A 68490-nucleotide genomic window follows, 5' to 3' on the forward strand; every position below is an offset into this window, starting at 1 on the left:
GTATGCAGGGGCCAGGAATTAGGTTCCACCCAAACCGTTTCCACTACTTTTTTTCTAAGGACTGTACACATAGCCCCCGTATCAATGATGCCCTTAAATTTTGTTCTTTAACCTTAAGTTCCATTCTAGATTTTCCATTTTGGATAGGAAAAGTCCATTTCACTTGAGGTGGTGGTTGTAGTTTTTGTCCCCTTGGGGTAGGGGCTGAGGAATACCCCATATTTAGTTTAAAGTCTGAGTCTTAGAGTGGCATTCAGAGGCCCCCCCAAAACCCTTTTTACATTTAGGACATACGGAAGGAGGTTGCTTTCTTTTGGGTGAACCCCAGAGTGAAGGGCAATCCTTTTGAAAATGACCAGTTCCCAGAGGAGCTGGTAATTTGTGTGCTCATTTTTGTTAAATATCATGAACATTTGAATTTCCTTTCTAATCTCTTCCATGACCCACTCGTGATTCAGCAGTGTGTTGTACAGCCTCCATATGTTAACGGACTTTCTTTGGTGGCTTTTGGTGTTGAGTTCTAATTTTATTCCCTTTGTGGTCTGAGAGAATGCAAGGTATAACTTCAATGTTTCTGAATTTGGACAAGTTTGCTTTGTGGCCTAAAATGTGGTCTATTTTAGAAAATATTCCATGTGCTGCTGAGAAAAAGGTGTACTCTGATGCTGCTGGGTGAAATATTTGGTAGATGACTGTTAAATCTAGTTGATCTGAAACTTCTTGAAAAAGAGCACCAAGTTAAACCCCAATTCAGTAGACAGAAAGAAATAATTGAAATTACAACAGAATTAAATGATTTAGAATCCAAAAAAACTGTAGAAAGAATCAACAAAACAAACAGTTGGTTCTTCGAAAAAATTAAAATTGACAGACTCTTAGAATATCTTATGAGAAAAAGAGGAGAACACACTCAAATAAATAAACTCAGAGATGAGAATGGAAACATCACCAAAGGAACAACCAAGATTCAGAACATTTTAAGGGAATACTTCTCAAAACTTTATGCTAGGAAGTGGCGCTATGGCTCAATTGGTAAAGCGCTCTCCTTGAGCTAAAGAGCTGAGGGATAGTGCCCAAGCCCAGAGTTCAAGCCCCATGACCGGCCAAAAAAAAAAAACAACTTTATGCTAATAAATTTGAGAACATGGCAGAAATGGACCTTTTCCTAGCAAATATTGACATGCCAAAACTAAATCAAGTTGTGTTAAGCCATATTAACAGGCCCATATCAAGCATTTAAATAGAAACAGCAATAAGAGACCTCCCATCTAAGAAAAGTCTAGGACCAGATGGTTTACAGTGTAATTTTACAAGGCCTTCAAAGCAGAGCTCACACCAATACTCCTCCAACTGTTCAATGAAATTGAAAGAGAAAGTTCACTACTGAACACATTCTATGAAGCCATCATAACCATCATCCCAAAAGTAGGCAGGGACTCATCGAAGAAAGAGAACTATAGACCCATTTCTTTGATGAACATTGATGCAGAATTTCTCAACAAAATTTTGGCCAGTCAACATCAATCCATCCAAAAAATCATACACCACGATCAAACAGGATTCATTTCAGGGATGCAAAGCTGGTTCAACATACGCAAATCAATTAATATTGTTCATCACATCAACAGGAGCAAGGATAAGAAACACATGGTTATCTCAATAGATGTACAAAAAGCATTTGACAAGATCCAACACCCATTATGATGAAGGCCTTGGAAAAATTAGGAATCCATGGAATATTCGTCAATACAGTAAAGGCTGTATATGACAAATCTACAGCCAGTATTATACTTAATGGTGAAAAACAAAAGCCATTTCCCCTTAAATCAGGAACAAGACAAGTATGCCCACACTCTCCACTTCTCTTCAATCTAGTATTAGAATGCCTAGCTACAGCAATAAGACAAGATGAAAGCATAAAAATGATTCAAGTAGGGAAAGATGATGTAAAACTGTCCATCTTTTCAGATGACATGATCTTTTATTTAAAGAATGCCACGGAATCCCCTCCCAATCCTTCAAGCTTATTCAAAACTTTGGTAAAGTAACAGGGTATAAACGTAACCCCCCCAAAATCAATTGCTTTTCTGTATGCCAACAATGAGAAACCTGTGGCTGAATTTAGGAAAGCAACTGCATTCGTAATAGCCCCACAAAAATAAAATACCTAAGAATTAACTTAACAAAAGAAGTGAAGGACATCGATGATAAAAATTTTAAAAACTTGAAAAGTAAATCAATACAGAACTTAGAAAATCGCAAAAACTCCCATGCTCCTGATTTGGAAAGTTCAACATCGTGAAAATTGCAACACTTCCCAAGGGTATCTGCAAATTCAATGTGATACCTATCAAAATTCCAACCTCATTCTTCAAGGAAATAGAAGAGGCAATCCAAAAATTCATATGGAACAATAAAAGACCCCGAATAGCAAAAACGTTCCTCAACGGAAAGAACACTCCTGGAGGAATGTCAATACCAAATTTCAAACTCTATTATAAAGCCATAGTAATCAAAACAGCTTGGTACTGGCATAAGAACAGTCCTCAGGACTAATGGATTAAAATTGAAAACCCAGAAATGAACCCACAGACTTATAGCCATCTAATCTTCGATAATGGAGCTAAAATATAGAATGGAAGAAAGACAGCCTCTTCAGTAAATGGTGCTGGCAAAATTGGTTAACTACTTGGAGAAAACTAAAACTAAATCCTTATATATCACCCTGCAACAGAATCAACTCCAAAAAGATCAAAGACCTCAGAGTCAAAGCAGACACTCTAAAAACATTACAGGATGGAATAGGAGAAACCCTAGGTCTCCTTGACACAGGCCGAAATTTTCTTAATAGAGACCTGGAAACACAACAAATCAAAGAAAGGTTGGACAAATGGGATTGCATGAAGTTGCAGAGCTTCTGCCTGGCAAAGGACATAGCTAGCAAGATCAATAGAAATGCCACGGATTGGGAGAAGATCTTCACTAGCCATACAATCGACAAGGTTCTCATATCTAAAATATACATGGAACTTAAAAAATTAAATCCCCCAACAACAAATCCTCAAAAAACAACTGCCCAATAAATAAGTGGGCTAAAGACTTAAATAGAAACTTCTCTGAAGAAGAAAGAAGGATGGCCAATAGACACATGAAGAAATGCACAAATTCCCTAGCCATAAAAGAAATGCAAACCAAAACATTCAGATTCCACATCCCTCCAGTTAGAATGGCTAAATCAAGATCTCTAAGAACAACAGATGCTGTAGGGAATGTGGACAGAAGGGAACCTTACTTCATTGTTGGTGGGAGTGTAAACTTGTTCAACCACTTTGGAAAGTAGTATGGAGTTTCCTCCAAAGACTCCACATAGAGCTCCCCTATAACCCAGCAATCCCACTTTTGGGCATTTACCCAAATATTTACAAACAAGACCACACTAAAGCTACCAGCACGACTATGTTTATTACAGCACAATTTACTATATCTAAGATCTGGAACCAACCCAAATTCCTCTCAGTAGATGAATGGATCAGAAAATGGTATATATACACAATGGAATTCTATGCCTCTATCAGAAAGAATGGCATTGTCCCATTTGTTAGGAAATGTAAATGCTTGGAAAAAATTATATTAAGTGAAGTATGCCAGGCCCAATCAAACATGGTTTCCCTTATTTGTAATATTTAACATATTTCTAAATCAAGCAGAAAATGTCAGATAACGTGATGTTAATGAAATGAACCCTAGGATATGTATTCAAGTGTTTTTTTTTCTTTCAGTTGATTTTTTCTAACACATTTAGAAGATTATTTCTTTATTGCTTTGTATTTCCCTCCCCCATAGTATAACCCCTGCTTTCGCTCTATTTGATGTCCATATAATTTGTTGAGGGGAAGGGGAAAAACAAATCGTTTAAATAGTGATACAGGTGGACCCATTGCAACAATGAGATGTACAAGTCGTTTTGGTGGAAAATGAACTTTACAACTTTGGTGCGGGTGTGCGGAGGTAATGGGGAGGATTGAGTGGGAGGGGCCTGGGGGAGGATGTGAAGGGATGGGATGGAGATACGAAGGAGGAGGCTACAATGCTTGATAAGAAATGTACTCATTGTCTTGCCCATGTAATTGTAACCCCTCTGTACAGTACTTTCATAATAAAAAATTAAAATTAAAAAAATAAAAGTAAAATGACCAGTTATGCCACATCCCCAACAAGGTCAACTTCCCATTGCGCCATTAGGGGGCGCACGCACTGGCGGTCATAGAGGTGAAAACCTGTGCAAGGGCAGTCCTAGCATGAGTTGATGTCCCCAAATTTTTGGTGGCTAGGATGCAATCAGTGATCTCCCCATTTCGTTCAGGGGCAATGGCTTTTCTGCATTCCTTTGTGGCCCCTTCCCATATTAGGGTCTTCGTTAGTGCTTCTTGGGCTCCAACGTGAGATAACTTCTGGGCTATTGCTTCTAGAACACGGGCAACGAAGTCAGTGAAAGATTCATTGCAATGTTGTATGAGGGTTTTTAGTTGTTTGTTCCCTTCTTTCCAAGGGACCAAGGAGTCAGCCCACAATGCACAGAGGAATACTTGGTCAAAGTACTGTGGAGATGCCACTGCTTGTGCAATGGGAGTCCCATAAGCTCCCTCCCCTTTTAAGCAATCAGGGTCTGCTATGGTTGCATCATATCCTCCATCAGTGACATTTCATGTGCTTTGTTGTTCACATTCATCATAAAAAGCAGCCTTCCATAAAAGGAAGTCCCTTGAAGATGATGTTGTGTACATTAAGTTCTTCCAATCATTGGGGCAACTCAGATCAATGCTAATGGTTTCGAGCATCTGTTGAGCATATGGGGAGTGCAACCCATTTTCCTTAACAGTGGTCCAATATTTGTCAAGCACTTTTGGGCCATGGGGGTACCATTGGTTAGGTGGTGCAGTGGTTCGGTGGAAGTTTACCGGGAACACGAACTGGGGTTCATCCATTGGCTTGGCTGCCATTGCCATGGTAGTTGTGGGGCCCGCAAAAAACTGTTGTATTATAGGGGGAACAACGGGTTTTCTTTCTTGGGCAAAGTTGGATATGAAGGCCCAAGGATACAAAATTCCCTGAGGGGAGTTCCCAGGCTAGCCTAAATGGCCAAAAGAAGTCCTTGGGCAGGTTTCCTGGGACCCAAAGTGTGGGAGAGGGGTTTTACAAGCATAGCTGGCTGGCCCTGTGGGTCACGTGATGGTGGCAGTTGTTGGTCATCTGCATTCTTACTGGAATTGTTTTCTGCCTCCACAAGAAGATGGGAGTGCCTGAGCAGCTTCACCATTTTCTGTATGCTGTTTCTTTTCATAGTGAGGCCTTAAATGCCTGCAGAGTTTCCCCTTATTCTCTCCCCGATAGACAGGCTTGGATGGCTACTACAATGGGGTAAATTTTAGGGGTAGCTCAGTGCCTTCTCATATTTCTTTTTTATGAGCTGCCTGAAGGAGCAGGTCCAGCTGTCTGGATCCCAAATGGCCCCGGAGTCAATCCACGGACACAATTCATTTACTATTTCCCATATTAAACTAGCTTCCTTTTGTGATACTTTTAACCGCCTACTCTGAAGCAGGGCAACAAGCGCTCGTAATTAAGGCTCTCATGCTGCAGGGGGAAGGTTGCTCTTGGAGGCACTTACCTTGCATTAGACCGTCCATCTGCCAAAAACACTTGAGCCCCACGTTGGGCGCCACTTATAGGGCTAGATGTCCTGCAGGGGGTAAGCGTGAATGATGCCCACAAGGAACACACACTGGGAGATTAGGTTTAAGCAGGTCTCATTTATTCTTGTGCAAGTGGGGGGGATTTTACACCCCAGCTTTCCCAACCTTCTGAGTCCTTCTGGGCCAATCACTTAGCAGGGAGTTGATGTAAGGCACTTGTGACAGGCACTGCTTGGTGACAGGCACTAAGGCATGTAGAGAGCTTGGACAGCTCATGGTTGTCAAGCTAGGCAGACGTTCCTGTGGGTCACATCTCTATGAGAAGGAAATGTGCTTCAACTGCTACTCTAGCTGACTCAACCAGATCTGACCGGCTCTACCCAAAGGGGCTGTGTCCCCTATTGAAAAAACACATCCAAATCCCCTGCCCATAGTAACTAGAGGGTCAGGTCGTCTCAATTGATTTGTCAGGGAGGTCCTTCCACCTGACTTTCACTTAGGGCTTAGGGTTAAGTTGTCCCCAGTGCTTCTGAAATCTGGATTCAGTTGCCCCTGTTGAAAAATGTAAAATGTTAATGGTAAAAAAGCTATCTATAACTGTATATGGGGGCTAAAACTCCTCCTTTTTGTTTTAATAATTGTAATTGCTCCTTAAGTCATTGGTGATTTCTTTCTATAATTGCTTGGCCTTGGAGATTATAGGGAATTCCTGCTCCTGCAATATTCATATATATATATATATATATATATATATATATATATATATATATATATATACATATATATATGTATATCTTGTTGGTCATGGAGCTTGAACTCTGGGGCGGGGCACTGTCCCTCAGCTCTTCATCTCAAGGTGAGCGCTCTACCACTTGAGCTTCAGCTCCACTTGTGGCTTTTTCTGCTTATGTGTTGCTGAGAAATTGAATCCAGGGTCTCATGCATGCAAGGCAAGCACCCTACCATTGAGCCACCTTCCCAGCCCATTCCTGCACCTGGGGCAGGGTGTAGGGGTCTGTTTGGGACCCCCGGGCTGGTTGGTGGGGGATTATTGTGAATAGTCCTTCTTAAAGTACCCCTCCTGCCCACATTTAAAACAAGTCCCTCTCCCCAATGGTCTTGGGGTTCCTTGGCCCTGGGCTTCCAGCGCCTGGGTAATAGGCTCAGTCATTGCAGATGTCTGAGCCTGTAAGGTTAAAGGTAGAGATTAGGAATGATGCTGTTGTGTTCCCATATCCTGTGAGGCCACCACCCATCTGCTCAGGGAATTCTCTCTCAATCCCACATAGGCCATGATGTGGTCTGCATATATCCCTTCCCAGACCAGTAGCTTTACAAACTGATCTCAGAGGTTCCCTGCTGGCAGCTTGCAATTAATACTCTGTTGGACTAGGGCTATAAACTCAAGTAGAGGCTCACCAGATTTTTGTCTCACTCCTGCTATGGGGGACTCAGTGGGCCCATCATCCAGTTTTTACCACACGGCAAGTCCTGCCTGCCTCACCTAGTCATGGTACAGGACAAATATTGTGGCCTGTTGGACCCCAGTGGAGTACCCATCCCCCATCCCTGTTAAAACTGCATAAGTAATAGGTATTGCGGCTTGAACTTGCCAGTTATTCTCCGCCCACAATCTGCATGGCTCCTTAAAGAAAGCACACCATTTAATAAACTGAGAACTGGTGAAGATGGCTTTGGCCACATCCAGCCAATCCTTAGGGACACATGGGTGATAAGCAATGTCCTGTAATTGGGTATGGGCCCAAGGAGAGTTCAGGCCATTCACCACCACCACCTTGTGGATCTCTTTAAGATCCAAGGGCCTGTTAGCTCCTGGTGAAAGATTGACTGGATATGTTGGGGAAGTGAATCCTGTGGCCCAGGTTCTGGGCTCCCAGGTGGGACTTCCTTTACAGGGCAGGCCTCCGAGTAGGTTTCTTCTGCAGCCCTCAGCCCCTCAATGGAAGGTCGGTATGGGTCTGGGTCTTGCATCTCCTTCTCACAGGTCTCCTAAGGCACAACCTCTGGCCCAATCGGGGGAATAGGGTGGAAGCCTAGGAAAGTCAGGGCACCCAAGTCAGAGGGGATAACCTTCACCCTTGTTTTGACTTCCACTGTGCATGTTTCAGTGCATTCTCAGTCAAATTTGACCCATTCCTTTACCTTCTCACTTCCCAAGTCCCCCTTTACTCCCTCTAGGCTTAATGTTGCCTCCTCCTCCTTCTTCTGTGAAATAGCATTACCCATACTAAGGGTTTTACTTACCCTGAGAGACCACTTAGCGTCAGCCGGTATATTTTCCTTTCTTGCCCGAGTTGGGCTCCTGATGTCGGGTCTTCATCCCATGAAAGATGGACGGGGTCTGAGGAAAGGTAAGTGCGCCGCTTGCCCGTTCCAAAGCTTCCCTTAACCCAGGAGACAATCAGACACAGCAGGGAGCAAGTCAAGCAGGAACTCGTTTATTAACACCCAACAAGCACTGTTTAAAAGCAAAAAAGAGCAGGTGGCATGGGGAGGAAAAGAAACCAACTAATCACTGTAATGGTCACACCCTATCATGCACCTAAGCTTCCAGGAGCTATTTATGCACTGAATATAAACAAATCGGTCTCTGCCTACTCAACTCCCTCTCAGCACCATCTTTGCTGCAGACTTGCCCCACAATTATTATTATTTTATCTATCATAGATATTCAGGAGATCTGAATATCTGAATATTAAGATCTGAAGTTTATGGTTCAAAGCTCACCCAGGAAAGAAGTTTTCTTAGATTCTTATCTCCAGTAAACTGCTCAGGAAAAGCCAGACAAAAGTGGCATTGAATTTCAAGTGGAAGAGGTGTAGCCTTGAGCAAAAACAGGATCAGGGGCAGTGCCCAGACCCAGAGGTCAAGCCCTAGGACAAACTAAACAACAAAAACAAAATAAAAACAAACCTCAAACCTAGCATTTTTCTAATTGTATACAGAGGTCCGTAATTAAGGAAATATCTTCCTGTGTTATGTATAGGTAGAAGAAAAAAAAGATGTAACACAATTACTTTCTTCACACCATGCTACACCAATGTCTCAAAAATTGCTTTTTCTAAATTTATAAATTAATAGCATCCATTTGTTGGCAACTGTCTAGATTATTCACATTATCATGTTATACATGAACTGTTGGTATTATCTATTAAGTTCTAATTATACCTCAATTGAAAGAATATTCCAGGCAAATAGAATGCCAGAATCATTTGTGCATTTCTAAATTAAACCTTCTACTTGAATACCATTTTGTAGTATCCTATCGAATATGAAATTACAAACAAAATATATTTATTTTAAATCTAAATTCTAATTTAGCCAGGTCTACAAAGTCCTACATTAGATGAGCTTTGCCATTTCTCCAGGCTTTAGTTTTTGTAATCCTTAATCATTTCTTTGGAATCCAACAGAATGATGCTTACTTTCTCAAATTTTTAGTTGGGAATCATGAGCCATTTTGCATCTAGGGATTTTCTGAAATGAAGTGAGCATTTAAAACACAACAGAGGATGATATGAGTTGCATTTCAATAGGAAACGTGACTTCTCAAAACATAGTGACAAAATTAGCCCAAACTTCAAACTGTATATTTCTTTCTTGCTGTTAGGGTTGTTTTATTGAGAGAAAATTATACTACCTGTTCCAGGGAAGATATCGCTATGTAATTCCATTCTCTAATTTCCTGTCTTAGTCTGAGTGCTAAATTTCCAGGCTTGTATCACATTGCCCTGCCATAGTGTGATGGTTTATTTAATCTAGAAACAGGCTAGCAATTCTGAACTTCTCTGATAATCTTATCCACTAGACTAAGTGCTTAAACTGTTTATGTACAATTTTCAAAGACGTTTTAGAATTTGACAGAGGTTATGAACATTTTCAGATGCACCTGCAGGGGTCTCTGATTTGTTCCTCCATGGATCTGATCACTTTAATAATAATTAGTTGACTATATTATCTCTGGTCCCTACCTATGTAATAGTCTCAACCTTTTTTGGGGAAAGTTCACTTGAGGACTTTCTAATATTAAAAATTATCACTTGTTCTAGTCTTACTCAGTATATATTTTCTAACTTTTCTACACATTCTGAAAGTTGTTTCTTATGTGTGTTTACACATATAAGTGCCTCTGTGTGTATATGCATGCTTGTATGTGTGTATGAAAAAACCTCAAGCTCTTATTCAGCAATCTTGCTCATAACTTGAGCCATTCTTCCAATACAGCTTTTGGCTGGTTAATTTTAGATTATGTCACAAAGACTGTTCTGCCTAGGCTTGATGCAACCTGAACTTCCCAGACTTCCTTATATTCTTATGTTTTATCTTTCCAGGAGTATCGACTTTTAAACTTGAAACATTTTTGCGAGTGTAAAGTCATTTTGCAATTATTTTCTCTGCTTGGGAAGATTACTATTGACTTTGTCATTCCTTTTGAGGAAACTTAAAGTCATATTTACACCTGTTCTGTTCGTCGTGTGGCTTGAACTCTGATCCTGGGTGCTGTCCCTCAGCTCTTCAGCTCAAGTCCAGTGCTCTTCCACTTGAGTTACAGCATCACTTCCGGATTTCAGGTGGTTAATTGAAGATAAGTGTCTCATGGATTTTCCTGACCAGGCTGGCTTTGAACCACAATCCTCTGGTCTCAACCTCCTGAGTAGCTTGCATTACAGGCATGAGCCACCAGCACCTGGCTCATATTTGCATTTATGTGCACTTAATGACACTATGTAGACAAAGAATGGAAATTTAAATCAAATGATGTGACATTGCAGCTTTTCAGAAAAATTGAGGTAGTAATAAATATGCCCTCTTTTTCCATGTTGTTACATTAATGACTCATGAGCTATGGGACTCTTACATTAGTATATGTGGATTTAGTATCAGAAATTGTTCATAGAGAAATAGAGAAAGACTGAGATTTTTAGAAAGCAAAGGAGATCAGGTATGAAAGAGCAGCATAGAAGGATATACAACTTCTCACACAGAGATTAAGAAGAGCCTAAGTGATTAGAATAATAAAAGCAATAAGGAATAAACCTAGTTTATAATTAGTTCTTCAAAAACCAAAAATGGTTTCCTAGAACGGTTTCTGTTATACCTTAGTTACTATAATTTATTCCTTCCATCTGGAGTTATTCCTTCTCTTCTGTCACAAATGTTAACCAGCATATGCATTTTTGGTGCCATGACTGGCCACAAAGATACCTTTCCCTTTCTGATTAGCACTGAGCACACAAAATCCTGGAATCTTTCAATTTCCAGAATTAAACTTCCCCTGACATCCAAGCACATTCCTGGCATTAATTGCCATGACCTATTAGCAACAGTTTTTTTTGTTCAACACAGTATTCTAATATAAGTAAAGTACATGAATTAAGAACTATTGTTAGGTATCACTTGGAAGGAGCAATAATATATTCCAAGTATGGGTTCTTTATTTTGCATTTACTAGCTAAATGACTCTTTTTCCTGTCCTGGGGCTTGCACTCAGGGACCATGAACTGTTCTTGAGCTAGAAGTCTATCACTTGAGGAAAAGCACCATTTCCAGTGTTTCTTTTTCTGTTTATGTGGTGCTGAGGAATAGAACCCAGGGTTTCATGCAATGAAGCCATATTCCCCGAGCCCTAAATGAATTTTTTTCATATTAATAATTTTTGTGTGAAAATACAGTACAGATGGGTTATAATTACATGAGTAAGGTAATGAGTACATTTCTTATCAAGTATTGTTGCCTCCTCCTTTGTTTCCCCTTACCATCCCTACCCATCGATCCTCCCATCCACCCACAAAGTTGTAAAGTTCCCTTTTCGACATAACGTCTTGTTCCAATGGGACTTTCTTAAGTTGGCATTACTTTTTCTTTCTGTTAATATGTATTATAATTTAGGTCAGGTGGTAGGAAAGGAAGTGGAAAACAATACTATGTCCAATAAAGCTGACCTCCTATTACATCACTAAGGAAGTAGTGTTAAGACCTGCAGAACTCATAGGTTGTTGCATGTGACATTACTATGTAAAACACTCTTAATGAACATCTCAGACATCCATAACATTCTGCTTCCATTTCTAAGGTCAAGAGCCAAATATCTATGCCTTTTATTGATTGGGTGTTTTTTCTAGGAAGGAAGAAGGAGGATGTGGTAGGTGATGATGGAAAAATATGTATATTAGCACCCTGTCCAAATTTTTTGCAGTTTATTTATTTTTGTTTTTTATATTATTTTTTATTGTGAAAATACTGTACAGAGGGGTCACAATTACATGGGCAAGATAATAAGTACATTTCTTATCAATCCTAACCTCCTCCTTTGTTTCCCCATCCCATCCCTTCCCATCCTCCCCCTGCCCCTCTAATTCTCCCCGCTACCCCCCCCAACAAAGTTGTAAAGTTCATTTTTGGACATAACGACTTGTACATCTCATTGTTGCAATGGGTCCATCTAATTTAAGTTAAATAAAACATGATTTGTAAAGTGAAAGTAATTTATGGTTTCATTGACTGTTTTAAGAAAACAATTATGCCTTTTGTTTTCCATTATATTTCTGTGGTAATGTGTAATATTCATGATTTAACTGGTAAAATTGATAACAGTTATATTATATCAAGTTGATTCAAACTTGTATTTGAAAATTGCACACTTAACACAAATATACTTCCACTTTCCTCTACCACATAATTAAAATAATAGTAAAGCAAAGATTGGTGTCAGCCATTCATATGTACAATCCTAGAACTCAGGGGGCTGAGACCTGAATATTTTAGTTCAATGTCAGTCCAAACAGACAAAAATGTGAAAACTTATCTCCAATTATCCAGCAAGAAACAGAAGGTGAGCATGTGACTCAAGGATAGAGTGTCATCAGCCATGAGCAAAAAATACAAGGGAGACCATTAAACATCGAGTTCAAGCACTAAAAATGACATATACACACAAGAAAACAACAAAATGTACTATGATTATCAATAATGAAGACAAAATAGTAAAAAAGATCATGAGAAATGTGTAAACATCTGGAAGACATAAATCATTTGACAGAATTTTGATTCATAAGAGGGAAAAGTCACAGCGTCATTTGTACAATCTCATTGTAGTCATTTGTGTTGAAACCTGGCTACTGGGTAACATGTGAAAGAGTAGATTGGATTACGTGACATAGGAGAAATTGCCTGTGACTATACACCATCCCACTCTGCAAAAAATTAAAATCATGCTTGTTAATTTAAATAAAACTTATTGTTAGAGACTGTTTTGTCCACACAGATTGCGGTCCTTATTTTGAGGCTTCAGACCAGTGCTTTTGTTTATAACCACTCCTGTTTTACTCCCCTTCCCTTGTGTAGCTATACCTTACTTAGCCGGCACCAAGCCAAGTCTTTGAACTAGACACTCTTGCCTTAATCCCTCCCTTTCTCTATCTACAACTCATTTTACATACTATCTCTGTCTTAGCATTAGTTGTTTTCTGACTAATCCCCATCAGAAAATACTTATATTCATGTAAACCCAGAATAATTAACCTAGTTAGAAACGGGAGAAAGGGTTTACCATTGGCTGAGGCTCTCATCTGTAGGTTTGCTACCTAATAAATCTGTGCTACACTATCTCTTTTTTTCATGTCTTTTGAGCCTGACGGTTGATTTGGTTTGCTGTAATACCATTTATCTAGACGTACTTTGGAAATTTTGACTTATGCCAAGGAGCCCCCGTGTTTCCCCTAACTCTTCCTGTAAGATTCCTAAGGCATCTGGATTTAAATTGAGCTCTTCAATCCATTTGGAATTGATTCTGGTGCAGGAGGATATAAAATGATCTAATTTCAGTTTTCTGTGTACAGCCAGTTAAAACAATTTTTTGAAGAGGCGGTTTTTCTTCCACCCTGTGTTTCTGACTTCCTTATCAAAGATTATATGCCTATAGGAGTAGATTCATTTCTGGATCTTCAATTCTGTTGTATTGTGCTTCCATGGGAAAGAATGTCATTACCCCATTCTGAAGAAATGGAAAGACTGGGGGGGGGGGATGCTATGAAATGAAATAAGCCAGATCCAATTAAATATATGCTGCATGGTTTTCCTCATTTCTAATAACTAGATATGCCCATACATCCACAAGTTTATCTAATAGATAGTAAAAGACAAATAATTACACTTGAATATGATTAACAGCACTCTAAGCATTCACATGGGAAGAACAAGGGAAGCTATTCTTAGGAGAGGATCACAATGGCTCAATAGCTATGTGCACAGGGTCAGATAAATGTTGCCTATTGCAATGAAAAATAAGAAGCAATCATATATATGAAATACATATATCTGTATATAATTTTAAAAGATGTCACAAATAACTGACTTCTCTGTAAACTCAAAAGCAAAATTCTAAATTTAGAAGATAAAATTGAGGAGTTTTGAACACATAAACTAAAATACATAGGGGAAAAGGTGGGAGAGAAAATATAAGATGAAAAGTAGAATAGCTAACTATTGAAGAATTAATAAACAATTTTCAAATCTATACAAGAGAGCTTGGGTACAGCTAAGTTGTAGAACTAGACTAATATATACAAAGCCATTATTTCAATCTCCAAACCTAAAGGTCTAATAATAAGTTAATAAATAGTAATAATACAATATTTACCTGAAATAAATGCTTTTATATTAGAGAGGCCTGAATCCTAAAACAATAAACAAAATACTCTCAATTCTTGTATCCAATGAAATGAAACCACGAATGAAGAGCAAATAGTTCCTTTTTATACTTTCCTTTCATTTTCTGTTTTTTTCTTTTCTTTTTCTTTTGGCACTACTGGTGCTTGAAGGTGCTAAGGCTCTAACCACTTTAGATTATTTTTCAGGTCAAGCCTCCCTTGAGCAATGATCTCTTACCTATGGCTTCCACATAGTGAGTTAACAGGAAAATTACACTATATCAGGCTTTCTTTGTTGTTGTAGTTTTTTTACGAATTTTTTTGTCAAAACTGGTCATGATATCATTCTTGTAAATCTCTGCCTCCTAATTAGCAAGGTTGAGTGTCACCAGTATCAAATGACCAATTGCCCCACATGTTTATCTAATAGATGTTTTGCTAGCTGCCAGTGGCTCACACCAGCAATCCTAGCTACTCAGGAAACTGAGGTCTGAAGATTGTGGATTAAAATGAGGCCAGGATAGAAAGTTCATGAGATTCTTACCTCCAATTAACTACCATAAAGTTGGAAGTGGTACTGTGGCTCAAGTGGTAGAGTGCTAACAGTCAGCAAAGCAGCTCAGGGACAGCACTCAGGCACCAGAACAAACACACTCACATACACACACAAAGATAGATGCTTCTAGTTCCTGGCCATGTTCTTTTTTATCATGCTTCTTTTGGTGAAGATTTTGTGAGTCAAATAATCTTGATGCAAAGTAATAGCTATGGTGTCTTGGGCATGTAGTCCTCAGCTTCATCTTCCTTGCCTGTACAATGAAGAAATTTCTTTGCCAAACTGGTGCAGTGGGAGAATCCAGTTATAATATTCAATGCACAGGTGTGAAAATGTGACCACGTAAATGGAGGGGGTGGGGTTGGGTGAGATAGAGAAGAATAATCAAATTGATGACATCGATCAAGATGTACTCACAAACCGACATATTAAATTAAAACTCCTTTGTACACTATTTATGTACCATTTTGTAAGTAGAAAAAAATGAAACCAGTGCTTCTGTGCAATCCACACATCTTAGGTATAGATTGTTCAAAGCTGTTTCTTTTAAAGAATACAGGACAGAGAAGAGTGGAACAAATCATTTCCAGAATAAAACTGATCAACTCTACCCCAAAGTTAACATCAATAGTGATGTTGACCGTACACCTTTGATTTCATGCACTGAGAATACATTTCCACCCATCCCACAACCTGGGTTTAAATTCAGGGTCAAGATTCTGTCTCCCCCACCCACTCATAGGTAATGCTCTAACATTTGACCCACAGATCCAAATCGGGCTCTTTTTGTTTAATTGGAGATGAGTCTCATGGATTTTCCTGCCCAGACTGACTTCAAATCATAATCCTCAGACCTCAGGCTTGGTATATACGTGTCACCCATCAGTACCCAGCTTGAGAACTCACTTTTCTACTCTAATTCTCCTCCCCGAAACCTCATAGCCACAATCTTGGGAGAAAAGATTCAGAGAGCCCCCAATTGACAAACTTTCTATAGAATGCCCTGTCCCATACACCTAAAAAGGGAGAAACGCTATCTCTCTCCCTTTGATGAAACAATAGATGTTAGATTATTATATGGTAATAATAGTAGATATTATTATAATGCTTTCAATATCTATTCCCATTCCCATTGGTACCAGGCTTGGTTGTAGAACTTACTTTGACAAATGACATGTGAGAATTGATGGCATGTATCTTTTCTGAGCTTTAACCCTGTGGTTTTCAGTCTTTCCATCCCCTGGGAACCTTCAGCATTCAGTCTGGTTCCCAGAATGGACACCATGCTGAGTGGAAGTGGATCTGGAATAGGCTTTGTAGCATGAGAGAGAGAGTAATCAAAATTGTAAGGTATTGCGTCCTTGGGGTTGGTTTCCCCAGTAAAATTAAGCTCACATTGAGGTCCCAGCTCTAGGTAGTCTAGGTCTCTTTCTCTCTATTCCCTCCCACTTCCTTCTCATTCTTCCTGAATATTTCCTTTTTCTCCTCAGGTGACACCAATTAGTGAGTCTCCTTATCCTAGAAATTTGTTATAGGGTTAAACATTGTGGCTTTCTGTTTTACATTTTCTCTTAAGTGTTTCTTCACTTTTGTCTTTCTGGAATTTTCAGCCAGAAGCTCCCAAGTGTGATGGATCTACAGATAAAAACCCTCTGCCAGGGCTGGGAAGGTGGCAGAGTGGTAGAGTGCTTGCATTGCATGCATGAGGCCCTAGGTTCGATTCCTCAGCCCCACATAAGCAGTAAAAGCTGTAAGTGACACTGTGGCTCAAGTGGGATAGTGCTATCCTTGTGCTGAAGAGTTGAGGGACAGTGCCCAGGCCCAGATTTCAAGCCCCAAAACCGACCAAAAAAATTTTTTTACATGAAGTAAGCCAGGCCTAAAGAAGCATAGGTCTCATGGTTTCCCTTATTTTCAATAACTAGTACATGTCTGAGACAAGAAGAAACTGTCAGATAAGTTGATGTTAGGCGAAATGAACCCCAAGATAGGAATTCAATTTTTTTTTCTTTCTTGTGATTGTTTCTATCATATTTATAAGTTGATTTCTTTGTTGCTTTTTATGTCCCTACCCCACTGTATGCCCCCTGTGTTCACTGCACTTGATATTGGAATACTTTGTGCAGGGGAAGTGAAAAAAGAAATTGTTTAAATTGGGGTACAGGTGGATCCATTGCAACAATGAGATGTGCAAGACGTTATGTTGAAAAACGAACTTTACAACTTTAGCGGGAGGGGGGTCTGAGGAGGGACCACGGGGTGGGGGTGGTGAGTTGGGGTGGTATAGGAAGGGGAATCAAAGGAGGAGGCCACAGTGCTTGATAAGATATGTACTCATTACCTTGCCCATGTAATTGTAACCTCTCTGTATGGCATTTACACAATTAAAAAAAGTAAATTCCTCTGACATATCTGCCTTGCTTGCTTTCACTCCCCTCATGTTGGCCTACTAGGAGGCCAAAATAACATGAAGCTCCAGAAACCTTTTGTATAGAATTGGAAACCACCGCATGGGAAGTGAGGAGTGTATTACAAGAGATTGGGAACTGAACACAGGTAGAAGGGATCATAGATTCAGCCTCAGCTGCCTTATGAATCATTGCCCAGTTACCAGCTATAAGCCTTTGCTCCAAAATCTATGTGGCGAATTCTGCAATTCTTACTGAATCATCCAAACACAGACTTAGATAGGCATCCAGCATGACACAAAATACACATTTCATGAATCAGAGAAATCGGTACGGGAGAAAATGTGCAGAAAGAACTTCATTTAATCAGGTTCACGTCATTTTTACAGGCTTATAATTTGACTGAGAGAACAATATCAAATTATCTTAGCCTTCACAAAATCAAAATATCCAAGCAATACACCACTGTAATGAAAAAATTCTTTTTATTAAAGTGAGTATTTGGAATGGGAAAAAATCAAATATTATAAACTTAAAAATTGATCAAATACCAAAAGACAAAGAAAGACACTGATCAAGAACGAAATACCAATATGTTTAGTAAATAAATGAAATGTTTGAGATTCTTATCCACAGAGGAAATACATAGGAAAATAAATAGGAAATTCACTGAGATCCCATTTTACACACCAGAAGAGCTATCACCACGCAAATAAAAAAACTGCTGTAGAGGTTGAAAAAATCAGGAATTGTGTTTGGTGGTGTGGCATTGTAAACTAGTGAAACCCATATGGAGATCATAATGGAAGTTTACACGATACAAAAAACACAAATATCTTGAAGACCATTATTGCAAATTGGATACATACTGAAAGAATACAAATAAATATGAACATATATGTTCATGGCAGCAATATTCATAGCAACCAAGCAGTGTAATCAACCTGGATGTTCCATAAAGAGAGAATAAAGAAAATGCACCTTTCATAGCTATAAACATGTTTTGGTATATAAGAGAAGTGGATGTTTCTACTATATCATTGCTAAATATTTTTGGATAGATACCTAATCTTAATTTCACTAGTTTTGTGGCATTGCATTTTTTTGTTAATGAAGGACTTCCATATTGATTTCAGAGCAATTACAATAGGATGAAAATATCATATAAAATGTGCATATTAGATAAAAATTTAAATTTATAAATGAACACATACAGATCATCATATAGAGTTTATAATTTGAAGCACTTTTAAGAACGCAACAGTAGGGGGAAAAGACATTGTTAGAAGCTTAATAACAAATACAAATATGAAAAAATACAAAAAAAGGTGCAACTAATTGGTGCTAACAGTAACAAAATATTTTCCTCAGGTTTTAAAAATGAAACTATTAAAATAATACTTAATAACATCAAATAAATATGGCATGGAATAAAATATAGCATAGACATATTTTCCCAAAAAATTTGTTTTATATTATAACAAATGGATTAAAACAAAATGTAATTACATGTCTGAAGATGATAACACTTTCAAGTGTCATTGATTGAATCCAGCAAAGGAAAGTAACCGACAAGTACAGGGTAAGAACAACCTCGGTTATGGAAGAAGATACTTAGTAGAACTTGGTGAGGAAACAATGTGCTCCTTTTTCCTCATCAAATTAGTACAGCTACCTTTTGAGAGAACACTTGTAATGTAGCCAGAGCAGTGGAGTTACTAATGTAGGTAGTAATTTATTTATTTTATTCCCAAATCCTGTGATGTGATTCCCAAATGATGCGAGTGATCCTAGATTTTCTGAGCCATTTTTTCACACAGTGTTTCTAATTGCTCCCAATGCCAATGATTCTTCTGATACTCTCATTTCTCCTTGTTTCTCAACTCAACTCCTGTGACCTTTATTTTCATGAGAAAGAGCTGAAGAAATATGAGGATGGCCTGGTGTCTGAGGTAACATCCACTCCTGTTTAGCGGATCTGGGGAAGGACCACCAAGTGGGCCTCATAATCAGATATTAATTGACCTCTTTGGAAATGGAGAAACTCACTCCCTCAGGCAGAATCTGTCATTCCTTGACTTTCTCTGAAGGGATTTGGTAATAGGGAACAATTCAGAGAATGAGCTTTCCCACCACCTACCACAGCCTTGTCAGAATGAAAAGGAACAAAATTAAAAGTGGCCTCAGTTCCCATCGGGCTAATCAAAGGCCAAGATACCACACATTCCTCCTTATCAGGGACCTTCTGGTAGGAATAGAGTCTGGGCAAAGTCTAAGATGGTGATAAAATGAGACTGGGCCTAAGAAGGACACAAAAGAATGACCCTCTGTTTGACTACAAGTGAGTTGTGTAGTGAGACATGACAACTTCCTTCATATATGAAAATTCACTAAGTGAGTTATATCACTGCCACTTTGCAGGAGATCAGTGTCCCCAAAGGAGAAGTTGTTAAATGTTGTGACTGCCAGTTTGCTCTCTAGGCTGTTGTCTCTCCCACCCCTTCCCATGCCAGGAATGCATTGCCTCTTTTAGGCACTCAACTACTTGTCCTGACTCTTAAGCAGGAATACTGTAGGCTATTCTTTTGCCAACCTCTTGCATTTGAGGTAGAATAGGCCCAGGCACAGCTCATGCCAAGGGGTAGATTCAAGAAAGTGAGTATATGTTCATATTTGTATTGAAAAACAATCATATTGAAAGAATTAAATGAAATTAATAATTGAGAGATTTAGGGTTTATAGCAGCTAAATTTAAGTAATTATTACTAACACATCTAGAATCATGGATTAGGAAGAGAACAGTGAATAGTTTCAATATAATTTGCAAAAGAAACACCATAGCCAGAACAATTAAAGGAACTATTGGCATAGTTCCATTTACAATCTTAGGAGTGACCTTGGATTGGAGGCTTTTAGAATAATATCTAAAAGAGTGGGACTTGCTTGGCACTGGTGCCTCACACCTGTAATCCTAGCTACCCTGGAGGCGGAGATCTGAATATTATGATTCAAAGCATGTCCAGACAGAAAAAGCCAGAAGTGGTGCACGGCTCAAGTGGTAGAGCACTAGCATTGAGCTCAGGGACACTGTCTAGGCCATGAGTTCAAGCTTTAGGATCAACAATCAAGCTTTAGGAAACAAAAATGATAAAAAGAAATAAAAGAAGGACTTAAAGATATGTGATGGAATGAGGCTGATGTGTAACTGTTTAGGGAACCTACAAGGAGACAAAATTTGGAGCCAAATAATATCTATTCATGACTAATCAAGGATGCAAAGCAAATGCCAAATTCCTTTTCTCAAAAACTTGCAATCTTGGGCTGGATTAGTGGCTCAGTGGTGGAATGCTTGCCTGATATGCATGAGGCCTTGGGTTCGATTTCTCAGCACCACATAACCTGAAAAAGCCAGAAGTGGCGCTATGGCTCGAGTGATAGAGCACTAAGCTTGAGCTGAAGAGTTGAGGGACAGGGCCCAGGCCCAGAGTTCAGGCCACATGACTTGCCAAAAAATAAAAAAAAACACTAAACTAAACTAAACTTCCAAACATATCTTTTCTCATAGTTGAGGAGAGGCTTCTTTTACAGGAATTCTCCTTATCTAGCTCAAGGGGATCAGAATTTCAGTAGAATTTTCCTGTTGAGATGTAATGTGCTTAACTGTACTGAAGCTAATCATGGCTAGGAAAGTATGGACTGATACGTTTGTTGTATTTTTTCTTATAAATATATAATATTCTCAGGTATTATATGAAATATATTTTATAATAAACAATAATTATACATTTTAAATAATATATTAAATATATTATAATATAACATACATATTAACAGACTTCCTAATTTTAGGGTTAGGAACAAGCAACCTATTAAAAGAAAAATGCTTGAATCTCTGAGTAATTTCTCTACAACAAGACAATTCCACGTTTCATTCTTATTACCCAGAGAGCAACATAGGAAAGCGGTGCCCATGGAGGTGGTTCCCTGGATTTTGGAAACTGTTATTGCATATATATATGAAATATTGTTTTATACTAGTGAATATATCTAAAACTAAAATAACAGATAAATAAGTGAACACCTATGTGCACACATACTCAATCACTTTCAAATATAAGAATTTCTTTTCTGTGTTGCCTGTTCGCCTACAGAGAGAATACATGAGTTGCCATTGAATTATCCTGGAAGTTCTTTATCTGGCTACTGTAGCTTCTCATCCTTTGTTCTTTAAGTAGCCAGAGGTTATGTGTTCAACATACTTGTTACAGGCAAAAGTATCCACCCTGACACACAGAGAAACTTGGATTTCAGAAATGCCACAAATAAGTGTGAGGTACACAGTACTTTTCAAAATTGAATAGATTACATATTTATTAGAAAGCTCGTAAGAAAAAATATTCAGTGTAGGATGAAAGACTTCAGAAAACTACAGTTTAAATTACGTATAACTGGGTGGAGGTAGCTCATGCCTGTGATATTCGCTAATCTGGAGGCTGGTATATGAGGATCACAGTTCAAAGCCAGGTTGAGAAAAGTCACTGTGAGACACTTATCACCAATTAATCACTGAAAACTAAAATTGATACTGTGGCTCGAAGTTGTAGAGAGCTAACCTTGAGCAAAAGACCTCAGGAGCAGTGCCCAGTCCCTGAGTTCAAATTCTGTAATAGATAATAAATAAAAATAAAAAATAAATTACAGTGCTGGGAAGTTGGCTCAGTGGTAGAGCGCTCGCCTTGCATGCTTAAGGCCCTGGGTTCGATTCCTCAGCACCACATAAGCACAAAAAAAAGCCAGAAGTGGCTCTGTGGCTCAAGTGGTAGAGTACCAGCCTTGAGCTGAAGAGCTGAGGGACAGTACGCAGGCCAAGAGTTCAGGCCCCACGACCAGACCCAAAATAAAATAAAATAAAATAAATTACATATATTTTTTTTTACCAACTCTGTAAAAGGAAAATAGGATATGACATATGGCAACATAAGACTTCAAATTACAAAGATCCAGGGCAATTCCTCACTCTTGACAACTAGGAGTAATCCATATTAAAAAAAAATGGTGAACGTTTTATACCAAATTTCAAAATAAGTTCTACAAAGTAAATGCAATAAGCATGCATTCCACAGTCTAGTAACATCAAATGGTGTAAAGAACCTGATTAACTGATTCATGAAAACCAATACTATGCAGTTGAAACATACAATATTTCAGGTGTCAACTTAGCACAATACTTTCAATCTATGTTGTCTATTTGTTTATTATCCAGCCCTATCCATCCCACAATGGCAGAAAGCTCTTCCTGAGAAAGTCCAGAGAGCTGTCTACTGTGAGTGCTCAATGTAGACCTGTTCCCATTCTCTATTATTTGGGCATGTGATAGATTGAATATCTGATAACTTGGAAAAGGCACAATTTGGGACTGGCTAAATAACTTTTTCCCATTGAAACATCTAATTTCAAGGCCATTGAAAGATTAGAGATGGTGATATTCTCTTTAAAATTATGTATTCAAAGGAGACAAAGTTATTTAGGCTTTGAAAGAATTGACTAGGAAGTAAAATGCATGTGATTTTTGTTAGCTCAGTAATTCTCAAAAACATAAAATGAATTCAAGTATTTAATATATACCCATATGCGTGCATATATCCATGTATGTATGTATATCCATGTATGTGCGTTCATCTCTTTTCTGTGTAGCAAATAGTACAAATGAATCTGTGCAATCACTACTCAAAGGCATGAATAAACAAAGAGAATGAGCATAGAACTCATATTTAGGAATCTATGGCTAGCCAAATCTCTGAAAATCTTTTACATCAGTTTGCATGTGTCACTTACTGCAGTACAGGGACAGTATGACAACAATTGGATACCAGGCAGAAGAAATGAGAAATGAGAGATAAAAAGGGTACAATAGTCTTTCTGAAGGGTAAGTAGGATTTCCTCTGTGTGTGTGTGTGTGTGTGCGTGTGTGTCTGTGTGTGTGTGTGTGTGTGTGTGTGTGTGTGTGTGTGTGCATTACATTTCCTTGAATCATTTCTCTTTTGAGGGGTATCTGGGCTGATTCAGTAAGCATGGTTGTGCTGAAATATTTACTGTATCCTGGTTTGTAATCTTTCAGGTAAATGCCTAGGATTAGAGTTGCTGCATCATATGTAAGTGGCTAGTTAAAACAGGGGTGAAGGGGGAAAAGTACAAGAATGACCAGGAGAAAAGGGGGGAAGTGCAGAGAGTAATCCAGTAAATATCCTACAAAATTAAGAAGAGTGAAGGAAGAGGTGCATAGAGGAAAGATGCGAATGTTGAAATGGTTGGCATTGAACAAGGTATATTGTACACAGAAACTGCTTTGTTTACTAACTCCTTTGCTACTTAAAATAATAATTAAAAAATCATATTCCTAAAATATTATGCAATTAGAAGAAAACCGTGATAATCTGCTCAGATCACCTCTAGGGTCTATAAATGTTTAGGATAAGTTTTAGAACAGCACTAATGATTCATATCAACTGAAGAAAATTTAATGATTTCCAGCTATTTAAGATAATCATTTTTGGAGATATGGCTCAAGTGGCAGCTTGTTATCTAGTGAACAATGCTATCAAATATTGAATTCAATGTTGATCTTGAACAAAAGTAAAAACAATCAATAAAATCAGGCATTTTCCATGGCACTGGTAGCTCATGAGTTTAATCCTACCATTAATCAGAAGGCAGACATCTTGGGATCTAAGTTCAATGTCAGCTTGGATAGGAAAATCTGTGAGACTCTCATCTCCAATTCACTGCCAAAGATATATGGAAGTGGAATCATGGCTCAAGTGGTAGAATGCTAACCTACAGCAAAATGTTCATGGATAGAACCCAAGCCTTGAGTCCAAGCCTTAGAATAGTGCATATACAGACACAAAGGAAGTAAGTCACTCAAGTTCTCAACCTTCCATTTCCATAATCTTAACTCTAATCCTGGTCAGAACCCTAAGAATAACCTTGATGATAATAGTAACCCAATCCTATAATTAATGGAAAATATATCCTGACAGATACTCATGGTCTTTGAAATGATTTGCACTTTTCTCCAAATCCTACAGATTCCCTGACTTGGACTCTGAAATCATACCCTATTATGAATATTAACCTCAAGTCTTCATATCAGGAAAGCTATCATAGTTTCCACTGATCTTAACTTTTACTGAACTTCCCTATCTCCAAAAAGAAGTTGCAGGTTTACTTACATTATACTCTAGTTCCTAACCCTAACTATATATTTAAACCTTACTAGAAACCTAACTCTAAATTTAACCCTATTGAACCCTGAATAGTAAAATTAGGAAAACTCTGTAATTTTTGTTAAATTTCACACTTATTTTACTTGAAAATGTTAGCAGAAATCTCAGTTTTACCTTATAGCTTAACCTTACCTAAGCCTAAGTCTAACCTGAACTAGAACAGTAACCCTAACCATAGAACTGATAGCCTTTGGATTCTAAAAGCCATAAAAATACATTAGATTTATTCATCCTAACTTTGATTCAACTCACCTCTCTAAAAATAATTTGTAGTTTTACTCGTTATCTTGCCATTTTTTTAACTCTAACCTTAACTGGAATATTGAGGCTAACCCTCACACTAACCATATCCTAATCTTAATATAATTAGCAGTTTCCTATTTCACATTCATCCTAATTCTAACATGACTTGTTATTCAAAGATAGTTCGAGTTTGACCCTAAACTTTCCATTGCCCTAATGCTAACACTAACCACAGCTGCAACTGAAACCTAACTTTCACCTTAATGAGAGTCCAATTCTAATGCTTAAGAAAAATACTCTAGTTTTAATCAGTTTGCATTCTGGAAATGAGTTTCAGATGGCCCTGATTCCCACAAATTTTCTGACTCTTCCTCTGAAGTTATCTTGTTCCCTAACATGAACCATTATAAAATAACTTGCCCTCAAATTCTCTTATCAGGAAAAATACTGTAGTATCCATTGATCCTACCTTTTCTTGAACCCCTGTAGCCTATAACAGTTTCAGATTTACTTACCAGCTAGTTCATTACTAGGTTAACGCTCTTAACCTAAACTGGATGGACATTCCATCAACATTTTGTTATCAGAGGATTATTCAATATTAGCTGTATGTTGATTGATAATGACTGAGCTTGACCGAAAGGTGAGGGAAAACCATCTACACTTCAATGAGGTTCTGACTTGTGTTTTAGAAAGGGTTATGAAAGCTCTCCATTAGAAAACTAGCAGCTGTGCTTCTAAAAATTCCTTGCGTGGTTAGTTTCTGATAATGTCTCAATTCAAGTACTTCTCCTTGGAGTTCCATATTATTCAAGATGCTGTATTAGATCCTTTTACATTTTGCAGACAGCTCTTGGTGATGAAATTTGAGCTTTTCAAAACTGCTCTCCCAATACCATCCACAAAATGCAGAAAAAAAGACAAAAAAAAGAAAAAAAATTGTTTCTTTTGATAGTGCAAATACTTTTATTTTCCATTTCAAACATAAAATGTAGTAAAACGTTTCATAGCAATTACACTGAACTAGGTTGTGGAAACATTCTAATGTAAATAATATACTGAGTTCAAGTAAAATGTTTGAGGATCCAAAATTTTAATATGCCTATGGTCCTAAAACCAATACCTTACTGATATTGAGTGATAAATACAACTTCCCATAAGTACAGAAGTTTTCCTTGTATCTTTTTAATATATATTTTTATTGTAAAGACACTGTACACAGGGGTTACAGTTACATAAGGAAGGTATTGAGTACATGTCTTATTGAGCATTGTTACCCAATCCTTTGTTTTTCCCCTACCATCCCTTCCTTTCACATCACCCAAATCCTCCCTCCAACCCCCTCTGATAGTATATACACTGATAGGATATTCTCTTACTACTTTGGTTGTTGAGAGTGTCTACAAGAGCAAGCATTCCGTGGGGAGCAGGGAGACACCATATGACCTTTATTACTGAGATTTCTGAATGACTTGTTATCACTTGTACTGCATTTTGCAAGTCGAATCTCATGTCTTAAAACGTACCAGTTTTAAGAGGTAAGAGGAGTGGTAAAAGAACTCTTAGAGACAAATACATCTTCAACATATTTGGTTCCAAGCATTCCGTCTAAGGCATATTCAACATCTAGTGAAACTTGTGTTGACTGTAACTATGTGTCTTTCTCCATGTGTGCATTTATACATGGGTATATGTATGTGTGTATTTGTGAGTATAGTAACATACATGTGTACATATATAAGGGCAAATACATATATGCATACATAAATAATATAAATATATATACACATATTTGCATATATATCAAGTGTTCAGTGATTTAATCTATAGTTCCTAACACATTGTCATTCTCACAAAGTGTACATGGTAAATTACTCTGAGGACCTGTGCTCTATGATGGGTATCCTTTGTACTCACTTCTCCATTATCTTGTTTTTCATCCCTGTGAACAACTTCAGTCTACTTTCGATAGGATAGCTTTGTTTCATTACATGTAGTTACTCACTGATACTCAAAGCAAAAGGTTGTTTGTAAAAGAAAAAGTACTTTTAGTTCACAGGTTAAAATTATCTTATCCATACCAATGATTCTTAGAGAGATAAAATTTATAATAGTAATAAAAGTGAAAAGGAATTCCTAGATCTGTTGTTTTACCATTTAGAATGGCAAATAATATCACATCACTGTTGTAACTCTTAAATAAGGCAAGGGTAACTGATTGTCTTTATCATGTTCCCACAAACTAGTGGATCCTGAAGGATAATAGTAGACCACCAGAAATTCTAAGTAGCAGACATGAAGCATGAAAGAGAAAGTGAGGAAATGAGAGAAAGTATAAGAGAGAGAGAAATATCATAATACTGAAAGTACATAACAGATAAATAAGAGCTGCCTGAGAATATTCATATGGCTATCTTTAGATACTACATGTACATTTAAAAGTAATTGTTGTATAATAACCCATCAACATAAAATATAAAGAGTTTCATGGAGGTCAGAGAAAGATGGTAGAGGAGAACCTGGAGGCTAAACAAATTCTCACATACAAAGTAGCTTTAGTGTTCCAGTGAACAGTACTAGCCTAGATAATCACACCAAGTGTGCCATCACTGTACACATTGTTTGGCTAGAGAGGGAAGATCCAGGCAAGAAGACAGATCTGAGCACTTGACAGTAGTTGCGGTTGTGGCAGCAGCTACGGCACCCATAGCCACCATATCTACAACAGAGAGTCCAGGACAAAAGCGCAATATGCAGTGGGTGAGAGGATTCTACTGAACACCAACAAGAACTGACAAGTAGCAGATAAATTCATCCTGCAGATCATAGACCAGTGATAGCCAGGAAAAAAGACTCCTGTCTGAGTAGAATCCTGACATCCTCACTCCTTCTCATGGAGCAGAGGAGGGAAGACTGTCCCTCCCCCGCACCAGACATCATCTTTGATACTGAGAATGGCCAGGCTGAGCAACTAGCTACAACTCAGGCCTTGGAAGAAAGAAAAGAGTCATTTAGCAGGTCACAGGAATCTGACCTGACCTTCCAGGCTCAGATGCACTCAGGAGAAACTCACCTAGCGCAAGCAGATAGAGTTCTGCCCCGCCCCCAAAGGAGTGACTATCTTCACTGGGTTAACAGAACCAGAGGATGCCCCTACCTACAGCAGCCTAGACAATCAATTGAAATTCAGTAAACATACACCTTCAGAATGGATCTAGGCTGGGTTCTGGGAGTGTCTCAGGAGCTAGCCCCTCATAGCATCTCCAAACTAGAGAAAACCACCATCTTTCTCTTTCGTGATACTCAAAGCAGATCTCCCTCCCACTGAACTAGCCTGAAGGAGGATCACAAAATCCTAGATAAAGCAGAGCATTTTATTGACTGCTTAAACAAACTGATGTAAGAAATCAACCAAGCCACAGGAAAAACAAACACCACAAGCAGACCAGACACTCCATGAAGAGACTGGTTACAGACAAAGGGGAGACACAGGATCTTCTCATTCCTCACCCCTCGCCCCCCAAAAAATTAAAGAACTCTTTTTGGTACCATTTTTTAAATTGTTTTCTATTAATCTTTTTTTTTCTTCTTCTCCTAATCTTTATTTTAGGGTGTGTGTGTGTGTGTGTGTGTGTGTGTGTGTGTGTGTGTGTGTGTGTGTGTGTGTGTGTGTGTGTGTGTGTGTGTGTGTTGTGTGTGTATGCTTTTTGAAAAAATCGCTATTGACCTTTGGTCCTTTTTAATTTTTTGTATTTTTTTGTCTTTCTTTTTTTTGCGTGACTTAATTGCTGTTTTGCCTCATCCCCAGATAAATACCCATCATCGTTTATTAGAACTTATCCCTTATTGTGTATATAATTAATCCAGAAATGTATTACTTAATTCACAAACTTTTAGGCTTAACATTTTTTTGGTCTTTTTATTCCCCCAGGGCTGAGCACCAAACCCAGGGCCTTGCACACGCTGGGCAGTTGCCCTTCCTCTGGGCTAAAACCCCAGAAACAGGCTTAACATTTTAATAGAAGTATTATATCTTTATAACATATAATTTTCAAGTAAATATTTTAAGAATTTTTATTTTTTAGTTTTTCATGTCTTCTTTCTATCATCCCACTCTTGTCATCCTATCCTTTTCTTCCCTCAATATCACTTTTTAAAGTCACATAATTTTTAAGTGTTTCACTTTTTAAATTTAAATTTTTCTTCTTCCATTTTTCATTTCCTTCTTTTTAATTTCTCTCCTGTCATTCTGTCCAAACCCTTTCCCTCTCTGAGATTAGGACTTGGTTAAATTTACTTTAACCTCTCCACATACTTCTAATCCTATTTTACCCCACATTTCTCCCTAAACATAATTTTTTCTGATTTGAAAAATTCGTCTTTGCTGTTCTTAGCCCATTAATGCATAGTTGTTTGATGTTGAATAGATTGTATCTGTTGAACTAGGTTGTATCTACAGCCATTTTGACTGTGCAGCTACAAGACTTTGGTTGATGCTTGCCTTAAAATAGTGTTTTAGAAAAAAATTGGTGTCACTTTCATATCAAGTGTGCAGAACAAGCCGGAAAACAGGAGAAAAATGGCAAGTGTGGGTATATCAACTCTCATTCATGATAATCCAGTGACAGAACAGTTAATGAATAATCTAGAGGAGACGTCCTACAAAGAACTAAAATCACTACTGGTAAACGTGGTGAATGAAAAGACTGAAAGCTTGCAAAGGACTCAGTTTGAACGTGATAGGGAGAGAGAGGAAGCAAAGCAAACAACAGGAATCTCGTGACTGTGAGGAAACTACTCAAAGATTGATACAGTAATTGAGTGAACAGGTTGAGAACAAAGAGAAATAAAGGAATTGCGTGAGCAGGCTGAGAACAGTCAAAGAGAAAGAAAGGAATTGTGTGAGCAGGAAGAGAACAGACGAAGAGAGACACAGGAATTGCGTGAGCAGGCTGAGAGAAGTCAAAGAGAACTACAGGAATTCCATGAACGTGAGGAAGCTAATCAAAGAGTAGCAAAGGGATTGTAACAGTAGTATGAGAATAGACAAAGATCAATAGAGGCATTCATGGAAACCAAAAACAGACATCTGAAAGAATTCAGAGAGACCACAAAGGGAATGCTGAATGGAGCCCGACAGCAGGAATGGGAATCCAAGTAAACCATAACCAATCAACTAAGTGATTTGAGAACACCAAATTAAGGAAGTAAAGAAGTTCACACAAGATCTAAAACAAAGCTCCAACAAAGAATCTGAAGCCTACAAAGCTGACCAATTAAAAGGAAAAGAAATAAAAAACCAAGTAGGAAGGTTAACAGTAGGTTAGATAAATGGGGGAAGATGGAGGAGGAGAAGCTGGAATCTGAACAAGCTCTCACATAGAAAGCAGTTTTAGAGTTCCAGTGAACAGTCCTAAGCCAGAGAATCACACCAAGTGTGCCATCACAGGACAGAGAGTTAGACAAGAGAGGGGAAGCCAAGGAAACACATCAGCTGCCGCTGCGGCGGCAGGGTCGCGGCGGCGACCACCGCTGCGTGGTCATACCTGAGACACAGAGAGTCGGGGACGAAGTAGCCAGACGCAGCGGACGAGCGGATTCTACTCAACACCAACAAGAACCGACAAGGAGCGGACATCTTCATCCTGCTTTTTGCAGACCAGAGACGACCCAGGATCCAAGACTCGCCATGAGTACAAGCTCGACGTCCTCACTCCTTTTCAGGGAGCAGAGGAGGGAAGGCCACCCCTCCCCACCCAGCACCGGTGATCTCCATCTTGGATACCGACAAAGCTCGGAGGAGCTGCTAGCTCCAGCTCAGGCCTTGGAATAAAACGAGTCATTTAGCAGGTCACAAGAACTTTACGGAGAAGTGACCTGCCAGACGCAGCTCCATCCAGGGAAAAGTCACCTAGCTCAGGCGCCAGCCATTGGAGTGCCTTGCCTCACAGGGTAACCAGACCAAAGGCTGCCCCTCCCTCTAGCAGCCACCACAATCAATTGAAAAACAGAAACCCTGAGAATGGCTCCAGGCTGGGTGCTGTGAGCTTTATCACAAAATAGCCCCAGGGAAAAGCTACTGTTTGCTGAAAGGCCTCAACTCTACCCAGAACCTAGCCTCATCACCACATCCCCCTTTTGTGATTCTCAAAGCAGATCACCCTGCCAGAAAACTAACCTGGGAGGGGGATCTCAAAATCTTGGGTAAAGCAGAGCATTTTTCTGCCTCTTCCAACCAACCGACATAAGAAACCAATCAAGCCACAGGACCTCAAGCTGACCAGAGCCTCCAACAAGAGACTGGTTACAGACAAAAGGGAGATACAGGATTCTTCCCACTCCTCCCCCCCCCCAAAAAAAAAATCAAAAGACTTTTTTTTTTCTTTTTTTCTTTTTTTCTTTTTTTTCTTCTTCTTCTTTTCTTTTTTTTTGCTTGTTTTTTGTTTTTTGTTACCATATATATATATATAAATTTTTCCCTTCTAAAACTTTTATTAATCTTTAATTTTTGCCTCTTCTGAAAAAATAATTGTTTTCCAGTAACTTTTTTTTTCTCATCTTGTAATTTTTATTTTAGGAATATGTGAATGAGCGTTTTCCTTTCTTTGCTTGTCTTCTTTCTCTTTTTCTTTCTTTCTTAATTATCTTTTTGGCTTTTGTCTAGCTCTAATGAACTTCTGATCTTTTCTTCTCCCTTTCCCATCCTTAAAGTTTTTCACATCTCCTCTATGTTCCTCCCCTTCTCTGAACATATTCACATCCCTCTCTAAATAGACGGTCTTTTAACCTCTATAATAACATTAATTTTTACGTTTCTATTTTTTTCTGGTCTCTCTTCATTCCCCTTTCCGTCTCTTCTTTGACTCTCTCTCTCTACTTGCATCCTACACAACCCATTTCCTGCATTGTGATTAGGACATAGTTAACTCTCCCTGTGCCTCCCCACACCAATCTATTCCTATTTTTTACCCACATCTCTCCCTAATCCTAATAATTTCTGGTTTTCCAAATTCTTTTCTGCGCTTAGAAGTCCTTTAACATATAGTTGTTTGATGTTGAATAGATGTATCTGTTGAACTAGATTGTATCTGTAGACTATTGACTGTACAAACGCAAACTTTGGTTGATGGTTGCCTTAAGATAGTGTTCTGGCACAAAACTGGTGCAATCTTCATCTCAAATGGGCCGAGTAAGCCGGAAAAACACAAGAAAAATGGCAAATTCGGGTATCTCAATACCCAATCTTGATAATCAGGGATTAGAACAGATAAAGAATAATCCAGAGGAGAGTTCCCAAAGAGCTCTACAAACACTAATAGCAAACATGAAAAATGAGAAGTTTGACAATGTACAAAGGACTCTGTATGAGCGTGACAGGGAGAGAGAGGAGGCATCCCAGAAGTTTATACAGGAATATCATAAGTGTGAGTAAGCTACTCAAAACTGATACAGGATTTGCGTGAACAACTTGAGAATACTCAAAAAGAAAGGGAGGAATGGCGTGAGCAGGCAGAGAACACTCAAAGAGAACTGCAGGAATCCCACCAACGGGAAGAAAGAGAACTGCAGGAATCCCACAGACGAGAGGAAGCTAATCAAAGAGTAATTCAGGAATTGAGAGACCAGGTAGAGAATACACAAAGATCACTAAAGGCATTCATGGAATCCATTAACAAAGAGCTGAAGGAAGTCAGGGAGACCACAAAGGGAATGCTGAATGGAACCCAACAGAAGGAATGGGAGTCCAAAGAAACCATAACCAATCAACTAAGTGATTTGAGAACAAACAGTGAACACCAAATTAAGGAAGTAAAGAAATTCATAAAAGACCTAAAACAGAGCTTCAACAAAGAATTTAAAGCCATCAAAGCTGACCAATTAGAAGGAAAAGAGATAAAAAACAAAGTAGAGAGTCTTGACAGCAGGTTAGACCATGCAGAAGATCGAATCTCAGGGATTGAAGACAGCCTAGATATTATAGAGAAAGAGCATACAACCATCCAAGACAAGTCCAAGAAATATGATAGGTCTATCCAACACCTGGAAGAGACCATCAGAAGGCCCAATCTAAGGATAATGGTTGTAGAGGAGCACCTAGAAAGAGAAGTTAATGGTCTAAGAAATTTGTTTAACAGGATCCTAGCAGAGAACTTCCCAAACATACAAAAAGATAGGCCTATTCAGATACAAGACGCTTTTAGAACCCCAAATAGACCAGACCAGAATAGGACATCCCACCGTCACATTATACTCCACACAGGATCAACCCAGAACAAGGAAAAGATCCTTAAAGCTGTCAAGGAGAAAAGGGTAATCACCTATAAAGGGAAACCAATTAGAATTACCTCAGATTTCTCAGCAGAGACAATCAAAGCAAGAAGAGCCTGGAATGACGTATGCCATGCCCTAAAAACAAACAATTATCAACCAAGAATACTGTACCAGCTAAACTCTCCTTCATAACTGAAGGCCAAATAAAAACCTTCCATAGCAAAGAAAAATTCAAACAATACATCTCCACCAAACCAGCCCTACAAAAGATTCTTAAAGATGTCCTACACATAGAAAACCAACAAGACCGCAAAAAAGGCCAAGAAACTGCACCCAAATTGAGAATCCAAGAACCTTAGGAAGAACCCAGTTTTCGCAGCCCCCAAGAAGGTGCATAACATGGCAGGAACTCCCAAATACCTCTCAGTCCTATCTCTTAACGTTAACGGACTGAACTCTCCAATTAAGCGACATAGACTGTCTAGTTGGATTAAAAAACAAGACCCTTCTATCTGCTGCCTGCAGGAGTCACGTCTTGCCCATAAAAACAAACACATTTTCAATGTTAAAGGCTGGAACAAAATCTACCAAGCAAACGGCCCTCATAAACAGGCGGGAGTTGCAATCCTAATATCAGATAAAATAGACTTCAAATTAAAATTCGTGAGAAGAGATAAAGAAGGTCGCTACATACTAATTAAAGGATCTCTCCTTCAGGAGGATATTACAATTCTAAATATCTATTCGCCAAACAATGGAATAACCAAATTTATCAAAGAAACACTACTTTCCCTCAAATCCCATATAGATCCAAAGACATTAATTGTTGGGGATTTTAACACACCACTCTCCCCACTAGATAGATCCACTCGGCAAAAACTCACCAAAAAAACCGCAGATCTAAACAGCTGCATAGATCAACTAGACTTAACAGACATTTACCGAACATTTCACCCAGCAGCATCAGAATACACGTTCTTCTCAGCAGCACATGGAACATTTTCTAAAATAGACCACATTTTAGGCCGCAAAGCAAACTTGTCTAAATTCAGAAACATTGAAGTTATACCTTGCATTCTCTCTGACCACAAGGGAATAAAATTAGAACTCAACACCAAAAGCCACCAAAGAAAGTCCGGTATCACATGGAGGCTGAACAACACACTGCTGAAACATGAGTGGGTCATGGAAGAGATTAGAAAGGAAATTCAAATGTTCATGCTATTCAACAAAAATGAACACACAAATTACCGGCTCCTCTGGGACACAGCAAAGGCAGTACTCAGAGGCAAGTTTATAGCTCTGAGATCATACATCAACAAATTGGAGAGAACTGAAAGTAACAATTTAATGCCACATCTAAACCTCCTTGAAAAAGAGCAGCAAGATAAACCCCAATCCAGTAGACGCAAAGAAATAATCAAAATTAAATCAGAATTAAATGAATTAGTATCCAAAAAACTATAGAAAGAATCAACAAAACAGAGAGTTGGTTCTTCAAAAAACTTAACAAAATTGATAGACCCTTAGCAAACCTTATCAGAAAAAGGAGAGAACACACCCAAATTAATAAACTCAGAGATGAGAATGGATACATCACCACGGAAACAACCAAGATTCAGAACATTATAAGGGAATACTTCTCAAAACATTATGCTAATAAGTTTGAGAACTTCACAGAAATGGACCTTTTCCTAGCAAATATTGACATGCCAAAACTAAACCAAGATGAGTTAAACCAGCTTAACAGGCCCATATCAAGTATTGAAATAGAAACAGCAATAAGAGACCTCCCAGCTAAGAAAAGTTCAGGACCAGATGGTTTTACAACGGAATTTTACAAGGCCTTCAAAGCAGAGCTCACACCAATACTCCTCCAACTCTTCAATGAAATTGAAAGAGAAAGCTCACTACCGAACACATTCTATGAAGCCATCATAACCCTCATCCCAAAACCAGGCAGGGACTCATCAAAGAAAGAGAACTATACACCCATTTCTTTGATGAACATTGATGCAAAACTTCTCAACAAAATTTTGGCCAATCGACTTCAACAATTCATCCAAAAAATCATACACCGTGATCAAACAGGATTCATTTCAGTGATGCAAAGCTGGTTCAATATACACTAATCAATTAATATTATTCATCACATCAATAGGAGCAAGAATAAGAACCACATGGTTATCTCAATACATGCAGAAAAAGCATTTGACAAGATCCAACACCCCTTTATGATGAAGGTTCTGGAAAAATTAGGAATCCATGGATCATTCCTCAATACAATAAAGGATGTATATGACAAACCTACAGCCAGCATTATACTCAATGGTGAAAAACTAAAGCCATTTCCTCTTAACTCAGGAACAAGACAAGGATGCCCACTCTCTCCACTTCTCTTCAATCTAGTATAAGAATGTCTAGCTACAGCAATAAGACAAGATGCAGACATAAAGGGAAAGAAGAAATAAAACTCTCCCTCTTTGCAGATGACATGATCTTGTATTTAAAGAATCCCATAGAATCCACTCCCAAATTACTCAAGCTGATTCAAAACTTTGGCAAAGTAGAAGGTTATAAAATTAACCCCCAAAAATCAATGGCTTTTCTATATGCCAACAATGAGAAAAGTGTGGCTGAAATTAGGAAAGCAACTCCATTTGTAATAGCCCCACAAAAAATAAAATACCTAGGAATTAACTTATCCAAAGAAGTGAAGGACTTCTATGATGAAAACTTTAAAATCCTGAAAAAGAAATCAACACAGAACTTAAGAAATGGCAAAACCTCCCATGCTCCTGGATTGGCAAGATTAACATCGTGAAAATGGCAATACTTCCCAAGGCTATCTACAAATTCAACGCGATACCTATCAAAATTCCACCCTCATTCTTCAAGGAAATATAAGAGGCAATCCAAAAATTCATATGGAACAATAAAAGACCCCAAATAGCAAAAACGCTCCTCAATGGAAAGAACACTGCTGGAGGAATATCAATACCAAATTTCAAACTCTACTATAAAGCCATAGTAATCAAAACAGCTTGGTATTGGCATAAGAAGAGACCTCAGGACCAATGGAATAGAATTGAAAACCCAGAAATGAACCTACAGACCTATATCCATCTAATCTTCGATAAGCAAGCTAAAACAATAGAATGGAAGAAAGACAGCCTCTTCAATAAATGGTGCTGGCAAAATTGGTTAACTACATGTAGAAAACTAAAGCTACATCCTTATATATCACCCTGCACCAGAATCAACTCCAAATGCATGAAAGACCTTGAACTCAAAGCAGACACTCTGAAAACATTACAGGATGGAATAGGAGAAACCCTAGGTCTCCTTGGCTCAGGCCGAAATTTTCAGACTAGAGACCCGGAAGCACAACAAATCAAAGAAAGGTTGGATAAATGGGATTGCATAAGGTTGCAGAGCTTCTGCAGGGCAAATGACATAGCTAGCAAGATCAATAGAAAGCCCATCGATTGGGAGAAGATCTTTACTAGCCATACAACGGACAAGGGTCTCATATCTAAAAGATACTTGGAACTCAAAAAATTAAACCACCCAACAACAAATCCTCAAAGAAACAACAGCCCAATAAATAAGTGGGCGAAAGACTTAAAGAGAAGCTTCTCTGAAGAAGAAAGAAGGATGGCCAATAGACACATGAAGAAATGTTCAACATCCCTAGCCATAAAAGAAATGCAAATCAAAACAACATTGAGATATCACCTCACTCCAGTTAGAACAGCAAAAATCAAGAACTCTAACAACAATAGTTGCTGGAGAGGATGTGGACAGAAAGGAACCTTACTTCATTGTTGGTGGGAATGTAAACTTGTTCAACCACTTTGGAAAGCAGTATGGAGGTTCCTCAAAAGACTTCACATAGATCTCCCCTATGATCCAGCAATCCCACTTTTGGGCATTTACCCAAATGTTTACAAACAAGACCACACTAAAGGTACCAGCACAACTATGTTTATTGCAGCATTATTTACCATAGCTAAGATATGGAACCAATCCAGATGCCCCTCAGTAGATGAATGGATCAAGAAAATGTGGTATATATACACAATGGAATTCTATGCCTCCATCAGAAAGAATGACATTGCCCCATTTGTTAGAAAATGGAAAGGCTTGGAAAAAATTATATTAAGTGAAGTAAGCCAGGCCCAAAGAAGCATAGGTCCCATGGTTTCCCTTATTTGCAATATCTAGTATAGGTATGAGTCAAGCGGAAAAGGTCAGATAATGTGATGTTAGGAAAATGAACCCTTAAATATGTATTTTAATGTTTTCGTTTCTTTCATGCATGTGTTTCTAACGCTTTTATAATATTATTTCTTTGTTGCTTTGTATGTCCCTCCCCCACAGTGTAACCCCCGCTTTCACTATATTTGATGTCAGTATAACATGTGGAGGAGATGGGGACAAACAAGTCGTTTAAGGATTCAGGTGGACCTGTTGCAACAATGAGAAGTACAAAATGTCATGTCAAAACCAACTTTACAATGTCGGTGTGGGGGGCGGGACGGGGGTATAATTGAGTGGGGAGAGGGGGGAGGCTGGGAAGGGAGGTGAAGGTTAAACAAAGGAGGAGGCTGCAATGCTTGGTAAGAAATGTATGCATTATCCTGCCCATGTAATTGTAGCCCCTCTGTACAGTATGTTCTCAAATAAATAAAATAAAATTTTAAAAAAAACAATGTAGAGAATGGGGGGTGGTGAAGGGGGTAGAAGGAGAAGGATTGGGATTGGGGGGGAGAAGGGAGCCTGGGAAGGGATGTGAAGGGTAAATCAAAGGAGGAGGCTGTAATGCTTGGTAAGAAATGTATGCATTATCCTACCCATGTAATTGTAACCCCTCTGTACAGTATGTTCAGAAATAAAATAAAATAAAATTTAAAACAAATAAAAAAATAAAAAAAGAATGTAGAGAATCAAAAAAATAAAAACAGTAGGTTAGATAATGCAGTAGATCGAATCTCAGGGATTAAAGAGAGCCTAGGTATTAAAAAGAACATACAACTATCCAAGACAAATGGAAGAAACATGATAGATCTATTCAACATTTGGAATAGACAACCAGAAGGCCTACTCTGAGGACAATTGGTGTAGAGGAACACCTAGAGACAGAAGTTAATTGTCTAGGAAATTTGTTTAACAGGATCCAAGCAGAGAACTTCCCAAACATACAAAAAGATAGGCCTATTCAGATACAAGATGCTTGTAGAACTCCAAATAGACCACACCAGAACAGCACTTCCCATTGTCACATTATAATCCACTCAGGATCAATTAAGACCAAGAATAAGTTCCTAAAAGATGTCAAGGAGAAAAGATCAATCACCTATAAAGGAAAACCAATTAGAATCGTCTCATATTTTTCAGCAGAGATAATTAAAGTAAGAAGAGCCTGGAAGGCTGTATGTCATGCCCTGAAGACCAACAATTTTCAACCAAGAATACTATACCCAGCTAAACTCTCCTTCATAACCGAAGGTCAAATAAAAACCTTCCATAGCAAAGAAAAAATGAAAAATATATCTCTACCAAACCAGCCCTACAAAAAATGCTTAAAGATGACCTACACATATAAAACCAACAAGACCACAATAATGGCTAAGAAACCACACCCAAACTGAGAATCCAAAACCATAGGAAGAACCAAGTTTCCACAGCCCCCACAGAGGTGGATAGCATGGCAGGAGCTACCAAACACCTCTCAGTCCTAGCTCTCAACATTAATGGACTTAAAGCTCCAATTTAGCGAAACAGTCTGTCTAGTTGGATTAAAAAGCAAGATAATTCTACCTCTTGCCTTTAGGAGTCACACCTTGCCCATAAAAACAAACACATTTTGGTAATGAAAGGCTAGAATAAAATCTACCAAGCAAACAGCTGCCATAAACAGGAAGGAGTTGCAATAATATCAGATAAAATATGCTTCAAATTAAAATTCGTGTAAAGAGTTAAAGAAGGTGGCTACATACGACTTATGGGTTCTCTACTTCAGGAGGATATTAAAATTCTAAATATGGAATCGCCAAACAATGGAGCACACAAATTTATCCAAGAAACACTATTTTCCCTCAGATCTCACATAGATCCAAAGACATTAATTGTTGAGAATTTTAACACACTGCTATCCCCACTATATAGATCAAATCGGCAAAAAAATCAACAGAGAAACCACAGATCTAAACAACTGCATAGATCAACTAGATTTAACAGACATCAGAATACAGGTTTTACTCTGCAGCACATGGAACATTTTCCAAAAGAAATCACATTTTAGGTCACAAAACAAACTTGTCCAAATTCAGAAACACTGAAGTTACACCTTACATTTTGTCAGACCAAAAGGGAATAAAATTAGAACTCAACACCAAAAGCCAACAAAAAAGTCTTGTAACAAATGGAGGTTGAACAACACACTGTTGAATAAACAGGGGGTCATGGAAGAGATTAGAAAGGAAATTCAAATGTCCATGATATTCAACAAAAATGAACACACAAATTACCAGCTCCTCTGGGACACAGCAAAGGCAGTACTCAGAGGCAAGTTTATAGCTCTGAGTTCCTACACCAACAAATTAGAGATATCTGAAACCAACCATTTAATGAGACATCTGAACCACATTGACAAAGAGCAGCAAGATAAACTCCAATTCAATAGATAGAAAGAAATAATTAACATTAAATCAGAGTTAAAAGAATTAGAATAAACAAAAAACAGAAAGAATCAACAAAACAAAGAGTTGGTTCTTTGAAAAAATTAACAAAATTGACAGACCCTTAGCAAATCTTATCAGAAAATGAAGGAACACACCCAAATAAATAAAGTCAGAGATGAGAATGGAAACATCACCACGGAAACAACCAAGATTCTGAACATTTTAAGGGAATATTTTCAAACCTTTATGCTAATAAGTTTGAAACTTGGCAGAAATGGAACTTTTGCTAGCAATTATCAACATGCAAATACTAAAACAAGATGGGTTAAAACATCTTAAGGGGCCCATATCAAGCGTTGAAATAGACACAGCAATAAGAGACCTCCCATCTAAGAAAATCCCAGGACCAGATGGATTTTTACAGCAGAATTGTACAAGACCTTCAAAACAGAGCTCACACCAATACTCCTCTAATTCTTCAATGAAATTGAAAGAGAAAGTTCACTACCAAACTCATTCCATGAAGCCACCATAACCTTCATCCCAAAACCAAGCAGGGAATCATCAAAGAAAGAGAACTATAGACCCATTTCTTTGATGAACATTGATACAAAATTTTCAACAAAATTTTGGCCAATCGAATTCAACACTTCATCCAAAAAATCATACACCACTATCATACAGGATTCATTTCAGGGATGCAAACCTGGTTCAATGTACACAAATCAATTAATATAATTTATCATATCAACAAGAGCAAGGATTAAAACCACATGGTTATCTCAACAGCTGCAGAAAAAGCATTGGACCCGATCCAAAACCCCTTTATGATAAGGGTTCTGGAAAAATTAGGTATCTATGGAACATTCCTCAATACAATAAAAGCTGTATATGGAAAACCTACAGCCAGCATTATAATTAATGGTGAAAAACTACAGCCATTTCCTCTTAACACAGGAATGAGACAAGGATGTCCACTCTCAACTTCTCTTCAATTTAGTATTAGAATACCTAGCTACAGAAATAAGACAATATGCCAACATAAAAGGGATGCAAATAGGGAAAGAAGAAGTAAAATACTCCCTCTTTGCAGATGACATAATCTTGTACTTAAGGAATCCCACGGACTCCACTCCCAAATTACTCAAGCGAATTCAAAACGTGGGCAAAATAGAAGGGTATAAAATTAACCCTCAAAAATCAATGGCTTTTCTATATGCCAACAATTAGAAAAGCGTGGCTCAAATCAAGAAAGGTTTTCCATTTGTAATAGCCCCACAAAAATAAAATACCTAGGAATTAACTTAACCAAAGAAGTAAAGGACTTCTATGATGAAAACTTTAAAAATCTGAAAAAGGAAATCAAAATAGAACTTAGAAAGTGGCAAAACCTCCCATGCTCCTCTATAGGAAGGACGAACATTGTGAAATGGCAATATTTCCCAAGGCTATCTACAAGTTCAATGCCATACCTATCAATATTCCTACCGCCTTCTTCAAGGAAATAGAAGAGGCAATCCAAAAATTCATATGGAACAACAAAAGACCCCCAATTGCAAAAAGCGATCCTTAACAGAAAGAACGGTGTTGGAGGAATATCAATACCAAATTTCAAACTCTACTACAAAGCCATAGTAATTTAAACACTTTTGTACTGGCACAAGAAAAGACTTCAGGAACAATGGACTAGAATTGAAAACCCAGAAATGAACCTACAGACCCATAATCATCTAATATTCGATAAAGGTCTAAAAAGATAAAATTGAGGAAAGACAGGCTGATCAGAAAATGGTACTAGCAAAATTGGTTAATCACTTGTTGAAAATTAAGGCTAGATCCTTATATATCACGCTGTACCAGAATCAACTCCAAATGAATCAAAGACCTCGGAGTCAAAGCAAATATTCTTTAAACATTACCTAGAAAGCCTAGGTCTCCTTGACAAAGGCTGAAATTTTCTGAAAAGAAACCCAGAAGCAAAACAAATGAAAGAAAGTTTGGACAAATGGGATTGCATGCAATTGCAGAGCTTCTGCATGGCAAAGGACATAGCTAGCAAGATCAATAGAAAGCCCACGGAATCGGAGATGATCTTCACTAGCCATACAACCGACAAGGGTTTCATATCTAAAACAGACCTGGAAATCAAAAAATTAAATCCCCAACACAAATACTCAAAGAAAATACTGCCCAATAAATAAGTGGGCTAAAGACATAAAGAGAAACTTCTCTGAAGAGGAAAGGAGGATGACCAATAAACGCATGCAGAAATGCTCAATGTCCCTAGCCATAAAAGAAATGCAAATCAATCAACATTAATATATCACCTCACCCAAGTTAGAATGGCTATAATCAAGAACTCTAATAACAACAGATGCTGGAGGGGATGTGGACAAAAGGGAACCTTAATGCATGGTTAGTGGGAGTGTATTCTTGTTCAACCACTTTGGAAAGTAGTATGGAGGTTCCTCCAAAGACACCACATAGAGCTTCCCTATGATCGAGCAATCCCACTTTTGGGCATTTACCCAAATGATCACAAACTAGACCATAAAAAAGCTACCAGCACAAATATATTTATTGCAGCTTTACCATAGCTAAGATATGGAGCCAACCCAGATGCCCCTCAGTAGATGAATGGATCAAGAAAATGTGGTATATATAAACAATGGAATTCTATGTCTCTATCTGAAAGAATGATATTGCCCCATTTGTTAGGAAATGGAAAACTTGGAAAAAAATTAAATTAAGTGAAGTAAGCCAGGCCCAAAGTAACATAGGTCCCATGGGTTCCCTTATTAGCAATTACTAGTGTATGTCTGAGACACGCAGAAATTGTTAGATAAGTTGATGTTAGGTGAAATGAACCCGAAAATAAGAATTCAAATTTTTTCCTTTCCTGTAATTATTTCTAACATATTTATAAGATTATTTCTTTGTTACTTTGTATGTCCCTCCCCCATGGTATAACCCCTGTTTTCACTGTATTTGATGTTGGTATAATTTGTGGAGGGGAAGGGAAAATTTTTTTTAAATATGTATACAGGTAGACCTATCAATGTAAGTTTTTTCCATCATAAACAGAATTTTACAGAAACAAGATGAATAGCAATTTAGGAAACAATAAGGTTTCCTTGTTACAAATAGGCAACCAAGGATATATGCCTGTCTTAAGATTGCATCATTAATTACTTAAATTTACAGGACACTACATGCTTCAGCAGCACATTTACGCAAATTACAATACAGAGATTAACATGGCTCTTGCACAAGGATGATATGAAAATTTGTGAAGAAATGAAAAACAGTTATTAAACAGTTGATTACAAATATACAAGTGTAATTATACATGTAATTCATAGGAATAAAAGTTAGTTTTACACCATTCAATCTTCACCTTTTTATAAAGGCCTTTACATTGCATAACCTTTATAAAAGTTTTGAAATTAAATAACATTTTCATTTTATCCCAAAAAAATAAAATTCTATAAGGACGTAGGAATTAAAGGAATCTTAAACCTTTTCTATATGGAATGCAATCTGAAAGGACACATTAATGAACCTATATATTATAAAACAATGTCGAATTCAAAGTATTATATCTAGGAGAGAATGAACTAGATGATGGATATTATACAAACAGAATACTAAATATTTTAAAATATACTTTTTTCAGACAAGCACCAGAAATATCTTTAGTTTCTCTACTACCATTTCAACAGATAAGTTAAAATTATTTCTTATTAAAAAATCACAAACGCTACAGAAATAATTATAGATGTATACAAACAACTTGAATGTATATTGACATCAAAGTCAGGCAATTCACTTGGAAGAATACCATGGAATTCATGAATGTTTAAAGTAAGATATTGCTGTTGCTTTGTATTGTGAAAATATTTTGTATGGACACATAGGATGAACTGGCAATTTTGAAATTTAAGAAATTTACCCACACCATTAGGACTTAGGAGAACAAATTGTACAGCTTTCCACAACATCAAAGAGGTAGTGATACATACTTATTCTTTTGGCAATATCAAATGAAGTTTCTTCCAAGTTTTGCTTCAGACCTGGTTTGATATAATGGTTCAACAGAAGGAGATCTAGCATAACTTTGCTATTTCTATTCCCAGCAGCAAAATGCAAGGGGGTCAAGAGGCCTTTAGTCTGGCCATTGATATCTGCATCATGATGAAATAAAGAAGCCACTCTGTTATTATTCCATGTATAAGTACTGTGCAGGGGTGTCCAGCCATTCACAATTATTACATGAATATCTACCTTGAGCCCCCAACTAATGGACAATATCTAAGTGTCCACTGAATGCTTCTCAATGAAGAGGGGTGTACTCATCGTCATCACTAGTATTCACATGAGTGGCCTTTTTGGAAAGTAGTCTCTGCACTGTAGTAAGGCGATTATTTTCAGCAGTCCAAAGAAGAAATTTGCTTGGATCCTATTCCATTTTTCTCTTGCAATTGATACCATTTCTCACTTTTTCATCTTGTTAATCATCTTCATCAGAATTGCCTAGCCAGAGACTTTGAGTGCCAGTGAGTTTGAGGTGTCCATGTATTTCCCCAATAGTTCACATTCGATGAACTGGTCAGAAATATCCGGTGAATTTTTGGCATCTGTTTTTTTCACTATTATTTATTTCCTCTTTATTCATTTTTACTATTCTAAATTATTCTAACTGGAGAGTAGGGAATTGATAGAGAGCAGAGGAAAGATTTTCCTCCGTATTCAAAGGTACAGACTGAAAATGAGGACCAGTGGTGTCTTCATGTGCAGCTTATTCTAGGAATGAGAAAATAGGAAATAATGCCTTCCATGTAAATTATTTGGGAAATGGCTGAGCAGAAAGTTAAATGATGCAACCAAAAATATAAAAGCAAAATAAATTAGGATAATTATGAAGCAATCATATTACCTATGAGAACCATGAAAGGGGAGAGAGGAAGAGACAGATGTGCAATGACCTAGCTAGCCAAGAAATTCATCCCTCTGTTCATTTTATAGAGCAAACAATTTCATTTTTTAAAAGAGATGGAAATAGAATTTAAGATCAGATGTCTCCATTGTTTTTAATTATATTCTTATTATCTTAAATACTTGGACAATGGAATTTCCATTCAACAAATCAGTTTTTTTAAGTATAATGGATCTTTATATAACTTTTCCACATCCTTTCAAACCTCACCCCACTTTAATTTTTTCTAGTTTCATACTATCTGCATTGAATAATATACTTTCACTCTCTTCTTCCATAACTCTCTTTATTCCTTCCTTTTGACTTCCCCTCACACCTTCCAAGTGATAGTTTCCTGACATATATTTTATTGGATTAAAAGTTCAATTTTATAAGAAAATACACTTTTGAAATACTCCTCTGCAAATATCATGCTTTGGTTAATATTTTTGTGTAAACTTGTATAAAGTTCTAGCTTCCAAATATGAGACATATTGGTTCTTTGTTTGTCTGGCTCTGACTTAGCTCATTAATATATTTTTAGATCTATCCATTTCGTTTCAAATAATGTAATAGTCTTCAAAATGGATAGGTGCAATCCAATTGTGTATATGTGCCACACTTTCTCCAACCATCACTCCTCCAAAGGGCATCTGGGCTGTTTCCGTAACTTTGCTATGATGAATAGTGGAGCAATGAACATGGTTGTGACAGTGATTTTACTGTAACCTTTTGGAAGAATTCATCACTACCATTATGGGAACAATCCTGTAGCCAGTTTTCCAGAATAAGCACATCCTTCCCTTCATCCTCATCCCAATGTATTGCAAGTCTTCAAAAACACACTTCCCCCTACAGGTCTCAATAAACTAAAACCACACTGTGCCCATATTCTTTCAATACATTATATCATAAATGTACATATAATTTAGGGAGAACCTTCTATGTATTTTCCTAATGTGAGAATGAGGGACATGACAGAGTAAAAGTAAGAAGTATGCAATTTAATTAGCTATTATCACATTTAAAATCATTTTCAGCTCTAATTCATAGCCTCACATAATATTATTATAATCTTTATTTGGTTACTTCATCTAACCCATAATTTGTAACAGGTGAGTTAAAAACAAAGGCTAAAAGTGTGGTTTGATTTTGACACTCATGTGTGAGGTTGCACAATATGGGCAAATAGATGGATTGGAATTAATAGCTCTTATCCATTTTGTTAACGTAGAGATGGTTTTCCCAAAGTGATTTTCGCAATTCGTATTCCATTCACCAACAAGACATGTGATAATTTCCTTTGTTTTGCTCCTTATTAATTTTAGTTTCCATTTTATTTTATAATGGATGATTTCATAAATCTACTGTAGATACAAAAATATGTTAAAGTATTTCTATCTGTATGCATTGATATATACAAACACACATATATTACACAGGTTATAATGATAATGAGTAATTTCAAGAACTGTACAATTTACTAAATTATGAAAAATATCGGCTGCTATTGCCTGGCATCCTGGTTGCTCGGGAGGCTGAGATCTGATTATCGTGGTTTGAAGCCATCCTGGGCAGGAATGTCCAGGAGCCTCTTATCACCAAACAACCAAAAGAAAATCAGAATTGGAACTGTGGCTCAAAGTAGTAAAATGGTAGCTTTGCGAGAAAAATCTCAGGGACATCATCCAGGTTCTTATTTCAAGAAGTACAATCTACCCAAATAAAATCTATTCAATTTACACCTGTGTAAGTAAAGTAATTCCATCACCCAAATGCACAACCATGCTCATTTGCAAGGTAACTCTATTTTGTCTGAAGTACCACAAAACATTTTCACTTAAGTTGAAAGCATTGTACCATGGGTATATTCTATCTCTCTCATGCATTTTTCCACTCAAATACTCAAATCTTACAATTATTCCACTTATTTAAAATCATAGCTTTTTACTTTAATACCCATAATATTAGAGTTTGAATTGAGTGTCTTGTGCCCCCTAAATGGGCGTTCTTACCACTTTGTCATGTCTCCAGCCCTAAATTATCCTGATTATTTTTCAGATACTGATCTTGGGCTCAGTCCACGTTATGTTATTCTTCCTGGAATTTAGAATAACAGGTACGTGTCATTGTGTAAAGATCTTTCTGTCCAGTCTGGGCTTTAACCTCTATCCTCACAAGAGTAGACTCAAATGTAGTCAGAATTTTCATAAGTTTGTCATAGCTGATGTTTTTTTTTTTTAAGTCAGGTCATTTTCTGCAGGTTTTTGAGTACTGAATTAATTTGTTTTCTTGGGTTGTTTTGTTTAATTTGAATGTATGTGTTGAGTTGTTCCTCACTTTTCTGGTTTCTTTCAATCAAGTTCTTACCTAATGTGCTGAGAAACCAATCCTTATTTTTCACGATAGTCAATCTGAACATGATTTATTCCAAAGCAATTTGAGTAATATTTAAACACCTTCATCTCTATGAATGGTATATAAATGATAAGTGCTGCGAAGGGTCTTTTCATTTTCACAGCAATCTTTGTCATACACAGACAGATCATGAAATATATGAAGATAATAAAACTACAGATGCTAGCAAGAAGAAGGAAAACCTATTATTAATTGTTTGAAAGAGGCTTCCCTTCTAGTGAAAGAAATATGTTGCTTGATGTAGGATTTCTCAAATTATATTGCTAGGATGAAGCTAAACAATCATCTAATTCTACAGAATTGAGGGCGAAGAATCAAACTCCTGAATAATTTACATTTGGGTCAAATAAATCATGTTTCCAAAAAGAGAGTTGACTTTAGAGAAACATGAGGAGTTGTAGGTAAATAGGTGCTTAGCTGATTTTGTTAATTTTTAAACTAACACAGGGAAATAGAGTACTGCAAGTTAAAAAAAAAACTTCGCATTGCAATACTTATGTTTGTGTGTGTGTGTGTTTGTGTACACATGCACATGTATACACGCACGCGCATGTGCAAGTGCTCATTCATTCATCATCTCTATGCTTCTGTGACCTAGGATATTGATTTACCACTTGAGCCATTGTTCCACTTCTGTATTTTTTGGAGATAATCGCATTTATTTTCATGATTGGACTGGCTTTGAATAGTGGTCTTCATATCTCAGCCTCCAGAGTAGCTAGCTAAGCTTATTCAGCCTCCAAGTAGCTAGTTTAAATTGGTCCTGTCCTCTGTGCTTCACTGCTCTTTTATTCTTGTCCTGAGGTGTTCACATGCGTAAGTCATAGATATGTCTAGTTGCTTTAAGAAATACTCTTACTGCTTGGTACCAGGGGCTCCCATCTGAGCTCTTAACTACTGAGGAGGCTTGAGAACAGAAAGTTTAGTGGACTTCCTTCTCAATCTATAGCTGGGTGCATTGGATCATTTCCACCATCCTGCACTATCCACAGGTTAAGATTGGAAGGACTACAGAATCCAAGCCAGTCAAGGTAGGAAGCAGGACAAGTTGGTGTGCAACTCGTATGCCATTGAAAATGGGAAGGCTAAAAAGACAGATCAGGTGCATGTTCTTGAGGAAAGGGAACCTCTATCCTAAAATTAACCACTGATATGACACCAGTCTAACAAAAACAATTCCCCAATTTGAAGACAATTTCCCACAACCAAAATAAGTATATACATTAACATCCAAAACAGTACAATCTGCTCTTTGTTCTAATATCAGCTTCTTCTGATTATCATATGATGTGACAGAATTGTTTCTTCATTAAACTTATTATATATTTTAAAAGACCTAGAAAATTCTTTCTCACTTATTAAGTGCAAACGAATGGCAAATTGCCTCATTTCTTACAAATTTGACTACCACTATAAATTTATCGTATGATTATTATTAATAGTAATATATTCTGATTTATTACTTTACTTTGTAACAGTTTTTAAACTTTTGGCTTCTCTGCTGAAGTTGAAGTATTTAGATAGCATCATCAAATTATATTACTTGGGTACTTAGGTTAGTTTTCTAAAAAGTTTTAACCAATGGCTTCTAGTAATTACGTTTTGTTTTAGGGGGGGTCCTGTCATGGAACCTGAACTCTGGGCCTGGTTGCTGTTCCTCAAGGCTAGTTCAAGGCTAGCACTTGACCACTTGAGCCACAGCACCACTTCCAGCTTTTTTTCTGTTTATGTTTGCTGAAAAATCGAACCCAGGGCCTCAAGCATGCAAGGCAAGCGCTCCACCACTGAGCCACCTCCCATGCTCTCTACGAAATCTTAATTGGTATGTTATTTAGTATATTTTTAATTTCAATTTAATTTTATTGTAAAGGTAATGTACAGAAGGGATACAGTTACATAAGTAAGGTAATGAGTACATTTATTATGGAAGAAACATTGTTATCTCTTCCACTGATTTTTTTGCACACTCAAAAAAAAAAACCTACTGATGTTTTTCCTGTCGCTATTGACCAATGGGTACTGTTCTTTCTTTGTTCATGCATTTTTTATTATAAAATTGATATACAGAGGGTTTACAGGTACTTAAGTCAACTATAGAGTACACTTCATTTTATTTTGTAAATTTCAAATTTTGAACTTAATTATTTTCTATTGTTTCTTTAGGGTAATTCTTTTTTCAGAGTTGTAGGAGTAGTTAATTTAGTTTTGCATAATTTTAACACATGTAAATTATTCAGACATATAGTTTGATTTCAAAATAGTTAACCTGTGAATATTTAAAAATTATTTTCTTAAATTTTCTATGGTTGGTGAATTTAAATAAATTTATTTTCTTTAGTTCTAAACATATTTGCCCATTTAACAAATAGTGTATTTTCAAGAAGCACATACTTTATTTAAAAAGGTCATTATTTGGAAATATTTTACTTGAATTAAAAAAAATGTTTGAGCTGGGCATAGTGATTTGTGCTTTCCATTTTTCTAACTACAATGGTAAGTATAAATAGGGTTTGTAATTCAGGAGAGACTGAGAAACTATGAGACCTTATCATAAAATTTCCAGAGTGAAATGATTAGAGATATAGTCATCCCTAGCAAGATATAGAGCACCTGGTTATCATATTCTAAATCTTGAGTTAAAACACCAGTAACATCAATCTTTTGTCTAAATAAAAGGACACATATTTCAAAATGTTTATTATTTAAAACTTGTTTGCAAATTTCTCATGTCTTTTATTTCTGAATTTTCAATGTACTTAACCTATAAGATTCCAAGTATCTTGTGACTATTTTATTTCTACTAAACTTTTAAATAGTCTGAGCAATATTGTGATTTCATATATTAAAATACTTTTACTATTTGTGATAATTTCCTCTGTTTAATATGATAATAACAAATGTGTGTATGTGGGATGTGTGTGTGTTTATTTGGTTTTTGTGTATGTGTGCTTTGTGTGTACTTTCTAATGCTTGGGAAATCACACAATTGCTTCACATATGTTAGGCCAATGTTTTACCACTGAGCTATACTATCTAGTTATAATACAAATTGTATTTTAAATTATGACTTTTAAATTTTCATTCATAGTATGTTTTTTCAAAATTACATGATAAAATGTGATCCATCTTCTATCCACATTAGCACTTGCTATTGTTATTCTTTCTCTGATTTTTTTAGAAATTAATTATATTCCTATTACAACTTCTTTACATTGTAACAGATCTATATGATGCTTTATTTTCTATTTTTTTCCCATGTTATCTGACTTTCAGTCCAAACTATCAGGTGGATTAAAAAGAAACTAGATTCAGGACACTTTATTTTTCTCCTCTTTTTTGAAGTCTTTCTGTTTTTTGAAACAATACCAATGACATACAGCTCCTATGTGGTCCACCATTCTTCCTTCTCACACTCTCTTCTGCAGTACATCTCAAGTCGTCATCATTCAGCTTGATTATGCTGTACTGTTATCTAAATCTTAACTCATTTCTAAACTAATTTTAGTTGCATTGAGCAGTATCTAAAGACATTTTCTATATATAATATCATGGGTTTGTATTTTCACAAGTTGTAAAATATGAGTGACTATCATATATTTAGATAGCTCTGTAGAATATTGGTCCACCTGCTCAATAATCTCGTATGTAAATTCAAGGAATACAGGTCAGTCAGAGCAATCTTGTAAAATGGTGTAGCTTGAGCCTTCATACTAGCTTTGAACAGTATTACCATTTTTAGTAGTGAAGACAACATAGTTCTACTTTAAGAACAGACACATAGAAGAAGGTAACAGATTTGTCAAAAATAATTTCTTAGTTTTATGGTCCACAGATTTTTAAAAGGATGCTATGATTTTATGAAATAAAAACAGAATCTTAACTGGTTTTATTGGCACTATTGCCTCTCTAGACTTCAAGAATGATCTTAGACTACTACCTCAATACTTTGTTTGTTTGTTTGTATGTCAGTCATGGGGTTCGAACTCTGGGCTTGGGCAATGTCCATGCCCGCTTGAGCAACAACAAAACTTTCTGTTTTCTAGTGGTTTATTGGAGATAAGAGTCTCATGGACTTTCGTGCCCGGGCTGACTTTAAACCACGATCCTCAGATCTCAGCCTCCTCACTAGCTAGTATTACAGGCGTGAGCCACCCGCACCTGGCCTACCTCAAACCTTATAAAGAATGATTATCAAACTAAATGTGAGATTTAAAAACCAATAAAACATAAATGTAAAATTTCATGATATTGATCAGTAAAGGTTTCTAAACCTTTGATATGGAAAACATTAATGGCTAAAGAAAAGCAAGAACTGGATTATATCAAGTGATAACCTTTCATAATTCAAGGGACACTATAAGAGAAATGAAAGCATATCCAACAGATAGAGTGCATATATTTGTTCATGCTACAATGTTAATGCTACAATGATTCTTAAACTTAAGTATTTTTATGTCTTCTAATTGTATATAAATTTTTTTCCTGAATAGAATATTTCTTTAAGTAACATATGTAAATTAATAGTCAATAGGAGGAGCATATGAAATAAGATTCTCTTTAGTGTCTAAGAAATAATAAAAAGAAAACTCACTAGTATGACCATTATATAAAAAAGGACGCAAAATATAGTAATGTATTTGTGGATAAATTGATATACTTCTCATAGTGATCGATTTGTATAATACTGCAATCATTTTAGCAAACAAGTTTTTAAGTCTTCAAAAGATGAAAGATAATTGTATAGGATCCAGACATTACACTTCTATGAATGTATTAAACAGAAGTAAAAAACATTTTTGGACACAGAATGTAGTTAATTGACAGTGAACTTGAATAGTATGTGTGAGAACCTGGAAATGATCCCCAAAAACAAATTTTGAAAAGACACACTATAGAGGATGTATGCTGGGCAAATTCCTGTAACTGAATTTTATATCTATTTTAATGTCTGTTCTAAAATTTACAGCATTTCTATTTGAAGAAATGCAAGTTTGTGAAAATTAGGCTTTGGAAACCTATGCAAGTACAATTCACTTCCAAAGGACTAATATGTATACAATAAAAGGAAATAATATATTGTAAGTGAATTGCATATCAGGAAAAAAACTATTGTTAAAACTTCTTCACACAAAATGCAGAACAGCTAAAAAGATGTTTTTGGTGTTGGCTAAAAACTCTTTGTAAACTGCTGCATTTAAAACAAAGATGTGATTTCTGTTTATTTTGAGGGTAATTTTTCCGTTTGAGGTTATACAGAGATAACTCAATCCAAAAGTATATGTGATAAGTGGGATACCTAGGAATTATGCATCACTTCTGAGAAATTTATTTTATTTTTTATTTTTTTATTGGGAAAATACTCTACAGAGGGGTTACAATTACATGGGCAAGATAATGAGTACATTTCTTATCAAGCATTATAGCCTCCTCCTTTGTTTCCCCTTCCCATCCCTTCCCATCCTCCCCCGCCGCCCCACCCAATCCTCCCCGTTACCCCCACCCCACAAAAGTTGTAAAGTTCATTTTTTGACATAACGACTGGTACATCTCATTGTTGCAATAGGTCCACATGTATCCCTATTTTTCCCATGGCTTCCCTCATTTGCAATATGTAGTATATATTTGAGCCAAGCAGAAAAGGTCAGATAATGTGATGGTAGGGAAATGAACCCTAAGTTATGTATTCAAATGTTTTTTTTTTGCTTTCATGCGATTGTTTCTAACACATTTATATGATTATTTCTTTGTTGTTTTGTATGTCCCTCCCTCACACTATAACCCCTGCTTTCACTGTATTTGATGTCTGTATAATTTATGGAGGGGGAGGGGAAAAACTTCTAAGTAATTGAGAAACTTTTCTGGAAGAAACTTTTAGCAAATGATAGTAGACACAAATCTATGCATTTGCATTTTATGAAAGTCATATGTTACTTGTTTAATCCAATTGCTTATCTCTACCTTGATAGGAAAAACCTGTTCTCAAGATAAGAGCCAAAAGCAGTGAAAAGAACAAAATACACAATAATCTTGATATATTTTTGACAGTAACAAATGAAATAAAACAATCCCACTTAAGGAACTCCAATATTAGTGTATGTGAAGATGTTCCTGAATGCCAATATCCATTAAATTTTTGGAATTTTAATTTCTACTAACATATGAAAATAAGAACAAGAAAACAAATATAGACTTAGAGTGAAGCAGCATTGAAATCATTTTCTTAATTGTTTTGAAATTTCAAAAGAATTGATTCTCCTTTGCTATGGAAATCATTTAAAAATATTTATCACTTATGATAATTCAAGTAGCAAGCAACAATAATTTTATATAATCATTATAAATATAATTTTATTACTATTGTAAAATAGAATAAAAAACCAGTCCCAATATATGACCTACCTATCATTATTCTTAAATTCTAATCATTACCTAAATACCTTAAACAATCTAAATAGTTATGTCTTTAACATAGATGTAAATATTCTATACATTTTAACTTAACATTTTCCAGGGGTGTGTATTCATGTTTCTAAGAAATGTTCACAGCAGTTAAAAGATGCTTTTGTGAAATTAATGTGATACAATTCGTTGTGGGTGTTGTTTGCAAGGCCTGGGCATTGTCCCTAAGCCTTTTTATGCTAAAAGACAGCACTCTACAACTTGAGGAAAAGAGCTAATTCCTGTTTTTACTGGTTAATTGGAGATAAGAATCTAACAAGTACTTTTCTGTCTGGGCTAGTTTCGAAAACAATTCTAATATCTCAGCACCCACAATACCTTGTATTATAAGGGTGAGTTACCGGAACTTGGTTTCATGAAGTTTTTTTTTTTTTAATTTTAATTATGTTTTAAGATGTTTGTTTCACTATTATGTATATCATTCTGCAAATAAATTTAGATATATGTATATATTTCTGATGACAAATAATCTCTAAATATGTACTATTCTACACATAACATTTACATATATATATGTATGTATGTATATATATATATATATATATATATATATATATATGACAGACTCCCTCTAAAACTTTTATGTTACTATTTTTGACATTTTTCATTTCAAAGGTACAGTCAATTTTTCTAAAAGTTTCCTAGAATGAAATAACTAAGATTTCAATATAAAGTAGAGTTTATTACTTTCAAGGGAATTTTAGATATACACATTGTAGTAACATTTACAGTATATTACTTGAAAAGGTTCTGCCCAAACTCTTAAATATTTGTTTGTAGTTCAGGAGAGAGAGGAAGTTAATTCATACTGATTAGGAATTTGCAATGCTTCAAAAAATCTATTCCATAATTTGTTATAGGCACATAGTCAAGCTACCTGATATGGTTTAGGGGTTTTTGTTTATTTGTTCAAAATTTCAATATGGATGCATGCTCAGTGGTAACATTAAAATTATTAATCTAAAGACAAATAATAGTAAAATCATAGACACATATCCGACGTTCAATAATTAGCACTTATGATGCTAATAATAATTTGGGTGGAGAGAATGATGACCACAGTGTACCCTGATAATGACGATGTTGTGATTGAAAAGGAAAAAAAAAAACTTTACATAACTTTGAAGCTAAATTTCCCACGTTGAATGCATAGTTATTAACAGCGTTGGATTACATAAAATAACAATAACAAGAGGAAGGCTGGGAAGGTGGCTCAGTGGCAGAGTGCTGGCCTTGCCTACATGAGGCTCTGGGTTTGATTCCTCAGCACCACATAAGCAGAAAAAGCTCAAGTGGTAGAGCGTTTGCCTTGAGCTGAAGAGCTGAGGGACAGTGCCAGGCCCAGAGTCCAGGCCCCATGACGAACCAAAAACAAAAGAAAACAAAACAAAACCAGAATAAAAAGAGGAGAGTTTCAATATCAAGAAATCAATCAAATAAACAGGTAGAGACAGTAAAAACCCTAATGTTATTCCAACAGTCTTTCTAAGGTATACTCACTGTTCTTGGTGGTATTATTTGCTTATAAATAAAATCATTTATTTCCATATTTTGATTGGCTACGATCTAGATTTCAACTTAGTGTGATTAATTCAAATAACATTCTCAGATAGATACTTTTCCAATGATATATTAAGAGTATGTTCTTCATTACAGCTGTAAATACATGACAAATTTTACATAATAATACTTACATATCTGCAGTTACCATAAAAGGACACAAGCTGCAGGACTTAAAATTTATTTTTATTTCTGCATGAAACTATTTCTGACTTTATACCAACAAACTGAATTTGACACTTTCCTTATTTGTAAGCTAAGGCAGGAAAAGTAATGACTGTTTACTTTCTTTTGCCTTGCTCTAGAGGTCAACAAATATATTCTTCAATATTTCTGGTAGATTATATCCATTTACAGATGAGAAATGTAAGACCAATAGTCAATGCTGTGAGTAAATAATGTAGTAGAATTTTTGTCTGAGTTCTTCACTCTGTGTGCTTACAAGGAGAGTCATTTGGTGATGGAGAGGACCAATATAAAAAAGACTGTGGGGGAAAATGCATACTTTGTAAACAATTGTTTTAGGACTGAGTGCCTGGTGATGAGTATTTGCAATAGGCTGGTGTCAGGGGCATAAAAAGGAGTACATAGAAATTACATTAGTGACAGAAACTGAGAAAATCTTGATCATTCATCTTATCTAATGGATCGAGGTAGCGTAAGAGTAAATCTAAAGCTTTTCCACATCTCTGTCTCCTAACTGTGTTAGTTACATTCTTGGTGATAAGGACTACAGGTGGAAAAGATGGATTTAGAAGAAAAAAAAACTCACTGATAGTTCTAAGGTTAATGTTAAAGAGATGCAAAGATAGGTCTGTTTGGACATCATCAAAATATTCACGACCATGAATATGAAAAATAATAATAAAATCAGGGACATTATTAAAGGGAAGAGGGAAAGGAAAGTTCTGATGAATGTGTGAACAATGTGAGTACCAGTGTGGACAAGATTGGAGGAAAGCGATAAATAAGGAAACAAAAAAGTAACAAACACAGATTTATAGAAGAAAGGGAAGGAATGAATTTTCAGGAAGATATTGAAGGAAATCTACTATTTGGATTTGAAAAGTAAATGGACATAGACAAATTCAATAAGAACAGTGTTTTGGTGAAAGTCATATTGATAAAATGTTGAGATATGAATGTGAATACATAAAATTCTGGATCCATTAATTTAACAGATCCTATTGATTCTAAATGTTGGGAACAAATGCTTAAATCCTGATCTTAGAAATGTTACACAGATATAAATATCATGAACTTTTCTTAGTGATATTCTGTGAATATTTTTGAAAACTTTATTTAGCCAGGAGATTATAGATTGAACTACAGCACAAACAAGCCTAATTGGTGCTACAGTTCCAATTAGTGACCCATCTATCCATATCAGTTTGGGATTTTATTGAAAAATATTTAGATATGTTTGGATATCTTATCAGCCTACTCATTATAAATGTAGGACAAGTAAAACCAAGTATTAGGTTAAACATACAGCTTTACTGATGTGACTGAAGACTCCTGGAATTGATTCCTCTTTAGAACAGAAAATGCCTCAATAGCCATTGACACATCATAACTTCCATATACACTATTGAAATCTAATTCTTGTTAGGTATATCTCCATGCTGTGTGAACAAACCTGACACAAATTCTTTTATGTAGGAAAATGTTCTTATAAACTTCAAGCTTTTAATGAATGGAAAAGTTCAGACATTACTCTCACCACTAGGATTAAATGACTAAAAAGATAAGATATTCTGATTTAATGTCTTTCTTTCACTTTCTCATACACATTGTCAAGGATTGAAGGATTCTGATTTAACAATAATACAATCTTGACTTGTATTAACACAACATCTAGGATCTAATGTTAATTCGGATACTTACTAATTAGCTCCAAATTTTGTGGATATTTATATTTCTCCTGGGTAAACTGATGAACTCCAGGAAAATGTCCCTAAGGAGCCTTTTAATTCTAATATCACTGTCTCAAAATGCTTTAAATTCTACATCCTTTAATGTGGGCATAGGGTTATATTGTGGAACTTTTCTTCTCAGAGAGTTAGTATTATCCTATTGCTTAACATGGACAAAGAACCTTCATACACAGACTGGGCCTGTACAAATAAGAAGTGGTAGTTGAACAATGTTCTGAGCAGTTTGTATAGAAGAAATGGAAATAGAGCAACTATGAACTCAAAAGGCATATGCAAAGAAGACAAAGGCACAAAGTAGAATGTGCCAAGGAAAGCTGAATTATAATTTCAAATAATGTGCTCAGGTGTGAGTGTGTGTTCAAAGTACAGATTCAGACAATGTTAGTTGGATATCTTGGGTGGAAAACTGCTTTAAACTATTCTGGGCTAATTGTACAAGTAGAAGCCCCTAACTCTGAATCTAATCAGCCACAAAATCATCAACTTAGGGACAATTTTCCAAGTACAAAGTGAGAATAAAAGGGCTGATCACAATTAGTGTTCAAGTTGAAGCAATTTCAATCACATAACTTTTCTTATAAATGTTCATTTATTTTGGATCATTAACTAGGGAAAAGCCAAGTAAATATTTTGCATGTACCTAAATTAAGTGGGACGTATTATATTGGTTTCTCTTTAACTTGGAAGTTATAGATTATGTTTTTTTATTCTCTAACTTGGGACAATGATCTGCTGTCAGTTATTTTCTTCTCTTACCCTTCTTTTGCCCTTCCACTTGGATAATTATTATTTAAAGAGACATAATTGAGCTTGCATTTCTAAATTCTTCAAAATTATCTGAACTACTTCATACTTCTGGCAGCCTCCTATATCTTTCTCAAGGGAAATATTTTGTCACTACCACTTTAGTCCTACATGATATTGGATATCTTCCTGCTTAATTCAGTGAAAGATATACATTAGACTCATCCTATATCTCAAAACTTGTACCACCATAAAATATTATCTTACTTAGAAATCATGATATTATATCTGGTGAGGTGGAATCTGTCATTTTTGAATGGCCTTAAGTGATATTTACATGCAATCATGTTTTAAACCAATATGCCACTCAGTAGATGAACAAATTGACAAAATGTGGTTTATATATATACGGAGTAATCCTATGCTTCCTATTCATAAGGAAATGGAAAGACTTGGAAAAATCCTACAAAGAAAAATAAGTAAGACACAAAGAAACAGATTCCATGGTTTCCCTCATTTGTAATAGGAAAAAGTTATTAATAATAAAAATTAATAATAAATAGGAAATAGTCCTAGCAGATGAGTAGAATGGCTCAATAGCTAGGTATAAATGACCATATAAAATGATGCTGAGCAAAATAATCTCCTAGATATGGAAAGAGAGGTTTTTCTTTGTGGATGTTGTTTTTAATATACTATGTGATTTCTTTTTTCTTTTGTGTTTTCCCCTATGGTTTGGCCACTGTTGTATTTGATTTCAGTATTCTGTGTATTGTATATACATTTATGTTCATTTGGCAAGGGAAGCAGAACAATAAAATGGCGAGACAAAGGACAAAAGGTTAACCAATGCAATAGCCATACTCACAGGACAACATGTTGGAAATTGACATTATAACTTGTGAGGGGTATGGGGTAAAGAAAAGTGTGAGAAAAATGAGGGAGGGGGTAAAAATTTTGACATGTTATGTATTCAATACCTTACAATTACTGCAACCTTTTCTATATATGACCTTAATAAAATTAAGTTAAAATGAGCTGCATAAAATATAATTTCACTGTATTGGTAGAGTAAATATTATTCTATGTGTATTACCTTTTTAAAAAATGAACATTTTGGCTGCTAACTTGAATTTACTCTTTCTTTATCAGAGGGACATCAACTGGAATGTTATCAAACTATACAATATTTTCAGAATATACTTGCCATTACTTTGAAAAAATATTATTTTCGTATTGTCTCATACTAAAACAGAAAACAGTTCAATTCTATGGAAACTCCTAACTGAAAACTGAAAACTGACTAATTGTTAAGAGGACAGAATATATCTGTTCCTCAACATTCCTAAGACTACTAACTACTCATTTTCAAATTCTGAACATGCCATACCAGAGACATTCAAAATAGTACCTGTTTGCATTATATTTAATTCTGCAATAGATGCAGTTTTCATTGAGGCATTACATATTTAAAAGCCAACAGAAAAAATAGACACGTTCTTGTAGAGGATAAAACTATGAAGTATCTATAATAATTAATTCCTTTTTTTTTTGGTCAGTCATGGGGCTTGAACTCTGGGCATGGGCGCTGTCCCTGTGCTCTGCAGCTCAAGGTGAGAGTTCTACCGCTTGAGCCACAGTGCCACTTCCAATAAATAATTCCGTAAGAGTAAACATTTGTTCATCAGAGTAAGCTATTATTTCTATAAGAATCAATCCCAAGTTTTTATGCCGTCAAATCATCCTAGCACAACAATTTCCAACTTGTAAGGTGTGCCTTAAAATTCCCTAAATTCACATCATGACTACTTTATCACTATTGTGAAAAAATACTACACTTCTGCTAATGTCATGCCCTTCCTATTGTGGAAAGAATACTACACTAAACTTTCCTATATCATTTTCCCCGCAGTGGTTTTCTTGAGATCAGAACACTTGCAAATATTATTTATTTTTATTTTTATTTATTTTATTATTTATATAATCTATCATAGATATTCAAGAGATCTGTATATCTTAATATTAAGATTTCAAGATTATGGTTGAAAGCCCACCCAGGCAAGAAATTTCCTTGAATTCTTATCTCCAATAAACTCATAAGGAAAAGCCAGACCCAAGTGGCACTGAGGTTCAAGTTGTAGAGCAATAGCCTTGAGCATAAACAGGCTCAGGGACAGTGCCCGAGACCAGAGGTTAAGCCCTAGGATAAACCAATCAACAAAAACAAAATAAAAACAAACCTCAAACGTAGCATTTTTCTCATTGTATACAGAGGTACATAATTAAGGAAATTTCTTTCTGTGATATGTATAGGTAGAAAAAAAAGATGTCACCCAATTACTCTTCATACCATGTTACACCAAAGTCTCAAAAGATTGCTCTGTTTCTATATTTATAAATTAATACAATCAATTTGTTGGCTATTTGTCTAGATTATTCACATTATCATTTTACACATGAACTGTTGGAATTATCTATCAACAAATTTCTTATTATACCTCACTTGAAAAACTACTCTAGTCAATTAGAATGCCAGAATCATTTGTGAGTTTGTAAATTAAATCTTTTACCTGAAAATAATTTTGTAGTATCATATAGAATATTAAATTACATATAAAAATATCTATTTTAAATCTAAATTCTAATTTAGCCAGATCTACAAAGTCCTACATTAAATGAACTTTCCTATTTCTCCAGGCTTAAACTTTTGTAATCCTTCATCATTTCTTTGGAATTTAACAGAATGATGCTTACTTTTTCAAATTTTTGGTTCAGAATCATGAGCTCTTTTGCATCTAGAAATGATCTTTAATTAAAACAACATTTAAAACACAACTGAGGATTATATATGAGTTGCATTTCTATAGGAAACTTGACTTCTCAAAACATAATGACAAAATTAGCCCAAATTTCCAACTGTGTATTCCTTTCTTGTTTATTTTTATTCCTTTCTTGGATGGTTTTATTGAGAAAAAAATATTTTCTGCTAGTTCACCAGAGTTTCTGATCATCTCAAGTAACTTGGGAGTGGAGTCCATGGAGTCCATTAAATACAAGATCATGTAATGTTCATGGGTTTTTTTTCTTGTTTTCTTTTTTTTTAAATTTATTATTTTTTCTGGTGAAAATAGTGTACATAAGGGTTAAAATTACCTGGACAAGATAATGAGTACATTTCCTGTCAAGCATTGTAGCCTTCTACTTTGTTTCCCCTATCCATCCCTTCCCATCTACCTCCCTTGCCCCCACCCAATCCTCCTCCCCCCCACCAAAGTTGTAAAGTTCGATTTGGACATAATGACTTGTACATCTTATTGTTGCAATGGGTCCACCTGTATCCGTAGTCAAACGATTTGTTTTTGCCATTCCCATCCAGAAATTATACGGACATCAAATACAGTTAAAGCAGGGGTTATACCATGGGGGAGGGACATAGAAAGCAACAACGAAATAATCTTATAAATGTGTTAGAAACAATCCCATGAAATAAAAAAAAATTGAATACATATCTAACCTTTCATTTCCCTAACATCAACTTATTTGACATATTCTGATTTACTCAGGCATATTATAGTTAGCAAATAAGGGAGACCATGGTACCTATGTTTCTTTGGGTCTGGCTTACTTCGCTTAATATAATTTTTTCCAAGTCTTTCTATTTCCTAACAAATGGGGCAATGTCATTCTTTCTGATGGAGGCATAGAATTCTGTTGTGTATATATACTACATTTTCTTGATCCATTCATCTACTGAAGGGCATCTGGGTTGGTTCCATATCTTATCTATGGTAAATAATGATGCAATAAACATAGTCGTGCTGGAAGCTTTAGTGTTGTCTTGTTTGTGAACATTTGGGTAAATGCCAGAAAGTAGGATTAATGGGTCATAGGGGAAGTCTATGTGGAGTCTTTTGAGGAACCTCCATATTGCTTTCCAAAGTGGTTGAACAAGTTTACACTGCCACCAATAGTGCAGTAAGGTTCCCTTCTGTCTATATCCCCTCCATCGTCTGTTGTTATTAGAGTTCTTGATTATAGCCATTCTAAATGGATGAGATGGTATTTCAATGTTGTTTTGATTTGCATTTCTTTCATTACTAAAGAGCATTTCTACATGCATTTATTGGCCATCCTTCATTCCTCTTCAGTGAAATTTCTCATTAAGTATTTAGGCCACTTATTTATTGGGCAGTTGTTTCTTTGAAGATTTGTTGTTGGGGGATTTAATTTTTTGAGTTCCAGGTATATTTTAGATATGAGACCCTTGTCTATTATATGGCTAGTGAAGATGTTCTCCCAATCCGTGGGCTTTCTAGTGATCTTGCTAGCTATGTCCTTTGCCATGCAGAAGCTTTGCAATTGCATGCAATCCCATTTGTCCCATTTGTCTTAGATTTTTTGTGTGTCTGGATCTCTATTAAGAAAATTTCAGACTGTGCCAAGGAGACCTAGAGATTATGCTATTCCATCCTGTAATATTTTCAGAGTGTCTGCTTTGACTCTGAGGTCTTTGATCCATTTAGAGTTGATACTACTGCAGGGTGATAAATAAGGATCTAGCTTTAGTTTTCTACAATTAGTTAACCAATTTTGCCAGCACAATTTGCTGAAGAGGCTGTCTTTCTTCCATTCTATTTTTTTAGCTGCCCTATTGAAAGTTAGATGCCTATGGGACTGTAGGTTCATTTCTGGGTTTTCAATTCTATTCCATTGGTCATCTTGTATGTTTACTTCATCTTTACCTGTTTGGATTTCCTTTAAGTTTAGATCTTGTCTTATTATCCCTGCTAGCATTCTTATACTAAATTCAAGAGGAGTGGAGAGAGAAGACATCCTTATCTCTTTCCTGAATTTATGAGAAATGACATTAACTTTTCACCATTAAGTATAATGCTGGCTGTAGGTTCGTCAATCCTTAGCCAAAAGAACAGCACTGGAGCAATATCCAAATTTCAAACTGAAGCGAAAAGCCATAGTAATAAGAACATCTTGCTACTGGCACAAGAACAGTCCTGAGGACCAATGGAATAGGACAGAAGACTCAGAAAAGAACCAAGTGACCTATAGCCACCTAATCTTTGACAAAGGAGCTAAAAAATAGAATGGAAGAAAGACAGCCTTTTCAGTAAATGGTGTTGGCAAAATTGGTTAAACACCTGTGGAAAACTAAAGCTATATATATATATATATATATATATATATATATATATATATATATATATATATATATATCAGTCTGCATGAGAATCAAGTCCAAATGGATCAAAGCCCTCAAAATAAAAGCAGACACCGTGAAAACATTACATGAAAGATAAGAGGAACTCTAGGGCTCTTTAGCACAGGCCAAAATGTTCTTAATAGAGAACCAGAAACAAAACAAATCAAAGAAACATTGGAGAAATGGGATTGCATGAAACAGCAGAGCTTCTGCAAGGTAAAGCTCATAGACAGCAAGATCAATAGAAAGTCCACTTACTGGGAGAAGTTCTTCATGAGTCATAGAACAGACAAAGTCTTATATCTAAAATATAATTAGAACTCAAAATCATAAATCCTCCAACAACAAATCCTCAAAGGAACAACTGCCCAATAATTAAGTGGGCTGAAGACTTAAGGAGAGACTTCTTTGAAGATGAAATAAAAAATGTCCATTAGACAATTGAAGAAATACTCAACTTTTCTAGTCATAAAAGAAATGCAAATCAAAACATTGAAATTTTACTTCACTCCAGTTAGAATGGCTATAATCAAGAAATGTAATAATGACAGATGCTGGTGGGGATGTGGCTAAAAGGGAACCCTACTTCATTATTGGTAGGAGTGTAAACTTGTTTAACCACTTTGGAAAGCAGTAAGGAATTTCTTCAAGACTCCTTCTAGAGCTTCCCAATGACCCAGCAATTCCACTTTTGGGCACTTACCCAAATGATCACAAAGCTACCAACACAACCATGTTTATTGCAGTATTATTCACCATAGCTATGATATGGAACCAACCCCAATGCACCTCAGCAGATGAATGGATCAAGAAAATGTGGTGTATACACACACACACACACACACACACACACACACACACACACACACACACACACACACACACACACTGGAATTCTATGCTTCCATCAGAAAGAATGACATTGTTCCATATGTTAGGAAATGGAAAGTCTTGGCAAAAAATTATATTAAGTGAAGTAAGCCTGACCCAAAGAAACATAGGACCCATGGTTTACCTTGTTTTACCTTTGTTTGCAAGGATTAGAACATGTCTAGGACAAGCAGAGAAGATCAAAGGCTAAGAACATATGAACATACAAGCGAAGTGTACCCCAAGTCAGAAACACAAGTGGTTTTTCCTTTCTTTCTTTGGTTTTTAATATGCTTATAATGCACTATGTGATTCTATTGTAGGTTCATCCCCCCACGGTATACCCCTGTTTTCACTGTATTTGATTCAAGTGTTCTGGATCATAGATAGATAGATAGATAGATAGATAGATAGATAGATAGATAGATAGATAGATAGATAGATAGATAGATAGATAGATAGATAGATAGATAGATAGATAGATAGATAGATAGATAGGTAGATAGATAGATAGATATAGATATAGATAGTTATATAGCATATATATATATATATATATATATATATATATATATAAATGTAATTTGGAGAGTGGAAGGGAAATAGCTGGTTGCAGGTTGACCCATTGTGACAATGAGATGTACAGGACACTGTGTTGAAAATGAATTTACAATGTCAGGCAGGGGTCGACGAGGGGGGATTTGGAGATGTGGGGAAGGAAAACATGGCAGGGGAAAAACAAAGGAGGAGATAACAATGCTCTATAAGATATGTACTCATTACCTGGTCCTGTAACTCTGAGTCCTCTGTACAGTATTTTTACGTTAAAATATATATTAAAAAATCTCTGCCTGGTGTAGATTTCCAGTGCTGCCCTCGGAATTGCATTTTCTGCCTATTCTGGCTGTGGTTAGGTCCACCTGCCCAATGGATCAGTATTCTTCAAGCCATCTTGGTCCTGAAGTGGGACTTGACTTATCCAGTGGTGGTTAGAACCAGGCCAAGGACAAGACAAAACCATTTCCAGGACATGGCTTCTTCATTCCCCATGCAACTAGGATTGCAAGCAGAATTTCTCTGAATTTGACTCCAGAAAACAATCAGTGAATCAAAAGGCAAGTCCACCAAAAACCTCACTCCTCCCCCCCATTTCCTCCTTTCTCCCTCCCTGGGAAATTACAAAATAATTTTGAAGGCTTTGGCACACACACAAAATGCCCACCATCTCCCCTGGTAAACTAGGTTTTAATTCACTAAGTCATGTAAACGGATAATGCTGCATTCATTATTCTGGACAACATCTTCAGGCTGTTTGATGCTTTAATTTTTATTGTTGTTGTTGTTGTTGGTAGGTGGGCCTGATTTCTGTGTCTGGGTGCTGTCCCTGAGCTGCTCATCTCAAGGCTAGTGCACTACCACTTCAGACACAGTGCCACTTCCATTTTTTTCTGCTTATGTGGTGCTGAGGAATTGAACCCAGGACCTCATGCATGCAAGACAAACATTCTACCACCGAGTCTCCTTCCAGCCCTAATGGTTTAATTCTTTAAAATTTCTTCTTGTCAATCATGGGGCTTGAGCTCAAGGGGAGCCCTCTCCCAATTGAGCCACAGGGCCACTTCCTATTTGGAGATAAGTGACTCACAGACTTTCATGCCAGGGTTTTCTTTGAACATGTGAATTTTAAAATTATATTTCTTCTAGATGTTTATTGGTACATGACAGTTTTCTGTAAACCTTTGTCTTCAAGTAATCAAACAGCATTAAATATTACATTTCGGAGTTATCCTTTAGCACATCCATTTTGAAATTATCTTAAGGTGAAATTCTAATTCTTTGTAGTAACAACCAAGTAAAGTCCAAATGGGAAATATGCTAATTTCAGCAGCCTTACCTCTCCTTCCTCTTTTTTTCTCTACAGTATCTTTCCTTGTTTTGGAACAAGTGTCATGGACTGTAAAACCATCCAAAAGGAAACTTATTCCATTAACTTAATAGGAAAGGAATCCAGCCTTCATGTATCTCAAGGCAACTTTGAGTATAATATTAATCTAATAATTCATGTCAGTGGATTTTCAGTCATTTCGATAATTCTTTTGTTTAACCACTCATTAAAGAGGTTCCAAAAATCAAGAATCAAAAATCATGTTCTGCTTTCTAAGAATGTTTAAAAAGCTAGTAATTCAACAAGACACATTCTATTCTTCCAAGATTCTATGGTGAAGAATTTCTCTTTTATCATAGCCCTTACCACTGACCCCTTCCTTTCGAACTTGTAGTTTTGTTCAGTTTTCTTGTACCAGCTTTCGTTTTAGTATTAGCCTTAGTAATCTCCTTGTAGTATTTGACAATGAAATTCCATTTATTTTTAGAGAGCTCAATTCATATTGCCAAAGGCAGAGTAATGAGCATATAATAAAGCATAAACTATTGAATATCATAAACATGATCGTATGCAACTGTTTCATAAATAATATAAGTACCACATAAATGTGCATCTTCATAAACTTTTTAAAATGCAAACTAGTTACATATCTATATCATAAATTAGTTCAGATCACTGGCACAAGAGACTAAGCTAAACTTTTATATTATCCCCAATATTTTTGTCAAATTTTCTTTTCTCATTAGCTTTCACCTTAGGACTTTTTCCTAGCAATAAGTTATAAGTTGATATACTTGGATTTTAGTCTCCTTTGAATAACTTCTTTTCTTTCCACCACTAGTTAGTTCCTTATGAAAATACATGAGGAATAACATCCCATTGTGCCTGCAAGGGGAGTACCCAAGTCGACTGTCTGTGACTACTCTTGCCTTGCTTTGTTTAGGAATGTGGTAGCAGAGACAGGGTTGTCAGGAATCAGGTGGCTGGAAACATAGTGTTAAGAATTATGGGTAGCAAAATGAATAGCATAGAAAGGGAGTACCAGGGAAAGGGTAATTGTGAATGTAATTGCTGAGTTGTAGTGGCAGGAAATTGGGTAGCAGCAACAGTTTTGCAAGGGTTGGGGTAGCTAATACAGGCATCCAGAAAAATTTAGCAGGGACAAACAAGCATAGAGAAAGTGAAAGATAAAAGTTGTAAGACATTGTGGGAATTCTTTGTCTACCCATGCTAAAAACATGGAGGAGGCTATTTTAAACTAAAACTAAAAAAGAAAATTTAAGGTCTTGCTGCTAAAAAATCTGTCCAGGTGTTATTACATTAAACAGAGAATTCAAAATGGTTTTTCTTCATGAATACAGAGATCAAAGATATTATCGTAGTTATTTCAAAATGCAAATTAAAGGGGAAAATCAGTCAGGAGGTAAAATTTATATTGAATGTTAACATTTAAGAGGAAAAGAATATCCTAGGTGGCAGACTAAAGACAAAGCAATATCAGAGCACTATATGTTCAATAATAATTAAGAAACTTTAATTGAAAAATTGAGCTGAAATGTACACATCAGGCAAAGGCAAGCCTACCTCCAACAAAGAAACACCATAATGTATATCTCAGAAAAAATAACCAAGTTCCTTATCCTTGATTTCAATGATAAACATAACTCGCCTTACACACACACACACACACACACACACACACACACACACAAATATATGCAACAGCTCAATCTACTCACATCAGTTCAACGTGAATCAAAGATCTTCCTGTAATATCTGAAACTCTAAAAGTTTCAAGTCTTACTCTGAAAACATTACAGTACGGAATAGGAGAAACTCAACTTCTCCATGGCACAGGCCAAAATTTTCTTAATAGAGTCCCAGAAATAAAAAAAAAATCAAAGACTAATGGGACAAATTGGATTGCTTGGAATAGCAGAGCTTCTTCATGGCAAAGGACATAGCTAGCAAAATTACTAGAAAGCCGACAGATTGGGAAAAGATCTGCACTAGCCATACAATGGACAAATCTAAAATATGCCTGCAACTCATATCTAAAATATCTAAAATATATCTAAAATATACCTAAAATATATCTGGAACTCAAAAAATTAAATCCCCCAACAACAAATCCTCAAAGAAACAAATGCCCAGTTAATAAGTGGGCTAAAGACTTAAAGAGAAACTTCTCTGAAGAGGAAAAAAAGGATGGCCAATAAACACATGAAGAAATACTCAACCTCTCTAGCCCTAAAAGATTTGCAAATAAAAACATTGAGGTACCACCTCACAACAGTTAGAATGGCTATAATCAAGAACTCTAATAACAACAGATGCTGGAGGGAATGTAGACAGAAGGGAACCTTACTACATTTTTGGTGGGAGTGTAAACTTGTTCAACCACTGTGGAAAGCAGTATGGAGGTTCCTCAAAAGACTCCACATAGAGCTCCCCTATGACCTAGCAATCCCACTTTGGGGCATTAACCCACATGATCACAAACAAGATCATAGTAAAGCTACCAGCACACCTATGTTTATAGCAGAATTATTTACCATAGCTATGATATGGAACCAACCCAGATGCCCCTCAGTAGATGAATGGATCAAGAA

General features: G+C 36.4%; 1 pseudogene; it reads left to right on the plus strand.

Moving 5' to 3' along the window:
- The first annotated feature begins 43024 nt into the window (after positions 1–43024).
- On the plus strand, positions 43025–43124 carry LOC138838710 (U6 spliceosomal RNA; annotated as a pseudogene).
- Positions 43125–68490: the final 25366 nt, after the last annotated feature.

The sequence above is a fragment of the Dipodomys merriami genome, unplaced genomic scaffold (assembly GCF_024711535.1).
Source record: "Dipodomys merriami isolate MVZ:Mamm:240054 unplaced genomic scaffold, mDipMer1.0.p SCAF_289, whole genome shotgun sequence".
Lineage (NCBI taxonomy): Eukaryota > Metazoa > Chordata > Mammalia > Rodentia > Heteromyidae > Dipodomys > Dipodomys merriami.